The following is a 72,089-nucleotide window of genomic DNA, read 5'->3' as shown; positions in this document are numbered from 1 at the left end:
TAGCAAATAAGGAAAATCCACACATCAAAGAAAGAAAATGAAAAAAATAAGACTTACTTTGAAGAGAGACCCAAATCATAATCACCCGATTGGAAAACACGCTTAAGCGAATCCTTGAACACTGAATGACCAAAACTTTCAGCAAGTACAACAAGGCCTCCAGTCCTTTCAACAGCAGTTTTAAGTTCCGCAATTCCTACCTGGAGGATAAAGTATAAACAAGAAATTTAATGTTTTTCAATACGTGAAAATTATACAAAGCAAAATAACCACAAACAAAAATGTCTAACATCTACAGAAATAAGGAATAACACTTTTGTCAGCCAATACAGTCCAACTAAAAGTATAAAGCTTAGCATCACATAACTTGACCAGAAATGAAATCAGATAGCAGGTAACAAAATTTCCAACTATTCTTATTTTATCCATAAACAAACCAGGGATTTCAGACTACAGGAATTATGAATTATACAAAGCAAAATAACCACAAACAAAAATGTCTAACATCAACAGAAATAAGGAATAACACTTTTGTCAGCCAATATAGTCCAACTAAAAGTATAAAGCTTAGCATCACATAACTTGACCAGAAATGAAATCAGATAGCAGGTAACAAAATTATCAACTATTTTTTATTTTATCCATAAACAAACCAGGGATTTCAGACTACAGGAATTATGAATTAGGACAGTCTAATTATTAATGGTGAGAGGTATTAGAATTATGGCTCATTGGAAGGACTTCCCTAAAGTATCATCCACCTTCATTTAAAAATAATGATTGAAAAAATTATTTTTCATAAAATTAAATCTAACAAATAAAATAGAAGCGAAGATTTCAGACAAGACAGATAAAGAATACTCATAAAAACTAAGAAATCAGGGGAAGAAAAAGAAACTTGGTAAAAAAAATATATTTGTGGGAAAAAAAATATAAGTATTAAAGAATGGGAAGAAGTGAATAACAAGTTAAAGCATCGTCACAAACTCTTGATTACACTGGATACTTGGAAGTTAGATTGTTGTTTAAATATTCTAAGTTTGGCAAAAACTTAACAGTGAAGGTTCTTTAGGGGGAAGCAGAGACAAACACTGGTTAACTTATACACAAGTAAACAGCTGTGTACTGAACAAAAAAAGGTCAGTTGATAAAAGTGAACATTACCTGATCAAGAGCACAAGCAAAGAGATCTAGTACATGTCCTTGATGTACAAGCTGCTTTGCAAGTCCATCATAGAATTTCACACATTTATGGTAATGTGGCACAGAATCTTTATCCAGATCCTTGTGGGATCGAATTGGTTCAGAAAGTTGTTTGGATACAATCTGCAATATACAATAGTTCAAAAGATGGAAGCAGCTGAATGTCATCAACCAATCAAGTAAGATGGAATTCATTATTGCCTATGATGCAAACTCAATTTTACAAGTTCAACAAAATGGACTCAAAGTTAAATACATTACACTGATGCAGGCATTCAAAACACCAAGATCCATTGTACATGCCAAATAAAAAATGCCAACATAGCAAATGCATTCAAAACTAAAATATTTGTGTTTAGATACTAAAGAGGAGGGAGGAAAGTACAACACTCAATTTTACTAAAAGATGTCATAATAGAGAGTTCCATCTAAAATACAGTCATGATAAGAAAAATATATGTATGAAATATAATATCATCCTTAAGAAATCTTTGAAGCTTAAACTTAAAGTATAATTGTTAACCTCAACATTTTGTTGCTGAAAAGGTTCCTTTACTACCAGCCTAAACACTCCATTGATTACACAGGCTTCACTTATTAATGTTCACTCGAATAACCTACAACACTAACTAATCATAGAACTCAAATTTTGCTACATGCACAACTACAACAATAAATAACTCATTGACAAACGTAAATATGACTACATAAGTTGCATAAGAGGCTCTTACAGGGGCAGGTCCTTCAGTAGCCGGTCCACCAATAAATGCCATTATTCTTGCGGCAGAACCAGGGACACATGCCCCTAACAAACTTGCTGCGATACTCAGAGCTGTGCTGGTACACCGAGTTGCTCTCTGATCTGCGGGCACTGCCCATGGATCTTTCTGCAGCTCCTCCAAAACCTGCCCACCAAACCAAACCACAAGTATACCACCCATAAATTAACACAAAATACACTCCAAATTCATTTCATTTCACTACAAGAAAAACTCAACACAAAAGTTAACACAGAAAACACTCAAATTCATTCCACTCCGGTACAAGGGAAACTTAACAAACATTACCATATTAAGAGTGGAGTGTACACACAAAAATTTAGCACCGAATGCAATTATACACACACCAAATGCATCTCATTCCACTACAAGAGACACTGAACAAACATTCCCAAATTGAAAATAGAGTCTATACGCACAAATTAACACCAGCGTCTTAAAACAGTCTATGAACACAGTTTTGACCACAATGTCAAGGTGTTTGGAGTGTCTGCCACCACATGACAATTGCATTTGCAGCTGCATCAGCCACATGTGTCTGCAATTTCAAAAAAGAAAAAACACCGTGCAGGTGACAAAAAAAACTTCCACAATTTAAACCTTGCCAAATACAAATTCATTTCATTCCACTACAAGAGACACTAAACAAACATTACATAACTGAATTGAGAGCGGAATGCGAGCACACACACATACACGCAAAATCAACACAAAATATACGCAATCCGAATTCATTTCATTCCACTGCCAAAGGCATTCAACAGGCATTACCAAATCGAGAGTAGCACCCGTGCGCACACAGAAATTAACACCAAACATACTCCAAATCAACAAACATTACCGAATTGATAGTGAACTCGCACTCAGACGCCGGCACGAGGAACCGCGAAATGCTGTCCGCGGAGAGACCATCGCGCGCGCCAGCGACCACACCAACGGCCGGGCGTGGCTTCTTGGCGAAGAAGCTCATCTGTTCGAGCAGCTGGTCCTTGGTGACATCCTTCGATCCCTTGAACACGTACGTCTTCGGCAACGCACCAAACCCTAACTCGTGAACATGCACGAACGTCCCGAAGGTGATGAGTCCAACGAGCGAATTCTCGGGAAGGAGCTCGACAGCCTGCGCGAGCGCGGAGCGCAGGAATCCGATCTCCTCCTCGATGACGCATGTGTCGACGACGAAGAGGAAAACGGGAGGTACGGCGGCAGAGGCAGCGGACGAGGCGTCGGAGTTATACTCGACGGTGGTGTACTGCGGGAAAAGCTCGGCCGGGAGGGATTCGTCGGATATTGAGGCGTAGTGAGGGGGAAAGTGGTTGCGCTGGAAGCAGAAGGGGCAGATCCAGATCTTGGCGGCGAAGTCGACGATGCAGAAGGGATTGAGAACGGAGCGGCACGTGCGGCATCGGAGAGGCGTGTAATTGAGGACTGGCATGGAGGGGAATTGCTTTATGGGAGTGTAGACAACGGAGACCGGAACGACGCAGTTTAGGGCGTCTTGCTTGGTGCCTGGGATCACGTTCCAGGGCATGCGCACGCCGTCTTGGGATTCGAGATCCAAGAATTCGGCCATGGTGAGAGGATCGGTGAGAGGAGAGGAAAGAGAGGAAGACGAGAGAGCGATGGTGGTGGTTTTGGCGTGTCTCTGTCTCTCCCACTCAAAAGACTTTGATCCCAGTATTAGTAAAAAGAAGAAGCATGCTTTCAATTCAATCTTGAATCAAAAAGAGAGACCCAATGGTGACTTTTGATTGGTTGGTTAATGCACAGTTTGAACTAACCAGCAAACTTTCAGAGAGGAGTTTATAACTATTATTATAAAAAATAAATTTAATGATTATTATTAAATTTATTAATATTATTACGTAATTAAGATTTTTGTGTGGTCTTTCGATATCTTATTATCAAAACAACTTACATGCTTTTGTCATGTCAATTCAATTAATATAAGGAACTTAATAGTACCTACTGTTATATGAAAAACTTAACAAACATGTGAACAATAGAATTGACACAAGAAAAAAGAAAGGCTTAAACAAAAAAAATGGTTAAATCATAAGCAATTCAATTTGAAGAAAAAAAATTATTAAGCACTAAAAACAGAAGTCAATTATATAGTATGAACTTAAAAGTTATTTAAATCATAAAATTTTAATTAACGGTTGTATACTTGTATGTTTGAGAGCTTTTACCTTTTTCTATTCATATTGTACCTACCGTGTTTAAGTATCTTGAAATACAATTCAGTTAGATATTTTCTAAAGTTTATGTTATTAAGGCAGTCAATTATTAACCATGCAACAGATATAATATGACTACATACCTTTCTAATTAATTAAACAGAAAAAGAGTATATAAAATATTTTCATCACTTAGAGCTAATTCTAAACTAATATATTCATTCTTATATATTTTATGTGATTTATTTATTATTGATTCACTTGAGTTTTACAACCTTACTTACATATAAATCTTTTCTATATGACTCGTTTCTTTACTGTTAAAAACTTAGCCTATGAAGCCCAAAGACTTTATTTCACCATTCGTTCGGCCCAGCACAATCAAATTCAAGGAAGAAAGTATGTTTAATTTTTTTTTTTTAATTTTGTATACATAAAAACTTTGTTAAATAAAGATTTAGAATTATATCTTTAAAGAGCTTATCTTCGTCAACTATGTCACATTACAGTGAAATGGTTTATGCAATGGGACGATCATGAAATTTGTCTTTTGTGAAACTTGTTGGATTACACAGTATCACGTAAGACAATGTCATGGCACGTGATAAGACAATATTACAGCGAAAAACACTAATATTTTGATACCATATTTTTTTTACTATCGTTTAATACTGTTTTTTATTATTATTATTCACTTTCTTTTTTTCTAAAAATATAAAAATTAACTCTTATTAAAATTATTTTACTCCTATAAGAGTTGTTAAATTATGTCAAACAATTTTTTCCTACTATGAATCGGACACTTTCAAGCTTTCAAGTCTACAGTAAAAGATATTTAAAAAATAAAACAGGTGAACCCTACCTACTCAACCGGTAATGAAAAAAGTGGCACTGTGTGGAGTGCATGTCCCATCAATGTCATTAGCATAAACATACGCAGATCCAAATTACCATGCAAAATATAAAATGCATAACAGCCATCACATCAGTGTCATGCATACCGAAAACTATTACAATAAAATGGCATCAAATAAAAAAAGAAACCTACGTACACATGCATAAAGAGCAAAATATGAAGTTCACACTGAGTAAAAAATTAAGTGTAAATATATATTTATCCTTAAAATTTAACAAATCAATGTAATTTTTATTCAGCGGGTAGATTTGGAACCGTATGAGTGTGTGAGCAGAAGATTTTGTTGGATGAAAAGAAAGCGTGAGTTGAGGAGAGAAAGTGATGAAGTTTGCTTTATTCTTATCTATCTTATTGCCATCCGTTAATGCCTGAAATTAATGGACTTACTGTTATTATTTTTTTAATGTGTCCCCAAAGTTCCACTAGTCTTGGACTTGGCTGAACGCACAGACTCTGTCAAATTAGAAAAGTTAATGTTTCCACATAATATACAAAAGCTAAACCTTCCATGACCAGGTAGATTCTTCTCGGTGCTCCCATCTAACTCATTTAATTAAGATACAAAAAGGGTTTTGACTGATTAATATTTAATCACTGAAACCTAAAGTCATACTTATTAATAAATTATTGTGCTAATCCATCCATCATCATACTTTTTACTTTTAGGGTTTAATAATAAGGAAAGGTTAATAAAATTATAAATTAAAACAATCCAAAAAGTAAGAATAACGTTTTTTTTTTTTTTCATCTTATTCCAAATCGGGTAACGTACCTTTGATATCACCAACACTGACACAGACCTGAACCATTTTATCACCATACCCATCCTTGGAACATTTTCTTCAAGAGAAACCATCGCAGTAGGGGAATCTGAAACACACATAGTTTATTGTCGAGGAAGAAAAGTTGAGTTTGATATGAAGTGAAATGAAATTGTTTATCGTGAACGGGCATATACCAGGTGCAGTGAACTTGGAGCAATGGCCACATTGATGACAAAATACAACGGTAACGTCCTTGATGTACTGGATCCCATTGGTGTTGATGAAACAACCACTCATAGAAAATCTGTCAGTCTTTGTCCTATTACAGAGACTTGAAAAACACTGTGTATTAGAAAAACAATGGAAGAAAACCCAAACAAAAAAATCTGAAAAAAAACAAGCAGAACTAGAAATTGTAATGCAGCAGGCACATTACCTGTGTGCGATTACAAAACTCAGCAGGTGTAGAAGAGTTTCCATGATTATTGCTAACCATAATTGGTAGTTGTCTGAAGAGAAACAACCAAGAAACATGGTTAAGCAAGACACAGAAAGAAGAACTTGCAACACTCTTGCCTTCTTATCATAGTTCATTTTTCTTACTAGGTGTTATTTATATAGGCGTGAAGCACACTAATGGCTTGTGAGTAATTTTTTCAAAGTACTTTCTCAAACTCCATCAACATATAAAGTAAATGAAAAGAAAATAAGTTAAAGAAAGAAGAGAACAAGCATAAGCTTTTCGACGTTTTTCAACTTTAATCATTCACCATTTAAGATAAACTGTTTAAGGTAATATATAGTATAAGAAAAGAATATCGTACATCCTCGATAGCATATTTTCTCATAAAGCATTATTTTATTTAATGCTAAGTATAGAAAATATATGAGTATAGAAAATATATGAAAAACCTTTATTTATAAGGTGGAGATTCCAAGAAAGTCAAATATATCATGCAAGTATTTGATAAAATATTTTTATTATGGTTGCACTTTCTCATAATAAGGTGGATAATAAGGTGGTGATTGTTTAATTTTCTCATTAATGAGTGTAGTTAAACATGTTCATATATTTCTTTATCTCTTTTCTTCATCTATAATATTCTACAAACTACCGGAATATTTTTAAAAAATTGAAAATTTTTACAAATAAGATTATGCTTTTTAATTTTCTTTTCAGATTCTTCACTCTTGATAAAATCTAGTTATTATTATTATTATATATATATATATATATATATATATATATATATTAATATAATTTTCCCGTCTAGTTCCTTCTTAAATCCTTGTCATCTTTTTTTTTTCCTTTAGGAACATACAAGCATAAATTTAATCTAGTGTATTTTATAAGGAAGAACAAGTAGTAAGAAAAATTAACTATCCACACCAAAAGAATATCATTACTAAATTAAGTAGAATATCGTATAAACGTATCTTTAAATACCAAGTGTCCAGATTCAGATTATTACTTAAAAAAATTGATTTCCAAACATGATTAAAATTATTTTTAAATGTTGAAAATATTTACTTAATATATTTTTTATTTAAATTCATTTTTAAAAGATCTTTCAATTTGAAAAATATTTTTCATATAAAGTTAAAAATACATTTAGTTATTATTTAAATTTAAGAAATCAAGATTGAGATATTCTAAATATTAAAAGAAAATATTTAAATAGCAACTAATTTTAAAGATAAAAAATATTCGGTCACTAAAATTACTATTTTAGACACTAATTTATTAAAATTATTCGTATCTAAAATAACATCTATTATGAATAAAAAAATTATAACTGGTTTGTAAATTAGATTATAAATTGGTCACTAAAATTAGGTATCAAAGTTTTGGCTACCAGGGATTAGTGTCTACATTTGTCACTAATAACTATAAATCAATTTAGACATTAATTTCTTTGGTGGCTAAAACAATGGTAACTAATTTAGAGTTTAATTCACATACCAATTATAATTTTTTCCTCATAATAGAGACAATTCTAGCTACCAATAACTTTTAGTTTATAAATCGGTATCTAAATTAGTCACTATATATAATGACTAATTATACTTTGGGGATGTTGTTAGAGAGATACATAGCATTTATTACTTCATTTGAAAACACAAAAGATGTGTCTATAATTGAGTTTGGATTCTATACTGGTTTTTCTCTCTTGTTCCTCGGTTGTACCTTCAAAATACACTGATGACCATTAATTTTAAAATTTTAAAATATATTCAAATTATCTTTAAAGTACCAAAGCAGTGTGTTTTTAATGCTTAGTAGAGGACAATATAAAAAAAAAAAAACTCAGCAGAGAAATCGGACTCGTCTATAATTACTTTGTCATAAGTGATACATGTATTGTAAGCAATAAAAAAACAAAGATTAATGAGAGAAGATCATGTTATTGATTGAAATAAAGAAAAAATGTTGTCAACCGGGACATGTGGAAAAGATATACAAATCTCAATATTTTCAAGAAGATGTTTGTAGAGGACAAGTTAGATGAAGTACTACTTCTTATATATTACGTGTTTCAACCAACAAATTTACAAAAGGTTGGATCATATAGATAATGGTTGTATAAACTATATAACTCATGATCAAGCACTTTTCAAATAGCTCAACCAACTTAATATTTCCATGTTAAAATTTAGAAATGAAGAATAATTAGTTGTGAAAGTTATAGGAACAATTACAATTAAAATTTAGTTGTGAAAGTTATAGGAACAATTACAATTAAAATTCATTCATGTGTCAAATTAATTATTGATATTTTATATGTTGCTGGGATGACTAAAAGTTTGTTAATTATTGATCAAATATTAGAGAAAAGTAGGTACTCTTTGAAAACAAACTTTTGTGTGATCAAAGATGCTAATGTTACTATCATAGAATCCATAATTAATAAAGAAGAGATGATATCGATAAAAAAATAAATACAATAAAGAATTTCAAATTGAATAAAGATATGATAATAAAAATATCAAATTGAATAAAGATGTCATTTCAAGAAGAAGAAAAACAAAAATTGCAAAAAAAAAATCAAAAGAAGGAATATTGAGTTACTTAATAATTGTTTTTATTTTAATTAATTTTTAAAAGATCTTTTAGTTTAAAAATATCTTTCATATAAAAGTTAAAATATATTTAATTATTATTTAAATTATTAATAAAATGAAACAATAAATTCTTCAACATACCGCATTTCTTAATTATAACTTTCATATTTTCAAAATCTTTCAATATATCGTGTATATACATCATTATTCAAGTTAAATTCAATTAATTTATAATTATTAATAAAAATAATGTTAGAGTGGCAAATAGTTCTTATATTTTCTTAGAATAACATAATTATTATCAAAGCATGTTAATATTGGTGATGATTCCCATGAGCCGTGTTTGTTTCGGCTATTGAAAACAATAAACTATATAAAAGAAAGTGAATAATAAAATGCAAGAAATAAAGTTTTATCAGGCACTTAGATACGGAATCCTCATTTTGACCCTTTTCTTTGCAAAAACAAATAGAAAAATAAAGTGCGGTGCAGAATATTTGGAAACGGAATCTAGCTTGAAGGATAGCTAGAGTTTAAGCAAATAATATCAGCTAATTTTCCAAAAGTGATGAAGGAATGTATACAATAAAAGATAGCATATTCTTCTCCATATGGGAACCCAACTCATTCATCTTTCTTTCAAAAGATACCAATTTTAGCTCGCAACAATCCTGTAATTACCAACAAGTAAGACTTCTCTGGATTAAGCTATGAAAAAGGTTAGAAAAATTGAATCATTTGCAGGGATGCAACAGACAAAGAACAACAAACAGAAAGTGTATGAGATAAAAATTAAGGTTGAAAATTAAATTATGAAAAATGTGTTTGAATTTGATAATTCATTTTTAAACATACTTTCGTCAGTAAAAAAATTTAACCTTTTGTATTTGTAAAGAAAAGTAAAAAAATTAAAAAAGTATTTCGTTAATAGCTAATTTTAATGATGAAAAATTGTTAATTATATAATAATTAATTTAGATATTAATTTATAAAATAAAAATTTATTAATTACTTAAAATAGTTATTATTATAAATAAAATATTATAGTTGATCGTCAGTTAAATAAAATAATAACTATAGAGTGTGTGTAAAAATTGTTGGAGGTTAAAATAGTATTTCCTTTAACTTATATACTAAACAAAATTTAGCTTTTTTTATTTTAGTACGTGGGTCAAATTATAACTTTTTGTATTCTTTTTCTTTGATGGCTATGCAATTTATTATGGTAATAATTTTTGGATCATAAATAATTATATAATAAATAATTAAATAGGTTAGAATCATTATATTTTATTAATCAATTTATTAAAATATTTAATTAATTATATTTATGGCTAAAAATATATAAAAGATTAATTGCATAAATATTTACAATATTCTAATGTGTTAAAGTTCTAATTTGTTAAAGGACCAAATTATAAATATTAACTTTTAGACAAAAGATAAATAACTGATATTACTACATAAGGATCATGGTCCCTATAGGAGAACATGTACAAAATATCTATTTTTTCTTTTCCTCTTCGTCAGAAGACAAAACCAGGAAGGAAACATCCAAGTATTATACGGATACTAGTATCATTTACTATTCCCAATAAATGTCCATTGCTCTTTTATGTTTTCACAATATTGTGTAATGCTGTGAACCGGGACACGTGGAAAAAAAATATAAATTGTATTATTTTCAAGAAGATATCAATATTGTAGAAGACAAATTAGAGGAAGTACTTCTTTTTATAATATCAGGTGTTTCAACTAATAAATTGGATCATATAGATAATGGTTATACAAACTATATAATTGATGATCAAGCACTTTTCAAATAAAACAATTACAGGAATAATTACAATTAAAACTCATTTATATGTCAAATTAATTATTGATATTTTATATATTACTGGGATGACTAAAATTTTGTTAATTATTGATCAAATATTAGAGAAAAGTAAGTATTTTTTGAAAACAAACTTTTGTTTTGTATGATCAAAGATGCTAATGTTACTATCATAGAATCCATAATTAATAAAGAAAATGATATCGATAAAAGAATAAATACAATAAAAAAATGTTAAATTGAATAAAGATGTGATAATAAAAATATCAAATTGAATAAAGATATGATCTTAAGAATAAGAAAAACAAAAATTGCAAAAGAAAAATCAAAAGAAGGATTTGAAGATGACATTCAAATCCATATATTAAAGCAAAGAGGAATATTGGGTTACTTAATAATTTTTTTGTTTTAATTAATTTTTAAAAGATCTTTTAGTTTAAAAATATCTTTCATATAAAAATTAAAATATATTTAATTATTATGTAAATTATTAATAAAATGAAATAATAAATTCTTCAACATACAGCATTTCTTATAACTTTCATATTTTCAAAATCTTTCAATATATCGTGTATATACATCATTATTCAAGTTAATTTCAATTAATTTATAATTATTAATGAAAACAATGTTAGAGTGGCAAATAGTTCTTATATTTTCTTAGAATAACATAATTATTATCAAAGCATGTTAATATTCGTGATGATTCCCATGAGCCGTGTTTGTTTCGGTTATTATAAACAATAAACTATATAAAAGAAAGTGAATAATAAAATGCAAGAAATAAAATTTTATCAGGCACTTAGATACAGAATCTCCTTTTTACCATTTTCTTTGCAAAAACAAATAAAAAAATAGAGTGCAGTGCAATGCACTACAGAATAACTTTGCATAACATTGGAAAGAATCATTATTATTATACTGGTTCATCCCATTAATCTATTTTAAACTATAATTATGATGATGGCCAACTTTATTATTTATTAAAATAATAGTATGCTTTATATAAATATTTGTTAGGAATCTATAATATTAAAATTATAGATTACAACATAAATATAATTTTTCGATTAAGAATAGGGAAATATATTTCATCTAAAGATATTTTTTATTTTTATATTTTAATGTTAGATTATTCCAACATTCATCATTTTATATGAACACACTATATAAAATGAGTGTAAGAGAATCTGAGGCCAAAAGTACAACTGTACTACAAAAGATACATAATAAATTTTACCTAATTGAACAAACTACTACTAGTAGTCAAAAATGGTTATTTGTTAAAGTTTGTTAAATCAAATTTTGTGAAAATATCATTTCTTTTTCTCATAATTACCAAAAGGTATTTGCATGGCCCCTTGTTCATGCCTTAAGTCACAACCACATAAACTCATCACTCCATTAATGATCACACCATATTGTAATCGAAGATGAATTTAGCATTCTATGGGTGCAAGAACCGCTGATTCCACCACCTGAAAATTCATCAAATAAGTTCATTTATTGAAAGAGATAAGAAAAAAACCATGAACGTAAAAATAAATTTTGGAAGTGAAGTTGTAAAGGGTTAAATACATAATATTTTGTATGGTGGAGTTTCCAATTTCTTTCTTTCTCACACAAGCCAAAGACGTTACGATTTGCAGATGTGTCCAGGAGAACTACTAGTATATTAAAATTTGGTTACGACTTGCAATCGTATTTCGTGATGAAGGAATGTATACAGTAATAAAGATAGCATATTCTCGTCCATTTGGAAACCCAACTCATTCACCTTTCTTTCAAAAGATACCAACTTTAGCTCGCAACAATCCTATAATTACCAACAACTAAGACTTTTCTGAATTAAGCTATCCAAAAGGTTAGAAAAATTGAATCACTTGCAGGGTGCAACAGACAAAAGACAAGAAACAGAAAGTGTATGAGATAAAAATTAAGGTTGGAAATTAAGTTATGAAAAATGTGTTTTTGACACAAGATGAATTTGACGATTCATTTTTAAACATATCAGTCAAAAAATTTAACCTTTTGTATTTGTAAAAAAATATAAAAAAATTAAAGAAAAATAAAAAAATACTTTATTAACAACTAATTTTAATAATAAAGAGTTGTTAATTATATAATAATTACTTTATATATCAATTTATAAAATAAAAATTTATTGATTCTTAAAATAATTATTATTATAAATAAATAAATTATAATCGATCGTATAAAATAATAGATATAGAGTGTGTAAAAATTGTTGGGTGTTAAAACAATATTTCCTTAAACTTGTATACTAAACAAAATTTAGCAATTTTGATTTTAGTACGTGGGTTCAGATTATAACTTTTTGTCCTTTTTTCTTTGATGGCTATGCCATTTATTATGGTAACAATTTTTGAATCATAAATAATTATATAATAATTAGTTAAATATGTTACACTCATCATATTTTATTAATCAATTTATTAAAATATCTAATTAATTATATCTATAATTAATAATATATAAAATATTAACTGTATGTATATTTACAATATTCTAATTTGTTAAAGGATCAAGTTATCAATATGAACTTTTAAACAAAAAAATAAATAATCAATATTATTACATAGAGGGAATATGGTTCCTATACGAAAACATGTAGAAAATTTCTATTTTTTTATTTTCCTCCCCAGCATCATAAGACAAAACCAGGAAACTTCAACTATTCTACAAATACTAGTACCATTTACTATTTTCAATAACAAATCCATTGCTCTTTTATGTTTGGATTAAATACCTTTTTCGTCCTTATTTTCGTAATGTTTGTTGCGGATGATCGTCATTTTGACAGAATGTTTAAAATGGTCCTCATTTTTACGGAATGTTTAAAATGGTCATCATTTTCGCATTTCGTGTTTTATTTGGTCATTTTTTGTGACGCCGTTTAAATGAGTAACGGAGCACTGTACATGTGGCATTGTTTGTATTACGTTGCATTGTGGTGTGTTAAGTGTACTGTACAGATGGCTAATTAACGTTAACTTATCAATTTGGGGGAAATTTTGCAATTAGGAAAATTTCTTCATCTTCGTCTTTCTTGAGCTTGGATTTGCAGAGGAAGCAGCTAATACTTGCCATTTCATCGTTAGATTGCAGTTGCGCTCTTCATTTCAATTTTCCAGTTAATCATCATCAACGAGGTAAGTGGGTTTAGGGTTTTCTTGGTTGTGTTTGCTCGTGGGTTAGGGTTTTCGTAATTCTATTTTGGATTTTGTTTGTACTTGGATTGTTGTGATGTTCTATACTGTACAAATACCTGATTTTCGTAATTACAGATACCTTATTGCTATACCTCCAAGGTATCTCTACTGTACAAATACTTGATTTTTGTACAAATACCTGATTTTTGTACAAATACCTGATTTTTGTACAAATACCGGATTTTTGTACAAATACATGATATCAATACTGACATTATTACTCATGCAGGTTCTGGTCCAAGTCTAGATTTAGTGGTCAAGCCATATGCGACACAATTGTCAACAATATGAGTGAAACTTTTAATAGTGTCATAGGAGGAGGCAATGATAGCAGCTACAAACGTCTTAGTTATTTTTTGGAATTTCTGATGTAGAATTCATTATTGATGTAGAATTTCTTAAACTTCGTTCAATTTCACTTTTGTCAAACATTGATGTAGTGCATTTTGATGAGGATGAATTAATGTTATGAATTTAACTTCTTTCAGACTTAGATCAATATCAATTTAATTTTTCCCAAGCTTAGATCAATATCACTTACTTCAATGCTCAGATTAAGATGTCATTTTGAACAGGTTAGGACTAATATCAACATAATCACACTAATTCATTTCTTCATTTAATAATAGTATAAAACAGATTGGACTTTAAAAGATTACACACAATAACAGTACAAATAATACAATAAAAACACGAGGAAACCCTATTACTAATTGCAGCCTCTTCTCAACAACCTTCAATGACTTCTCCAAATCGTTAATCTGCCTCCTTTGTGTCATGATGATGACATCCTTTTCATCAACATCTTCTTCACACCACCATTTGAAAAAGTTGCAGCCCACATTATTGGAACCACCACTCTGTAAATCAATAAACTAAAAATTAAAACCAATTTATTATTAACACAAAAATAAAAATAGATTGTACCCAAAATTTTCTACCAATGTTCTTTGGAGTTCTTGCCATCCTCAAACCTGCCATCTCTCCGCAACTACAAATCGGGGTTAATCCATTTTTCGTTAAACCACCAACAGTACACGAAGTGATACAACACGGTTGCCTCCAACGATTACAACCAGAGGTAAAGGAAGAAGATTGGGACCGTGACATACCTATATAATGGGATTGCAGGAAGAAGAAGATTGCAGCAACACCATTAGGAATGAAGGAACAAGATTGTCAAAATTCACCAACTGCCCAAACATTCCTTACCAAAACCCTAGCTCACTTATTTATCCCAAAATATCTAATTACCACACATGTACAGTACACGTAACACACCCTAATACCTAATACAAACAGTGTCACATGTACAGTGTTCCGTTACTGATTTAAACGGCGTCACATAAAAGGACCAAATAAAACACGAATTGCGAAAATGAAGACCATTTTAAACATTCGGTAAAAATGAGGACCATTTTAAATATTCTGTCAAAATGAGGACCATCCGCAACAAACATTACGAAAATGAGGACGAAAAAGGTATTTAAGCCTTTATGTTTTCACAACAGACTTCAACTTTTTATCGTTTTTTATTCGATGGCTATGCAATTTAGTGTTTTGGTAGCTTTAGTTGTTCATTGGATGTTAGGCTAGAACCGGCTCAAGGGTAAAACAAAATATATGCTTTAGACCTCTAAAAAAGGTCTCAAAAATTATTTTTCTATTAAATTAATTATAAAATTAAGTTTAAGAAAAAAGTCTTAAAATTTTTGTCAGTACTACATGCCTTTATTAACTTAATTATAAAATTATGTTAAGAAAAAGGAGGCCTCAACATTTTTTTTATTAATATAATTCTATTAAATTAGTTATAAACTTACGTTGGAGAATGAAATTTAATTAAATTATTATTAATGTCGGTTAATTTTTATTGGTATTAAAAATGATAATTAATGAGTTAAAATCTTTATTTAGTAAATTATAATTTTCTTTATGAAAAAGAGGATGATTAGTTATCTTTACTCACTTATAATCAATTTGAATTTTATCTCTACTTTTATCTTTATGTGACTTGTCTTGTCTCTCTTTGTTTATATCTTCTTAAAGAGTTATTTTCTTAAGGTTTTGGCAAATTACATTTGTTGAATCTTATTACCTGTGTGTACAAACTTTTTCATCCTCATCTTTAATTAGCATGTTTTTTCTTTCTGTTGCTGTTGTTTTTACTTGTTTTAATTGTATTAAATTTTGAAATGCGTTTCTTTTGCATAGTTTTATTTTTAGGTACTTCTCAATTTATGATTTCAAGATTTTTTGCATATATCTTGACGAGGAACTGTAATTTTTTTACAAGACTATTAATTAAATTAGGATTTTGTCTGGATGGATAATAGATTAGTGGAACATAATTCACAGTTGAGTTTTTTTAAAAAGATAATTCAAGTTTAGGAAAAAAAAGACTTATTATCGAGTTAAAAAGAACAATAAATTATAAATTTTTTTAACTATTTTTATTAATGATTAATCTTAAAATAAACTCTGCAGATTTGTGAAGAAGTCGAAGCTTGAAAAGGAGTAAGAGACTTGACTTCAACATACTATAAGTCTATTATCGAATTTACTTTCCTGACAACCAGAACCATGATTTATTTTTTTAACTAATTCGTTTTATAAACTTATCTTTAGTAGTGTTTTATATATTATAATTTTTTATTTAATATAAAAATATATAGATAGAAAATTTTAATTAGACTATTCAAAAATTCAAAAGAAAAGAAGAATTGAGCTTTAATTATATCACAAAAATGAGTTATGAATAAATTTATAAAAAATATATAAAAAATATGAATTAGAAAATATAGGTAGGTTAACAATGTCTCAAGAAAGATTAAATGAATTAATTTTATTATCTGTTAAAAAACAAATGTTAAATAAAATTAATTATAATAATATAATAAGATATTTTGCATAAAAAAATCGAAAAATAAATTTTAAATAAATGACCTCCTATTTTTTAGGTTTGATTCTCCAAAACTCTTGAGTCATCCTTGCTTAAACCCGTACTATTTGTAACTCCTTTGTTTTTTCTTGTTTTTTCACTGTCTGCTTTAAAAATATTTTTATGAAAGGTAGTCTTATATAATACAAATATATTACGAAAGTAATTTTAATAAAATTGGAAAAAAAGAAAAGGTAATGATGTGGTAAGTAACCAATTACATAGTTTGATAAGAAATTGGTGGGAACAATTCAAGTTATTATGAATTCTCCTCATTGTCGTGTGTGAGTGGCAGAGTTTTCAAACAACAATTCATTCATCTTCTAAAATTAGTTAACTGTTGAAGTCAAGATTCTCTGGATGCTTTTAAAAATCTCACATGCTTCTGGAGATCTCAAGCAAGCACGCGCGGAAAGACACAAGCGAGCACACAGCTTATTGCACACCACTTTTGAACATAGTAAGTAGGAACACACAAAAAAAGATAAATAAATCACGAAAACGAAAGGGAGATAGAACACAAAAATAAAAAATAATTTTTGAGATATTCAAATTCAACCTTAATCGAAATATTCAAATTCAACCTAATGGTAAAAGGTTTAAAATATTATACTAATTAAAAAAAATTCCCATTAAATAATCTAACAAGAATTATTGTTTTGATTCATATAAACCAAAAAAAAAAAAAAAAAAAACTCGTTAATGTAAATTAATTCTTTCGTAGTGTAATATCATCGTCTGACGTTGGGATGAGTAGAAAATTTGAAATAGAAAATTTAAAATTTAAAATGTAGAGAAATTTTTAAAACTTTGATAGCTGTAACTAGGTACGATAATTTATTTATTTTTTTTAAGAAGTTTTTTTTTTCCTGTTTTATTTTTCTCCTTCTCAGCTAATATGTCTTCTAAAAACTTATCATTCATATTATATTAATTCTTTTGCTAATTTTTAAATACTATAAGACTACTTTTTAAATACCAAAAAGAAAAATTAGAAACTTGAGATTAAATTAAGAATACATGGCTTGTATATTTTTATTTAACACCAAAGTTATATAAATTAAACATTGAGCTTATTGAAGCGTAATATTTGCTTGACCAACAAAGCATATATCTTCCGATTTCAACGCTTCAAATTTGCCCCTTTCATTGAAACTGCAAACGTTTGATTGCTAACAAATCATTCTCGAATTTCTGCAAAATTTGTAAGAAAAAGCGTAACAAGAAAGAGATTGGCGTAAATATAGATAGAGAATTGTTATTGATTGATCTTCTTCTTCACCATCATCATCATTATCTTCCTTTTCAATGGGAGATAGAAATGGAGATGTTAGAGTATATCTCATCTATGGGTTGATTCTGGCATGCACCGCTGCAGGAGGTGTTTTTCTCTGTATGTATTTAATATATTCAGATTCAAGATGGGACTATTTCTATCTGATTGCTGGCATGACCTTGGTTACAATACCATGGTGTTTTTGGCTTCTCATTTATATTTATAGATGTTTTATTAAACCCATGCATGGCCAATCTGGTAATGGTGAGGTTGCTCCTGCTTCTGAAAATTGTGCCCTAACAAATATTGTGACAAAACCTGCTCCTGATGAAAGTGACCCTGATGAAGGTGGTGGTGGAGGACGCCATGTTCGTTTTGGAGGAGTGGTTGAGATTGAGAACAAAGGCTAAGAACATCATTGTTATGAAGAAGTTTGCCACAAGTAACAAGAACGGTCCAAGGAAGAAGTGGTTGAGACTTGAGAAAGTGAAAAAAAATTGCCTTTGAAATCTTGATGGATGAGGATTTCTATGCATGGTGGCGGTGGTGGTGTTGTTAAAGGGAATCAAGTTCAAGTGATAGTGTGCATATTAGTTGAATGTTCAAACATGTGGCATGCACCACAAATGTATAATATTGTCAGGGTTAGAGGTTGATGCATGCACGAGAATATGAGATGTCACATAATAGTGAGATGAAAAAGTAGATAAATTGGTTAATTAGGTCTTAAGTCTTAATTAATTTTAGAAAAGGGACAAGTTCACTAGGATGCTTTTTGTTTTCAAGAGTGATTTTGTAAGGAGTTTTACATTTTCTTTTTCAAGGATGTGTATTTGGATGTATATATGAGTTAGAATTGAAATAGGAAAAACATAAGTTACAAGCCTTCTTACTTAACCTTGATCTTGAATTCTTCTGTTTTCTTTTCTCTTATACCTAGTTTGTTTTCAAGTAAGAAAAAAAATAGATACATGAATAGGTCAAGGGTTTTATATCCTAGCCAAATCTAAGAATGAATACTACATAAATAAAATGAAAAGACCAAGAAATGATGAACTTTTCAAAGATGTTTGACACTTTCTTCTCTTAAGATTTGACTTGCATTTGGTTTGATTTGATTAGGTTGATGACTAAATTCTCTCATCGTGAACACAAAAAGTGGCTGATATAACATTATGATGAGTGAATTCGAGAACACATTGAATTAGTTATAAAAAACTCACTAGTGAAACTTTGTCTTTTTGTATACTAATTAAAATTATTGTTTTGTATGTATAAATACAAGATTTCTACACTAATCCCTGCTAGGTCCATTTAATATTTAAGAATGACTTGTACAAAATATATTATACAAATGTACAATAAAATTAGTATATTTATTTGTTGTAAGGATAATATTTTAGTATGTTTAGAACATTAAGTATTATGGGTTATTTTAATTTGATAAATATAATGTTTTGTTTTTGTTCTTGGACTGATATGTCTTTTGTGCCAGTTTAATATGTAGGAAGAAACAAAAAACAAATATTGTATTTCAAAAAAGAGTCTACTTTATGCTTTAGTTACGACTAAAATCGAAGCATAGTGAATATTCGGTCTTAGTTCTATATTATGTAGGAAGAAACAAAAAAACAAATATTGTATTTCAAAAAAGAGTCTACTTTATGCTTTAGTTATGAGTAAAATTGAAGCATAGTGAGTATTAGGTCTCAGTTCTAATTATAACTGAAGCCTAATAGTTTTTCTTATTTAAAATTTTATTTAATTTGACGGTATTATTATTTTCTTTTATATTATTGAATTGTGACTCATTAATAAAGATGAAAATGAGTTTAATAATAAATAGATTCATCTTGAAGATATAAATAAATGAAAGTTTATTTTAAATTATATAATTATAGAACAAAGATGGGAAGGCTAACTACCTAATTAATTACGATATTTTAGGTTCCAAGGCTCTTAGGTAGTGTTTGGATCGGGAGATGATTTGAGAGAAAGTGAGTGAATGGATTTAAGGGGATGAAGAAGAGATTGTGGTGTTATTTAGATTAAGTAGTTGTTCACTTGAGTACATTTGAGGGAGAGAGAGAAGAAAGAAGAGAGGGATTCCTCTATTTTTTAATCCTCTCTCCTATGCGATGATTTGAAGTGGACATCACGCAGATTATATTTATACCCTCAATTTATTTATCGATTTAATTATGATAATAATGTAAAAATATGTCTTTTGAAATTATGTTTACAAAAATAATTAATATAAAAATTTTAAAAATTTTTATAAACATGTTTAAAAAAGAAATTATTAATTTTAAATTTTAAATTTTTTATTAAATTTTTTTATAAATATTTTTTATTAAAATATGTTATTTTAATTTATTCATTTTAATATTTTTTTCTAAAATAAATTTAACTTATTTAATTATGATTTGAAATTACTTTTGAAATCAAGGACAATTTGGTAATCTTGTTTTTCTTTCCCTTAAACTTAATTTTTAATCTATCATATCCATCAAATCACTCATATATTTTCACAAAGTTTAGTTCTAAATCGAGTCACTCTCACCTTTAAATCCATTCAAGTGAACAACATAAACTTCACCCTCTAATCTACTCAAATTCATCATCTTTCTCTCTCAAATCAATCTTCAAAAGTGAACACACCATAAAGGATTTGAAAGGATAAATGATGAGATTTGAAGAGAAAGTTTATGAAAGTTTGTGTATGATGTGATGAATATGATAAATTAAAATAAATATTTAATAAATAAAATTATATAATTATCATTTTATCCTTAAGGATAAATATGATATAAAATTAAATAAAAATGATAAAAATTATGTTAAAATAAAATTAAAATTGTTATTTAAAATTAAAAAAATATTTTTATTATAATTATAATAATAATAATAATTATTAATATACATTAAAAAACAAAAACTAATTATTTATATATATATATAAAAGAAAAAAAAATCATTTTTATAAATTAAAAGGTATTATTATTATTAGTATTATTATTCTTAATAATATTTTTATTTTTATTATTACTAATATCATTATTATGTTATATTATATTATTATTATATGATGGAGATTTGCTGTAATTATAGATGGTGGTAGATGATGAAGAATGGGGGGAGAGAAGTTTGGAGGGTATTGCAGAGCTGATTTAAAAATAAAATAAAGGTTATTATTGTCATTGCATAACTCCTCTACAGTTCATCCTTCCGTATCTTTGCACATCAATAGAAACAAACGGATAATATCTTCGCACTTACAAACACAGCCTTAAGCACTTCTACATTCCATATCCAAAACTCCAATTTAATGCTCCTGTTGATACCTGCTGCAAAATTATAAACAACAACCACAGAATCTTACCAACCACTTCCCACGATAATGGAAAGAATTTGCAGCCTTTACAACACCATCTCTAAAGTATTCCAAAACTGCTTTATAAAATTGAAATTGAAACCATTAAGTTGGGAACTTTTACTACTATCACAATCCCATATCTCTCTCCTCAATTCCTTGAAAATGTTCTGATCAATAACGCATTATCTTTTAAAGGTGTTTTATATGTTGTTTATTCTTTGCACTTATATATATAAAAGTTTGAAATTTTGAAGTGCTTCAGTCCAGTCAATAATTACTTTTCATCTTTTGCTTTGTACCGTATATACGCAATCCAAAGCATTTATCTAACCACAAGTAATGCATGCCAGCACATGATTGATGAAGCAGAAACATGGATATCATAATGACATAGAAAACTTACTAAAAATAACAAGGTCTAAGAATGGCGAAACATCAACGAGATTAAGTGGGATTGATAATAAAATTACAAGTTGGGTCTGAGAATTGCTGGATTGAGAACAGCCAGGCAAGGCAAACAAACAATTTGTGCTTGGTAGTGGTGTACGAGGTCACATATTTTGATTATTCATACTAATAATCAATGAAAATGGCTATCTTTTTGTTTTCTGTGTTTTCCACCCTTTAATCTGAGAAAATGCCATTATTGAAGGTGAATTTGGTTTCTTCTATATTTGAGGTGTATTTTTTCACTTATAACAATCTTAATTACACATTATAATTTCATTTACCTACAACCAAAACATTGAATCCTAAGTTATTCATGACTTACAATATTGCTGGTGATAAGATGAAATCAGAGAAAGATAAATACCAAGTTGGGGATGTCCTCAATATTTGATTGTGCATCACTATCATCACATATTTTCTGACCTTCCACGAAAGTGGGGCTGCAGTGCCGAAAGGTAGAGCTGCATATTAATGTGGAAGTGTTGACATGTTGATGATGGAGAAGGCCTTACGCAACCAAAGGGATGAAGAATATTTGGTTGAAGGAACGGTCCTTAGTAGTTGAGAGGAATATTTGGTTGAGGAATATGCGAGTGTTGGTGCAACACACCCTTCAGACTCATTTATAACTATTTGTTCTTTGGGAATACTTTATTCTTTTCACCTTTTTAAAGAAAATAGACCCTTTATTAATTCAGTGTTACCCCAACTTTTCACATATACCAAAGAAAATGGACATTTGAATTCAATGTTAGGTTCACATATGAGGGGGAGCAGAGTTTGTGGTGAGTGTTGATTCTGTGAATTAAAAAGAAAAGGGTTAAATGGAAGCACATGGGTGCATGTGGAATGATGATGTTATATATAAATGGAAGTACACTCCGCACTAAGTGGACATTGTTTATTAAAATGGACATTGTGGCACAGGCAAGATTGTTGAGTTGTGGTAGCGTGTTAGGGATGAGTGAATGTGATAGAAGAGATGCCTCCGTGTTTGGGGTCCCTGGTGAGGTGTGCGTGACGTGTGTGTGTGTATGAGGTTCGTGAGTGGATTTTGGGGTTTTGTGTGGTGTGTGTCACGTGAAGAGTGTTTTGTGTGGTGTGTGTGGGTTTGCTTGAGGGGAGATGGCAGGCACGTGAGTGCGGTGAGGTTGGTAGATAAGAAACGTATTCAAGAATAGAAAAAAACTATGGGGCAATTAGAATAAATTAGGTTATTATTATTTTGTTTTTTTTTATAAAATTACGCTAAAAATATGGGTTCAAAATGATTTTTTTTTCTATTTTTAATTAAATTAATTAATTAACTTTCTTTTAATTTTTTTATTTTTTATAAACTTTATTTCGTTTACTTTTACTTTCTTTACTATTATTTTTCTCTTTAATTAAATCTTCGATATGTATAATCTTACATGTATCAATAAATCTTTTATTTATAATAAAGATTATTTTAACTACGAATAATTTGGGTTATAATGGTTTTAAATAATTGAAAGAACTATAATCAAAATTATTCTTAAACTTTGTAAGAAGAGTGACATACAACCACTTCCTAATTCCAAACAACTTTATTTTTCAATATCTTTATGTTCATAATATCTTTTTATCTATTCGTGAGGGAGGCATTATCCCTACTCCCACTTTCTCTTTGTGCAGTTTCAGATTAAAGACCAACAGGGGAGAGTTGATTCATGAGTTTTAGCTTTTTCTATTTTTATTTTTATGTTTCTATATTGGATTATTAGACCTTCATTTAAGTCCAAAAACTTTATTTTATTCATAAGGCATAACACTATTATAATGAAAGAATAATAATATTAGAAAAATATAAAAAATATATATAAACTATAAATTAATGATAATAATATCTCAATAAAAAACTATAAAATATTATTTATAGCATCATACTGAAAGTTTATATTATTTATAGATATTATAAAATTCTTTATTCCGAAATAAACCTTTACAATTTATTATTTAACTTTACAAAACTCCAAGTGTAAGGCTCACTTACTTTTTCTGCCTTTATTTTAAAGGGGCTGCCCCAAACGAGTTTGGCCTAGGGTTGGCCCATAAGGAACCAAAGCCCCTAAACCAGCTGAAACACTTGCACTTTTCTCATTTTCAGAAAATCAGCCGCTTTGCTCTTCTCTTCCAAAACTGTGCTCTGCTAGGGTTTGAGATTCATCCAAGTTCAACTGAGTTCAACCCCTTTCTTCCACCCACGTAAGTTAGTTTCGATGAATACTCTTCTCCTTTAGTTTAATATTCGTGCTTGTCGTTAGGGTTCCTCGTAATAATCTCGTGTTTCCTATGTATTGAGATTTTCAGCTTTTAAATTTGCTCCTGGAGCTGTCGTGCTCATTCGCTTAAGTGTCGGAGTCATTTCTGCTAGGGTTGGCTTGTGTAGTTTGATTTCGTTTGTCCTGTTGTTATTTTTATGATTCTATGGTTGGTGTGATTTTATGAATGCATGGAATGCCTCGGTATGTTGGTTTGGATTTGTATGTGTGGTTGTGCAGGGAAACAGTGGTGAGAAACTGACGCTCTCTCCCATGCGAGACTTGCAGAAACAAGTTAGGTTCACATTCGAGCTCTCGCTCAAGCGAAGAGCTCTTGTTTGAGCGAGGCAATGTCTCGCTCAGGTGAGAGGGGCTCGCCTAAGAGAGATCGCGTGGAGACCTTGGCTTGTTGCTACAGTTTCAGCCCAAGTGAGGGGCCTCACATTTGGGCGAGGGGTGGTCTTGCTCAGGCGAGGAGGGCTCGCCTAAGCAAGGGCCTGTCGTAAAATCTCTCACTAACTTTCACAAAACTTATCTCCAAATTCACTCACTTTACTCTTTAAATCCACTAAAAAAAACACAAAAATCCATCTACCCAAATCTATACAAATTCATCTTCATACTCTCCCCATATCCACCCCTCAAAGGAACACACCTTTAGAGTCTGTTCGTTGTAGCGTATTTACTATTGTTGTGCAAATGAAGAGATGGATTAGGAGGGATTAAGCTTGTTCGTTTTGCATGATATGCAAGCGAGATTTAGCAAGGATTTAAAGGATATGAACATTTTTTCATCCCGCTTATTTAGCTCAGATTTGAAGGAGAGTTTTATGAATTGACCCATTTACCCTGATCAAATTATATTATTCACGTGTTACATGTATTGGTTCCAATTCGAAGCAGCTTGTTGTTGCTGTTCTTGGTGCGAATGAGGGTGAAGACAAACACCAAACTGGTTCGAAGCAGCGGTTGTTGTCACGACAATGTAGTCATATGAGAATTCGCATCGTTGGAACGATCTTCGTGACCTGGAACGGTTCCAAAATTTGAGAAATGGCTACGTTGGAACAATCTTCGTGCCTTGGAACGGATCCAAAAGTATGTCATGCAGCTTGGAACAATCCAGCTTGGAATCGATCCCATAAATAGCAAATCCGATCCCAAAGTTATGGAACCGATCCTCCATTCATGGACTGCGTGCAATATTAATTTTTAATTTTTTAATCCCAAAGAAATATTCCATACTAATTTTTTAATTTCAAATAAAATTATATTCACAATTGTTTGGTAAAATTTATTTCAATACTATGAAAATAAATAATTTATCTTATTAATTTTTGTAAATTATTTATTTAAAGTGTATCATTAAATAAAAAATTTAAAAATTGATTAAACTCATGCAAACACAAATTTATACTCCTTATTATGTATGGATAAAATGGTAAACTCTCTTTTAAATATATTAAAACATTTTTTTTAATCTATCATATCAATCAAATCCCTCACTAACTCTCACAAACTTTACTACTAAATTCACTCATAATCACCTTCAAATCCCTTAAAAAAACAACACACCCTTCACTCTCAAATTCACTCAAACCCATCCTCTCCCTCTCCCTCAAATCTATCTTAGGAAGTGAACAAAGCCTTACACTGTGTTCGTTTGAAGGTGAGCATATTTGCGAGCAAAGAAATTAGTGAGGTTGGAGTGTTCGTTTCAAGGAGATGTGTGTGAAGTGAGAGCGAGGAATTGAGGGATAGAGGAATTTTGGAATCGCAGCTATTATGCGAGGATATGAGGGGGATGAGTGTACGTTTTACAGTTTTACCTTCGCATCTCTCTCACCGCTGCACTGCAATGGAAAACACTGTTGTAACCAAAAGTGGGTGCAAGAAGCTGCAACCATGGTGTGGAAAACCAAATCATGCGTGAAGGATTCGATCTTCTGGTGCTGGATCGGATACGGTGCGTTGGTGGATCGAATATGCGTGATGAATCTGTGCTCACTGGATCGGATCTGATGGGAGGTGGATCAGATACGGCTTCGCGAGATCGAATACGCAGAAGGAGTGGATCGAATACGCTGTGGTGGCTGGAGCTGGATCGAATCTGGCTGGACGCTGGATCGAATCCGTTTTGTGGATGGATAGAGTGTCTTTAAAAGAATTAAGAAATTTATTTACAACACTAATTTAACTAAGGACTAAATGGTAATTTGATTATTACTTCTACTAAAACATATTTTTTAATCTATCACATCAATCAAATCTTTTCCAAACTTTCACAAAAATTACTTCTAAATTTATTCACCATCATTTCTAAATTCCTTAAAAAAAATAACATAAATTTCACTCTTAAATCAACTCAAACCATTTCACTCACTATCTCTCAATCACTCTCTTTCAAGTGAACAGAGCATTAGAGTGAGCATTAGAGTGTGGTGAGGTTGGTAATTAGAAAACACATATTCATGAATATGGGTGGTAAGAATAGAAAAAAAATATGATGCAATTAGAATAAATTAGATTTTTATTATTATTTTAGTTTTTTCTTTTTTATAAAAGTTAGGCTAAAAAGATGGGTTCAAAATGATTTTTTTATTTTTAATTAAATTAATTAATTAACTTTCTTTTAAATTTTTAATTTTTTATAAACTTTATTTCATTTATTTTTACTTTCTTTATTATTATTTTTCTCTTTAATTGTCATGGCTTTCCCATTAAATAATGTACCGACAACCTTACCTTCATATTTGTCAAATTGAACATCAACCCTCGTTGAACAATCATATTCATTCTTAATTCAAATCAATTCAAAAACATTAAGGAAAATTAACTCAACATATGACCTAAAACACCTTCAACTCATTGTCTTCTGATGTATACTTTCCTCTACCTGCCATTGAAGATAGACAACATCAACAAACATGTTAAAAAAAAACACAAAACACACATAACACAGACACATAACCCACCAATCATAAACGTTTTCTTTTTCTTTTTTAAATTTCACTTCAATTAGTATTGTATTATACTAACGATGCGATATTTTTTAAATATATGTAATATTATATTAATTAATATAAAAAATAAATTTATATTTATTAAAAATAATTAAAATAAATGAAGAAAATATTAATAAATAAAAAAAGTATTAAAATAATTTTATTAAAAATATATAAAAGTAAATGTAAGTCTCTAAAGATAAATAAATAATTATATTATAAATAATAAATTAAAAATAAATAATTATAAAAATAAATATAAATTATAGATACGTACAAAACACATTTGCAGTGTTTACTGGAAGACAGAAGGAGTGAAAGTTAGAAACATTGCAGTGGGACACGTTGGTTTATTAAAAAAAATCAAAAAAATCACGAAGTGATACGTGATACATTGTTGGGTTGACACGTGTATATTTAAAAAGATTAAAAATAAAATTAAAAATAAAAATAAAAAAAATTCAAAAATTTAAAAAAACTACAAAATGACACGTAACAATCATTATTCATGGTCGTTAATGATTTAAATGGTGTTAGAAAAAAGAATTCAATTGAATAAAATTAACGAAAATTAAAACCTATTTAAACACAAAATCAATATTAAGACTTATTTAAAAAAACTTAACGATGAGAAAAAAGTATTATAACCTTAAAAATAAGTAAATAAATATTGTAGTGTCTGACTATAACAGTTGGAGGCTCCAAAACCTGTTGAGTTGCGTCTTCGTCTCATATCTTGTTGATACACTAAACAACTGATTACATTGGCTTAGTATAATTATTTTATTCTATCTTAACTACCAAACTGACAGTTAGTGTCAAACTTTTTCACAATTAGTCAATTAGAAATTATAGTCATGATTTTAAGTTGCACATACTTTAAAATCTTTTTCACTCGGCCAATTATAAATTATAGTTGATATCATATTTAAAGTTATCTGAAAGTATTCAAACTTATTTAAAGATATTATGTTTAAATAAGCACTGAATCAGAAATACAAGAACCCACTTAGTATAAACATAGATTAGTGGTGACAAAATAACAGAAACAGAAAAAAAAAATCCTAAAGACTAAGACATGTTAGTAACCACTAAGATATTATTCTAAAACAGAAAATAATAACGTCTTCATCGGTGTCACTATTGTTATTTTAAGAGTTCTTGATAAGAATTTAATTTGTTTTCTTTTAGTTTACTGTATCACATTGTTTTTATTTTTTATTTTTTGGAACTTTTAGTTTACTAAAAAAATAAGATCCTTTTTATAATATTATATTTTATAATAATCAAATTTTAATTAATTAATATTTTATTTTATTATTAATATTTGTAAAAAAATACTTTTTTTCCATTATCTTGTTTAAGATATGTAATTTTGATATTTTTCTATTTGTGGGGATATGTTCTTGTAAACATTGTGTAAAAACAATCATTTTTATTTTATTGATTGACAAGATTATTGTGAAACCTTTGTTTCCATTGTAAAAATGATGAATTGCACACTTTCCTTTCTTTGGTTGTTTCAAACGATTGAAATATTTATCGACCGATGTTCATAATGTTTTTGTTAATGGAGATCTTGATGGAAAATATATATGCAATTTTTTCATGGTTTTTTTATTAGTTTTCTAGGATTTGCATATAATCTACTTTGTTCTCTTTATGGTCTCAAACAATTACCATGAAAATAATTTCCAAACTTCAGGACTCTACTTAGTTTCAGATTTGGCCAATACAAAACATACTACACATTGCTTACCTTCACTCGAGATTACGATTTTCTTGTTATGTTAATGATATTCTTTTGGCTAACAACAACACTTATGCTTGTAATTAGGATAAGAATCATTTGTAGTCTTAGCTCAAAAAAAGTAATCTCGACAAAACTAAATACTTTTTGGGTATTGAATTTTATCATAATTTATCTAGTTTTTAGTCACTGGACATTTTTTATGAATATTTAAAGTGAATGTGGCTGACTTGGGGTGCTAACCAACTAATTTTCACATGGATAAACATAATAAATTAGCTCTTATGTTTTGACTTATCGTAATGTTGCACCTTATCAACAACTTGTAGATTACCTTGTTAAGGACGATTCAAAAAGGTTTAAGAGACTTAAAATAAATTTAAGACCGAAACATTTTATTTAATTTTTTTTTTAAGTTTTTTTATATAAAATTATTTATTAAATTGTCAAAATTAATTTCATTTAATATTTTCTTTTTAAATAGATTATAAGGTTAATTTATTTAATTTTTATTGAGACATTGTTGATTTTAAATAAGTTTTTATTATCTTTAACTTTGAGAAACTTTTTTGGACTGAACTAATTTATATTTGAATTGTTAACATTTTTCTATAAGCTATATATGCAGTTGGAAAGAATGTATTGTTTTTATACAATGGAGAGTGTCAATTAGTTTATCATTTTTCAAACTATAATATCCCTTCAGATATTTAATTTTGAAAATCGATTCCATCAAGATCTAACAAATAATGTTTTAAAAAAATTTCAAGATTTAAGCATTTTTATTTCAAAAGTGTACAATCTAATAACTTTAATTTTTTAGCAATAAATAAAAAACCGAAAAGTTATATTGTTGGTTTCACCTATATCTATGTTGTTGTTATTATTTTATTCATTCAAAGAGTACCCACTTGTATTTTCTAAATTAAAGTCATTAATAAATAGAAGAAAAAAATAGAATAAAAAAAATGATTATAAGAGCATAAAGATAAACAAAATTAATTATTAAATATATTTTTTAATACCAATTAAAATTGGAGAACACTAATAATAATTTGATTAAATTTTATTATCAAACATCAATTTATAATTAATTTAATAGAAATATATTAGTATCAAATATCTTTTAGATCTTTATTTTTCTTAAATATAATTTTATAATTAATTTAATAGAGATATATTAGTATTAAAAAAAAATTATACATTTTTTTCTTAAACATAATTTTATAATTAATTCAAAAAATTAATATTAGTACTGAAAAAAATTAAAACATTTTTTTCTCAAAAGCCTAAAAAGAAATATTTTACCTGCTCTACACTTGAGTTAAGTTATGTCATATCCATGCAATCTTTTAATTTCTCCAACATCCTCTTTAGGAACATTATGTAGTATGTTATGTCAAGAGTAAACCATACAAGACCTACTTCTCAATTCTACTTCAAAAGCTATGTAATATCTTATGACTATTCTAATAAAACAGATTGTATATCCAAAAATGTTATATTATAAAAACACGTATTTCGTTAAGTTCTCTAGTAAGAAAGATTAGTGATAGACAATAAAAAAAATAGTATAGAATGAAAAGCAATATAATATATAATGCGTCGTAAATTATTTCTTAAAAAATAGTAAAAAATATTGACTTGGAACAAATTAATGTATAAGAATTTTTTAAAATAATTTATGCATATCACTTTAAGTTTTTACTTTTAAGACAGCTTAAAAATCTTCATAATTTCCGATTATTGAAAGTAATAGTGAGTTAGTAAATAGATGCATATATTCATAACTTTTTCAAAATAATGTAGCAAATGTTCTTATTGTATTAACTAAACTTTAATTTTAGAGAAATAATTGAAAACGTAAAAGTAGAAAAATAAATTGGCGTCGCCCGGACTTGAACCGGAGACCTTCAGTGTGTTAGACTGACGTGATAACCAACTACACCACGACACCGTTTGTTTCAAATTCTAAGGCTACTCTATTTTACCTAAAATATAAATGAAAATCTTTTCAAAGTAAAAATTTGATAAAAGCGTTCCCAGAATTCAAGAATGTAACATACAGGCTAAATAAGAAACCAAATTTCACTTAAGATAAAAGCAGGTGACATTGTATTTATTTAAGTTCTTTTTTTATTTATTTATATATATTTCACTATATCACATTATTTCTAAAATTTTTCGTGCAACTTATATTTTAATATAACAAGGGATAAAATTCATATTTTAATTAATGTTTTACATATTTTTAAAGGCCTTTTTTTGTAGTTCTAGAATTTCTACTATAAGAAATTTTTCGATTAAAAATTAATGTTAGAAACAAAAAATAGTTAGTCACTATAGTAACTAATTTAGATACCAATTTACAAAATAAAAAATTATTGGTTACTAAAATAATCACTGTTATAAATAAAAAATTATAATTGATCACTATTTTCTCGCCCACGTTCTCATTGACTCCTAAATCCTCCATTATTTTTCAAAGAAGCTTGACCTTTAAGGGCTTGATCCAATGGCTCTTATTAACCCATCTTCATTCTTTCTTCATGAGTTTGTGATAGTGTAAAGAATAAGTAAATTTTTCATTTGAAATTGACACTCGTCATGTATCAAATAATGTTACTTATGTATAAAACAATCCTCGTTAGCTTAAGATATAAAATGAGGTATTAAGAGTTGGAGTTTAATTGAATTATAATGATATTTTGCTATTTTACAATTAATATAAGAGAAAATATCAAGTATGCAACTGAGCCACAATCATTGGTGTTGAGCCATGGAAGTAGAAAAGACATAATAACACATTTTGACTTTATAGCTGAACACAAAAATTGGAATTGAGCCTCATGAGGAAACCTTCTTTGCAAGAAAATTTGGAGCACAAATCTATGAGGCTGAGCAATCATGAAAACCTGGGAAAGGTCAAGTGCTAAGCACCAAGCCAAGGGGCTAAGCTGAGAAGGAAACCTACTTGTGAAGAATGTAACATCCCTTGGGAATATTACTTAATTAAATAAATAAAAATATGAAAAGGAAATTAATTAGCGAAATATTATTATTCCCAAACGCGGGAAAAATTTAAAATATTTAAACACGCGCCAAAATTTATAAAATAGGAGTATTAAAAGCATTACAATTTCCAAAATCCATGTTCATAAATGAAAACATAATAAAAATCCCTAGCTCTAATCCCAGCTAGCCCTCATTCTGTCGCCTGAGCATCATCAACATCACCTGTATCATCATCTGCTCCCGTGTAACGAATCACACGATCATCGCCATACACAAACAAAAAGGGTGAGCCGATAAAAATAGAAATAACATATATAATTACAGAATATAATAAGACACCCATCTTATTTAACCTAATTAGTTCTTGGCCAAGACCTTAAACCTCAAAGCTTTTCAACCTTTAATCACACAATTAGTTAGCCTTGGACTCAGGATTTATGATGCTTACACGAACCTGCACGCTCGTGGTCCTGCCTCTACGAACCTCTCCGCTCGTAGTCCTGCTCTACGAACCTCCCCACTCGTAGTCCTGCTTTACGAACCTCCCCGTCCGTAGTCCTGCTCTACGGAACTGCCCGCCCGTAGTCCAACACATGTGATCCACCAGCCATGTACCTCCCCGCACGCAGCATCTCTCAAGTGTGAGCACGAAAGATACGAACCTACCTTGCTCGTATCCCCATACAAGAGTAACTAGATATGAACCTTCCCGCTAATATCATCACATGTTCACCACCATCCATGAACCTACCTGCTCATGGCACAACATCTCCCGATCCAAGTATAGCATCATTACTCAACGCAACACACACACGAAACACAGTCTGCAGAATTATCGCCTGGCGTAGCCCCAAGCGCCGCCAGACGAAACCAGTCCAGACCGCCTGGTGGAACCTCCTCACGCCAAGCGCCAGCCCTTTCACATACCCACTGTTTTGCAGACACCGCTTGGCGGAGTATACCCTGCCGCCAAGCGCCACGAGGTGCAGGGACCTCTCTCGCTGTTACTATCACCTGGCGGTTATCAGTAGGCCGCCAAGCGCCATACCAGAGGCATTCTGCTGGTGGTTTTGGCACTCAATTTGGTTAGCTCTACAATCCAGATTGCTCTAAGGTATATTGCGCATTTGCTTTTCAGAACCTGATTCTAATTTCCCACCAATCCTAACCTGATTTGATTTCTCTATAACCCATCTTTATCATTCAAACATTTCATACTAGGGGTTCACCTACCCCTGTGTAGTTACATCATGTCTCAGTTCACCGATAGCAGAACCCAATCTCACTCATTTCTTTTAGCCAATTAAGCTCATAAGTAACAATCCTATACTTAACCAATGGTTCATGTATCCTTTCATCCCCTAACCACTCTTTTCAATTCCACTTGCTCAACGCACTAGAATCCATATTTCCAACTTATCTACCATTCCTTTCCAACTTAATTAATCTCTACTGTCATTGTTCCCTGATATCAGATTATTAGTTTACCATAATGTTCATTACCTATTAGACATCAATGCATTCCAATTGCACTCTCCAATTCAATACACTACATATAAGCATAACCACTTCCTATTCCTCTATATTTCCTCCATTCCAGCTAACTTTTCTCCCAAACCAACTCATCCATAATCCCTCTCGCGTCCACTGCACCAGACTTCTCCATACAGAGTTGTCTAGCTGCCATCGCTTGGCGGCCAATAAGATGTTGTCGAGCGACACGTCAGTACCTGGGTAAAATCCTAGGTTTCTTGCACCTGCGAACCCAATCCTTCTCTTCTACTTTTCCATCAACCACCACACATTAATCTTGCAGAAACACTATAATTTTATGCTACTAATCCACTCCATAACCTCATACCAATTAATACATCATTGACGTCAAACTTTTGAGAATTTAGAATCCTCCACGCATTTGATTGAATCTTTAAGTTTCATAATCACAACCCAAATTTTTAACCACTCAAAGAGACAATATACCAATATAATCAAACATTCAATTAGGCAAAGATATCCCAATGGAACCTTAACACATGATGAAGTTCACGAAATCAAAGCAAAACAGCAGCAAACATTGTGCATCGCTTGGCGGAATTCAACCCACCGCCTGGCGGAATTCAACCCACCACCAAGCAACTCGAGGCAGAACCCAGAAACTAGGTTAAAACTGATGTGCCGCCTGGTGGCACCTTTATGCCCGCCAAGCGGTTTCTTGGCGAAAACCCAGAATTTTGCGAAAACATCGTAATTAGGCAAAAAAATTCATCCAATTTAATTCATACAAGTCACAGTATATTGTGCATGATTAAAACATCTAAAAACAACTCCCCTTACTTGGATTCCTTGCTAAAACATGGATTTGATGTGTCTCTAACCCCAAAAACACTCTTGTTCTTTGCTTGCACCCCCAAAACTGGTTCCCACTCCAATTCTTCTGCCCAAGGGTTCACACACAGTTCCAGACCTTTCTAATGCACAGATTAAAATAACACACAAATGGCATATATAGGATTTGAACCCAAACCCTCTCACACAATTGAGTACTCTCAACCACTTGAACTAATACTTTTCCACATCATAACACTCCGCATTAAATTCCTTAAAGGCTTTTACTACCCGCATTTATTAAATAATTATTTAATTAACTATTTAATTTTCTCGGGTCTTACAAAGAAACCCTTGTGGCTGAGCACCACCCAAAAATTTTTATGAATAAAGACCTCATGTCTTCATTCTAGGCATTGAGTGGAGTGTTAGAAATGTAGTTGTAGGAAAGAATAGGGTCTGTGGGGCTCGAGGAAGATGCTTTTAGTGTAAATCTTATGAATAGATGCTGCTTGAATTGCATTGTAATATTCTATGAATAACTGAACTCCCTCATGTCCAGGTTTGATGTAATCAATTTTGATTCTATACACTTCTACTTTTTGGGTATTTATCTTTGCTTTCATTCAATTGTTTGTGGTTTGATTTATGCTTAATGATGACTTGATCACTCATCTATTTAACTAGTTTGGACTAAGTTGGGAAACTGGTATCAAATTGTGGTCCAATCAAATCATCATACATGTACTAGTGCTTTCGTGGTACCTAAAGGGGATGTTGGATGAAAGAATCTTGCACATGAAGGCAATGATTAATTCAAAGAGTCTTGCATATTAAAGCAATGATTTATATATTTAATATTATTGTGACTAATTCAATAAAAATGAATAAATAATCTAATATATTTATAATTATCAAAGAAATTACACATATATAAAGGAATGTTTATCCTTTTTTTCATATTTTTGAACTCATGGTAGTTAAATCATAATTAAATTTTTCAGTTAACTTTTTTCGATGTAAATAATCATATTATCTGCAAAATATTCATCTTCCACTTTATTAATGTGCATTTGATTCAAAAAGTATTCACAAACTTTCATTTCATTGTTATGCGATAAGCAACCATATTATCATGTTTTCATCTTCAATAGTAGTTTCTCTATCAATTTTAAAAAATAAATTTATTCTTTTGTTTTTCATCAATATACCTATTTAAAAACTAATTTATCATAATCTAATCAAAAGTTGAGAGACATAATTACTAAAAATAATTTATGATAATCAAGTTACAAATAAAAATCGACTATGAAAAATTACATAGTACATTGTTTCTTCTTCTATATTAATAAAAATTGAATATACAAAATGGTCATGAGATAAAAAATAATGCTAAATGTTAAACAAATAGTTCACTATTAAGTGAGACAAGAAAAATTTACCTTATTTATTTATTTAATAATGGAAGAGAAAATATGAAAAAATGAAGATAGAAATACTGAGTTTATGTTTAATTTTTTTTTAGTAACAAAAGAAAATAAATAAGTATGAGAGAAGAATACAATATATGAAAAACTTAAAAGACAATGGGAAAGAAAATAAAAAATATTTTAATAATTTTGTTTCTTTATATATTTGAAATTATGTTTTATTATTTATTATTATACTTTATAAAATAAATAAATAAATACTTAATTTAATTTTTATTATAATATTATTTAATTTAAAAAATACATACAATTTAAAAAAATTTAAAAATTTATATAATTTAAAAAAAAATTAAATATAAAATAATGAAAAAAATTGGAGGAGGGAGGGTCCGTGGCCTCGCCCCTTCCAACCTCCACCACTGCATAGGTTCTAGCGATTCAGGAATGAACCTATATCTACATAGAAAGAGTACTCCCAAGACATTGAATGATTTACATAGTAAGAAAACAATATGGTAGTGGTGTAGTAGAAGAATATGAGATGAAATCAATTCATAGCCCTTATTCCACTCAATCTATATAATTACTACTATCTATATTTTCATATGCTCTATCACAATCCAAAAATAACTATCAATATACTTGTTAAATCCATGTGAATACGACACTTGTTGATATTATTATGCACCAGTGCACTTGCTGGAAAATAGTTGTTGATAAACGATCGTCAACTTATAGAAAACCTTCCAACTCTTTAAGACTCATGGAGTGAAATCTTTTGACTCTTCAATCACACATACCAAATCGAACTTTGGAGTCAAGGAACAAAATATCTTCTCTATCACACAAACATCTTCAATTTTATCTTTATATCTCTTTAATTGGTTCACAATCGCCTTTATTTTTGAGCAATAATTCAAAATTGATTCGTATTCCTTCATCTTCAAAGTTTCAAAGTCATCCTCCTAACTCATTTGACGTGTTAAACAATATTTCAGCATGATATTTCAGTTGTTTACACCATTTGTCACGTTCCAACTCATATCTTAGTCTGAGATGCCATTTAACATGTAAAAAAAAATATTGTTGAATTAAAATGACTATATCTATTTATTTTAAAATTTGAAAAAAAAATGTATCAAAATTTGATACACGAACGCATTTTAATTTTACATTCAAATTTAATAATTACAAACATATTTAACTCAAATATCTTACAAATAAGTAAGGTAAAAACATCAACTTTTAAGTAAATTAGTGTATAAGAATTTTAAAACACATTCATTATTTTTCAAAATAATGGAGAAAATGTCTTTATTGTATTAACTCCAAATTCTTCCCTGAACTTTAAGTATAGAGAAAGAATTGAAAAAATGAAAAATAATATATATAATGGGGTTGCCCGGACCTGGACCGAAGACCTTCCGTGTTAAATTGACGTGATAACGAACTGCATGATTTGCATTGAATTTTATAATTACTGTATTGGATATAAAAGATAAATGAATAATCTATTCAAACTAAAAACTTGATAAAAACGTTCTCAAAATTAAAAAAATGTCAACTGCACTGAAATTAAAAAAGCTTAAATTTCCCTTCAGATTAAAACATCTGACATTATTTACTTTTGTGCGACTTTTATTTTAATAAAAAATCAGATAAAATTCAAATTTTGGTTAACTTTTAATATAATTTGTTAAAGTTTTTATTTTCTGCATCCATGTAATTTTTAAGTGTAGCCCCTAAATTTTAAAATGACCATTTTGTTCTTAGTAGAAATAACTTTCATATTATGTGTTCTGAAACATGTTTTCTAGAATTTTCAGAACTCATAATAAGATTTTCAAAATAAACTTTTCATAACACATTAAATGCATTTCGGAATGAGTTTTGTATAACAAATTTCAGAATAAATTTTTTATAATATACATGATATCTCTTAAAATGAGTTATTCAGAATTTTGTAGAACAAAATTTCTAAAACTAGCTCTCTACAACATAGATGATAACTTTCATTTCAGAATGAATTTTTGGAATGAGTTTTTGTTTTTAGAATGAGTTGTTTTTTTCTTCTTCTTTCTCTCATAGAGTCTAGTAGAAAACAAAACTGTAACAGTTGCACCGCGACAAATATAAGAATAATAATGGTGATAACAATAAAAATAATAAATATGAGAATAATAATAGTATAATAATAATGTTATATAAAGAGAAATAATACTTTGGTTTTTTTTTGTTATTATAGTTTAATAGTACGTTAATAAGGATGAGGTACACGAAGAAAAATCCATTTTTAACATGTAACTTTTTAAATTTAGTGATTTTAGATTTTGAATTTGACGTCACCATATAAAACTCTAATGAGAAAGCCAGGTTTTAACTTTACCAGTGTATGATATTATTCTTTGTATGATGACTTGTAGTATAGATATCTTAGAACAAGTTATTTTCTATATAAATTATTTTTATTTTTTTTTTCTATTTCTAAGAGGAGTTTAGAAAAAAATAATTCTTATATTTTCCTCACAAAATTTTACAAAACCGATAAATTCAGTTTAATTTTACTTCAACCAGAATTAGCTGTGTTTACTAGAAGCTAGAATTGAAAGTTGAGAAACGTAGGAGTGGGACAAGTGGCACGAATGCACAACAACCAAACAATTGGGTTCAATTCTGAGGTTCCCATTTAATTTATTAAAAATAAATAAATAAATATTGTGGTGCCTAACCATAACAGTTGGAAGCTCTAAACGACGAGCCAGTTGCATTGTGTCTGCGTTTCATGGCTTCTGCAACTCTCACACTCCCTTTGGCCTTCGCCGGGCGTCACCGTCACGGTGTTTCTCAGCGTCGACTTTTCTTCTTCGGTAAATTCCGTGACGGAGTTTCCATCTCTTCTTCTGCTTCCAAACGGAGGGTGTTGGCGAAAGCGCAGAACGCTGTAAACGAGGAAGTGATTGAAACTCAAAGCTCGGAGTTGAAGAATGGTACCCAACGCACTCCTTCTTCCTCCAAATTGGTGCTTGTTGTTGGTGGCTCCGGAGGCGTTGGTAAATTATCTGCACTTACTATTGCTCTTCAAGTTGTTATTACCATATTATATGTTAAACATGTTGCTACTCTCAAAGTATGTTGAAATTTAATTCTAATTTTTCCAAATACTAGTCAGGCTTAACTAAACTTTGATTCCGTAATTTTGTCAAAGTAGAAATTTTGTTTTCTGTAAAAAATTGATTACACTTTCGAACCCTTCAGTTTTTCAAAATTAAAATTTTTTGTATAATTATTTTATTCTATCTCAACCACCAAACGGACAGTTAGTGTCAAACTTTTTCACCATTGGTCAATTAGAAATTATAGTCATGATTTTAAGTTGCACGTACTTTAAAATCTTTTTCACTCAGCCAATTATAAATTATAGTTGATATGGTATTTAAAGTTATCTGGAAGTATTCAAACTTATTTTTTATTGATTTTATCATAAATGATTAAAAATATATTCCATATAATTCAAAAAATAAGTTTTTTATAACTCATGTCATTTTGTTTCACCCTTTAGTCTTCCATTAGGATGAAAATGGTGATATTTAGATCTGTAATTGACTAATTTGGTGATAAATGTTTGAAGGACTAATGCGGTAAAATGCCAATTTTTGAGGGACTAATCTGGTGACAAACATCTTAGGAGGATCATTGTGGTGATACCCCAATTTTTAGGGAATGTAATTGAAGGTTTACTCTGTAAGTAATTAAAATACTGCAATTAAATAAACATGAGTGTAGTAGTAACTTTTGTTATCTGTGTATCCTTGCTTTTGTATTTGTAAGCCTTTTGTGATCTCACTTATAGTGTTATTTTTTGCATTAAGATTAGTTCTATAAAATGTAGAAATGCATACATAATTCTCGACAATAGTTTGCTTGAGGAAGTTTATGAAGCATTTGTTCCCTTGCTATTCAGGGCAGCTGGTAGTTGCATCACTGCTTCAGCAGAATATTAAGTCACGGTTGATACTTAGGAATCCTGAGAAAGCCACAGAACTATTTGGTGAACAAGATAAGGAGAAACTGCAGGTACGCCATCTACTCTTGATTGAGCAATCAAAGTGAAAATTTAACTGCTTAATTAGTCCCTCTGAGGTATCAAATAGATGTGACTCAGTTGACATCACACAGTGAACCTATGGGGTAGGACTTAGGTTCAATTCTCACAAGACCATTCTTGGAGAGGTTTGAGGAGTTTAAGTGTGACTAATCTCCGGACAGAGGATTAGTCTCATAGTAAATCCGAAAGACCGAAGCTTGTGGAGATAATTCAGGGTGCCAAAATAATTGTGATTCTTATCCAAAACAGAAAAGTAGTCCCTCTGAGGAGCAACAAACTATGTTTGTTAATTTACTTTCACCCATTCTGGATTTATTTTCTATTTATATCGAGCTTCTGAACATAACAGGTATTCAAAGGTGACACAAGGAACCAGGAAGATTTGGATCCATCCATATTTGAGGTAAACTCTTCAGAGTATTTTGCAGAATAATACTTGCTTCGATCTGAACTATTTTCTTTTTGATGATTAATTTCAGTCAGAAAGAAAATGTAGGAAATAATTTGTATTTCTTTTGCTTTCTTGTTTTTATTTACTTGCTTTTTAGGGTGTCACACACGTGATTTGCTGCACAGGAACAACAGCATTTCCTTCAAGGCGTTGGGGTGATGATAATACACCAGAAAGGGTTGGTAAGAATCATGTTATGCATATATTGCAGCATTTGATGTCATAACTAGAATGAAATAGAAGATTAGATATCTGAAGATTCAAGAGTGGAAAATGTAAGCATAATACGGATGCCTTTTACTGAAGTTGCCTACAACATAATCTTCATCTACTTTTCATGCACTTGTCGATATTTTTGTTTTGATTTTGACTAAAAGTATTTAATTTGAAGATTGGGTGGGAGTGAAGAATCTAGTATCTGCATTACCTTCCTCAGTGAAGAGAGTTGTTCTTGTGTCATCAATAGGTGTGACCAAATTCAATGAATTGCCATGGAGGTAAGCATACCTCATATTTTATTCTTAATTGGTGAAGTTTTTGTGATATTGTATGTTGGCTTGCTAGAAAGTAGAATTTATTTTACTGGTAATTAAGAATAAGACCATTCTAAAATTATAATGAGAAACTAATATATACTTCAAAACACTTTTTCATGATGGTTATACTTTTTCTTTTGTTTTCAAATTCAAGTGTAAGGCAAAATGAAATTAGCTTGCGTTTATACTGTTATTGAAATTTCATAACTGGTTTTTTGTTTGCTATCATTGATTGAAGATTTGGTTTCATTAGGCATAGTCAATGTTGTGCTCCAAACTTAGAAAATCAAAGTTGTCTAACTTTTCCTTGTTAATAATCAAGACTAAGAGCCTAAACCTTTTCTGGTGCTGTCAAACCAGTTAACCAACCCTCATTTACAATAGAATCAAATAGCATTGATTAACATATGTAGTAGTCCTATTGTTGCATATGTTGAAAAAAGTTACCCCTAATTCTTTGTGTGGTGTGGATGATTCCCCTGTTCATCCTTTTGATTCAAATGTTTGTGTAATTACTCGACGACACTTATTGTGTTCATTATGTTCCAAAACTTTGGTCACGGACTTGTCATTGTTCCTTTTTCATGTAGCATTATGAACCTATTTGGTGTCCTGAAGTATAAGAAGATGGGGGAGGATTTTCTGAGGAGTTCTGGCCTTCCATTTACCATAATCAGGTAAGGTGAAATTTTTGCGTATTCCACTCCTGGTTTTAACACTTGATGAACATAAAGGTGGGGGATTTTTAATTTAAAATTAAATTGTACGTCTTAAAATTTTGAAGTATTCTCATATAACATTCGAATGCATTTTAGACCTGGAAGGTTGACAGATGGACCATACACATCATATGATCTAAACACTTTGCTCAAAGCAACAGCAGGTCAACGACGAGCAGTCCTTGTAGGTCAAGGTATGAGTAACACTCATTTATAACAGTGGAACAACACAAACGTTTGTTTCTTTTTTGTTAATTTCCTAAGCAATGCTCGCCTGAATCAATTAGCAAGATATGCCAGATGCAAGATTGAATATTTGAATATATACTAGTATCCATCGTAGTGAACATAGTAATAGATGAAGTGTTTTGGCATGACGGTGTCGTGGTGTAGTTGGTTATCACGTCAGTCTAACACACTGAAGGTCTCCGGTTCAAGTCCGGGCGACGCCACTATTCATTGTAATTTTCATTTTTTCATTGAAGTGCAGAGAAATGTTTCACACTACACGTGAGATAGATATTGAAACTAGAAAGTTAATTTACCTTATTTGTGTTTCCATTCCCATTTTAGATACATGACTATGACTTATTTATAATATAATTTTTACTAGTATTTTTATTTGAAGTTTTAAAAATTTGTTACGGGCTTTCAGGTGATAAACTAGTTGGCGAAGCCAGCAGAATAGTGGTTGCTGAAGCTTGCGTGCAGGCACTAGATCTTGAAGTCACTGAAAACCAAGTATATGAAATTAACTCTGTTGAGGTAATTTTTAAGTTGTAGTTTTACGTATTGACTATATAATCTGTAATATACTGTAAATAAAGAGTGCATATTTGTTAGCCAATCATATTTTTAGTTATATACTCCTTACTCCATCTGTGAATATTGTTGATGCTAAATTGCACACATTTTAGGGGGAAGGTCCTGGAAATGAAGCTGAGAAGTGGAAAGAATTATTTGAGGCTGCGCAATCCAGTTAGCATTTCAAGCCATGTGTACATTCCAACATACCAAACACACCAATTAAAGAAGACGTGCCTAAATAAGGAAAAAAGAAAAAGATATGTTGCATCTTTTTTCCTTCTGTGTTATTGTTATAAATATTTCGTAGCAATTTTATGTTGATACGAATTTATTAAGAGAAGAGTTACTTTTGAATCTATTAAGAGAAGTTGGCGTTTGGGTGGCGATAACTTGTGTCAGAAAAAGAAAATGCTTCTTCATCATAACCATCATATAGAAAACAATATTTGGAGATGATTAATCCAAAAGTAAATAGAAAAATTGTTTATGAATTGTAGGGTATTCAATGGTGGAGTCTTTGAATCTTTTTTCCTATTATTGTAGGAGTGCAGTTAGTAATTGTGGAAGTGCTGGAAAAAAACTGGTCTGCAAGCCCAAATAAAGCCTTTTGCAGTCCTAGAGCTTCACCTTCCAGCACTAAAAATTATTGACAACCCGGAAATTTTCTACCAAAATATACTGGAAGCAAGGGTAGAAGCATCACAAATTAAAAAAAAAATCTATATATATATATATATATAGATAAAAAAATGTAGAAATATATAATTTAAAAATAATGAAAGACAAAATTGCAAGAAAATCTAAACCACTACAAATTTATGGTTATGTTCAAATTTAAGGTTATTTAAACACTACAAATGTTTAAATAAAACACCATAAAATAAAGCACTCTCTTGAAAGCAGAAAAGATCCAATAACAATACCGACATTTGATTTTTATTTTTCTCTTTGTGTAAATCTCGATTCTTGAACACATAAAATTTTATAAGAAGTTCACTAATCAAGAATGAGATTATAATAAAAAACCAACTTATTCCCCCATATTTATTACCATTACCATCATTCATTTGTTCAACTACCCTTTAATTGCACTTTTCAATGTGGTTAAGTAAAATAGGACAAATTTTATCTTTACTTTGTTTTTTTAATTCATCATTCTAATCATCTTTATATCATCACATCATACCATTAAAAAATCAAAATAAATAATTGAAAAGTGATTAAAGTAATGAGTTAAAAGTGGATAAAAATATAGGTCAAAATATCATTGTACCTAATAGAGACAAAATCATATATATTTTTATGGTCAGGCCTATTTTTTTTTTTTAATAAATATGCATTATGAATAAGTAAAATCGATAAAAACTAGCCGGAGGTTTCCTTAAAAGGAAGGACTTTCCACTCAAGTTTCAAAGTAAAAACAAGATCAAGATCAAATAAGCTTCCAAATAAATGGTTTTTTGGCATGATTCTTGGTTGGTTTTTGGTTATGATCTGAACTAACATATGGGAAGGTGAAGGCAAATGTGTAGACTAAATAAGGTTCATTCCAAGGGTAGGGTTTGGTTTCGGTCACCTAAGAGAAAGCCTTGAAAGGCTTGCTTCGAGTTATAGAAAGGTCTTAGGTGGCTAAAAGTGAGAAGTCCAAATTAGGGTTATAGGTATTTCTTGGAGAAACTTTTTTTTTTCTTGAAGGATTCCTTGGTTAAATTTTGAAGGTAGATCTGTGGGAGTGTTTGACTGAATATGGCTTTATAATTTTGAATGGTTCTTACTAAGACTGAAAATAGAAAAGGCAATTCAAACTCTTAACTTCATATTCAATTCAAAGGTCATGATTATAAGCTCATAATCCTATTTATAAGGTCTTGATTATAGACATCGGGGGCCTTATTTATGAATGTGAAATTTAATTTCTCACCTAAAAGTGTTAATACACTTCTTTATTCATATTCGTCCCAAGAATAAGTTATTGTGGAAATTACTAATGCATGCCTTTTTTTTTTATAAGTTTTTTCTTTCTCATATATAAGACTTTCTTCTATATTTTTCACATTTTTGTATTGTTTTGAGTTGTCTTCTTTATTTATTTTCTCCAAGTTCTTTAATTGAAGATTCTATTTTCTGGTTATGATAAAAAGAGTAGTGTCAATATCTTGCCATAAGCATATGTCAAACTGATAATAATACATGTATTAGGCAACAAGAGGAAACCAAGACACTAATTACAATTTTAAAAATAAAAATAAAAATGGCTAAATTAAAAATATATTTTAAAAAATGAGAACCAATTGGAACAACTTAAAATTTAAAAATCCAATTAAAATTTTGGAACAAAAATAGTACATTCCAAAAATATAAACCAAATATGTTTAAACTAATTATTCTTCGAAGAAAGTTATGATTAAGTGTTTTAATTGCCGAATCATTTTACTCAGAAGTACTTTATTACATCATCATATGAACATAAAAAATATATTTTCCATTTAACTTTTGTAACGTATTAATATAATTCACATATTAGTTTTGTTATTAGGTTACCTTAAACACTTTATTATGTGTTATATTAACTTATTTGCAAATGTTTTTGTTTATATTTAAAATTTTTTCTTTTTAGTAATTACTTTTTTAAATTTAAATAATTACTCGTTACAAAAGAATTATTTACTGTTTTATGTTTTAGTAACTACTTTTTCAAATTTAATACTGATAATATTATTTATATAATATTACTTATAATATTTTTTTTATTATTTTATCAATAGTGTTATATATATATATATATAATTATATACACATTTAATTTTTCTAATTTTATTATTTTTATAATTACTTTTATAATTAAATAATTTATAAGACACACATCTTTATTGTCTTTTTTTTAATTATTTCTTTTTAAATTTAAATAATTATTCATAATAAAAAAATTATTTTTCATTAGTCATTTTAGTAACATCTTTTTAAATTCAAATAATTATTCATTCTACAAGAATTATTTGCTCTTTTATTATTTTAGGAACTATCAAATTTATACTCATATTATTATTTACACAATATTACCTATAATATATTTTATTTTATCTATAGTTATATCTATAACTATATATTTATAACTATATATTTATAACTATATACAACCTTTGTTTTTCTAATTTTATTCTTTTAATAACTACTTTTAAAATTTAAATAATTTATAAATCTTTAAAAAATTTGTACAAACATGTTTTTTCTTGTCCATTGAATCCTCCCATATAATATATAACTATATATTCCTTTTCACAATAGCAACGCATCGAAGTGACTCTATTATATATTTTGGTTGGATTTTAAAAATGGAAAATCATATATACACATCATTTGATTTTTCTACACTTATCCAATATTTAAAAAAAATATAACATTTATTTTTCTATTTAAGTTTTCCTATATTATTTTACATTTAAAATTAAAAATATAATTTTATTAGTGTTAAGTAGGTGTAAACATGGAAAATGAAATATTTGTATACCATTACCCTTTTAAAAATGTTGACTTGCGAGATTACGTGCTTATTAATTTTAATTAGTCCACTTAAAATCTTAAAAACTATAGTATTATTATGAATTTACGTCCATTCTATTATACCTAAATTTCCATTTTAGTTTTTGTTAAGTCTATTAGTTTTCTGCAAAATATCACCATAATATATAAAAAAATAAGATCATTATGACAACTGTCATATTAAAATCGTGACAGTTAAAGCGATTTTAATGCCATGAAAGAAGGAAAATCAAATGAATGATAACTTATAAGTTATACTATCAAACTATCAATGGGCGTGAGAATCTTTCTTTTTTCAATTTCCTTGCTGATAGGAACAACTAAGTGGTATTTTGGGATTATTTTTTTTTTAGTATTACCAATCAATTATAAAACCCAACCCTTCATATTCATCCTTACTTCTCAGGTTCTTTCCTATCTTAGTGTCTTGATTCACATAAAAGAAGAATGGTCAAAGACAACAAGGGTTTGGTCATAGGAATCGACCTTGGCACAACTTACTCGTGTGTTGCAGTGTGGCAGCAACAAAATAATAGAGTGGAGATCATCCATAACGACCAAGGCAACAACACCACTCCTTCCTGTGTTGCTTTCACCGACCATCAAAGATTGATAGGAGATGCTGCTAAGAATCAAGCTGCTGCCAATCCGGAAAACACCATCTTCGGTATATTTTTACTTTCAAACTATTACTTATTTTTTCTTTTGTATGATTTTCTTGTAAGTTTCTAGTGGAAAAAATAGTCTACCAAATCTTTTGTTAACTCTTGTAGATGCTAAGAGGTTGATCGGTAGAAAATATAGTGACCCTCTTGTTCAAAAAGATAAAATGTTATGGCCATTTAAGGTTGTTGCTGGTGTTAATGACAAACCTATGATTTCTGTCAAGTACAAGGGTCAAAAGAAGAAACTTTGTGCAGAGGAAGTATTATCCATGGTCCTGTCAAAGATGCGGGACATTGCTGAGGCATATTTAGAACAACCTGTGAAGAGTGCAGTGATTACTGTACCTGCCTATTTTAATGATTCTCAGCGCAGTTCCACCACTGATGCAGGTGATATTATAGGCTTGAATGTTATTCGTATAATTAATGAGCCGACAGCTGCAGCAATCGCATATGGTCTTGATAAGAGGAACGATTGTGTTGGAAAGCGAAATATTTTTGTTTTTGATTTTGGAGGTGGTACATTCGATGTGTCTCTCCTTACTATCTCAAACAAAGTCTTCCAAGTTAAGGCCACCGGAGGAAACACTCACCTTGGCGGAGAGGACATTGATAACAAAATGGTGAAGTACTTTTTAGAGGAAATGAAAAGAAAAAATAAGGTGGACTTAAGTGGGAATCCACGAGCCCTAAGGAGGTTGAAAAATGCATGCGAGAGGGTAAAAAGGACTCTCTCATGTGTTGTTACTACAGACATTGAGGTAGATTGCTTGTTTCAAGGCATTGATTTCCGTTCTTCAATCAGCCGAGCAAAATTTGAAGAAATCAATATGGACATCTTTGAAGAGTGTATGGAAACAGTAGATAGGTGTCTTAGGGATGCTAATATGGACAAAAACAATGTGCATGATATTGTCCTTGTTGGTGGTTCTTCTAGGATTCCTAAAGTGCAAGAGCTACTACAACACTTCTTCAACGGAAAAGATCTTTGCCATAGCCTAAACCCTGATGAGGCGGTTGCTTATGGTGCAGCTGTGCAGGCTGCTTTGTTGAGTGGAGGCATTAAGAATGTTCCAGATTTGGTATTGAAAGATGTTACTCCACTCTCACTTGGTGTATTAGTAAGTGAAGATGTCATGAGTGTTGTGATTCCTAGAAACACTTCTATCCCTGTAAAGAAGAAAAAACAATATAAAACGACAATAGATAACCAATCCTTAGTCTCTATTAATGTTTATGAGGGTGAGAGAGCGAGGGCCAGCGATAATAATTTGTTGGGTTCTTTTGTTATTTCTGGTTTTCCTCCCGCTCCTCGTGGCTATCTATTTGATGTGACTTTTGTGCTAAATGATAATGGCATTCTCACCGTTACTGGTGAGGAGAAATCCACTGGTAATAGGAATGAAATTACAATAACCAATGTCAAAGGAAGACTATCTACTGCTGAGATTAATATAATGATTCAAGAAGCAGCGAAGTACAAGTCTGAAGATGAGAAGTTTCTTAAGAAGGCCAAGACAATGAATGATTTGGATTATCATATTTACAAGATCAGAAAGGACTTAAAGAAAGAGGACATAAGCTCAAAGTTAAGCTCAAAAGAAATGGAAGATATCAACTTTACAATTTCTAGAGCCACCGATATGCTTGATGGTTTGATCAAAATTGAAGATATCATTGCTCTTGAAGACTGTCTGAAAGAGCTTAAAGCAATCTTTAAACGAATTACGGTCATGGAGAAGGTTGAGTAGTTGTTTTCAGTCGTCTTGTTTTTGCTTTTGCGTAGTATTTGGTTTGAAAATGGTTATTGTTGCCAATGCATGTCATTTACATTTGATTTATCCTTGGATTCTTCCATGCACACATATTGGTTTGTTCATGTCTATTTATAGTATTTGATATTTTTTTTTGTCATACAAGTGAAATTGTTAGGAATTGTATATGCATATAAGTAAATTATGCTTTGAAACGATATGGTACGGAATGACATGATTTTAAATTTATTAAAATGAAGTTTTGCTAGTTATTAGTGTGAATCAAACACAATTTTAATTATGTTTAATCTCTTTGTGTTATTTTTTTTTAATTTTAATTAAAATTTTACTTTAACATGATTTTTGTGTCATACAAACCCAACTTTCTCCTATACATTAATTTTTTAAAATTTGTCCATTTCTTTAATTTTATGAAAAAAATTACACAATGATGGAAAAACTATCCTTTGATATTTATTCTTGGGGCTTTGTTTATGAAGTTTTAGGCTTTTCAAACTATTGGGCGCCACAACAAAAGTTAATGTGTAGGGGCTTTTTCCTGCACTCCCAAACATTTCTCTCAAACATTTATTCAGTACCCCAACAATCAGAAATTATTACCATTATATCCTTACCTAACTGGGTTGTTGGGGTTAATTAATAAGAGTTACTAGGACGACAGGTGTTTGACCTTTAAGATTCCACCTCCAAAATTTTACCCCTACACCTCCAATATTTTTCTTCCCGTTCTGTTGTGCTTTGTGTTCTAGTAACGTTTATTCTCTTAAATGTTGGTGCAGTCCTTTTATTCCGCCTGTGGTCCATTTTCCAAGTTGTGGTCCTTGAATCTCTCGTTCTCTGCTCCCTCCTCCAACATCTCTTTTTCGTAAAATATATTTTTTCTCTAAAAATGTTTAAAACGGATGTCGACATCCGATTCTATTTTTTCAACTATGGATGTTAACATCCGCTTCATATTTTTCCTGGTTGTGGTTTTCAATTCATGCACTACGGATGTCGACAACTAGTTTACGTATATGAGTTGTAGATGTTAACTTTCGTTTCAAGTTGCTTGTTGTTTGGAGCTTGTTTCAAAGAAGCAATACGGATGTCGGCATCCAGTTTACACGAATGAGTTGCGGGTGTCAACATTCGTTAGGTGTGAACTTTTTTTTAAACAGGTTTTATTTAATTTTGTGATACTGTGACGTTTAATAGACCAAATTGAATTTTGATATACATAAGATAAAGTTTTAATAAAGATTATATTTATTTAATATAATGAATAATGATTTTGTTAAAAAAAATTAGAAAAAGTATGAATTAGGAACCGGATGTGCACATCCGTTTTAGTAATGAAAACGGATTATTGAACTTCCCGTAATCATGTGGAGCGAAAGTTGTCTCACTTGATTTTAGAAGAGAATGAAAACATATTTCAATTTTTTATGAAAAGAAAATTGGATGTGTAGGTTAGAAACGAATATGAGATTTGCGAGTCAGATGTCCACCTCCGCAACTCATTGTTACTTTTGTTTTATAATTTATCCTTTGAATTAATTTATATGAGTATATATTATTTTACATATATAATTATTTCTTTATTAATATACTTGTGTATTTTGTATACATATGTAATTATATATGTTTGAATAATTTATTATTTGACTTCTTAACTTTTTTTTTATGAAGAGAATATCGGATGTGGACATTCAGCATAAGCTAGATACGAATTTCAAATTTGTGTGTCGGATGTCCACATCCACAAGTCATTATTATTATTTTTTTAAAATTATCATTTGAACTATTTTTTTATTTTGTTTATTAGATTTAATATTTTCCTCTTCATTATTTGTTAATTAATTGTAGGGGGTTATAATTGTGGAAGATTATCGATTGAGTTATTTGAGTTTTTTGGATTCTCAAGTTAATTCTAGTTTGATGTCAGATTTTTCTTCCTTTATTCACGATATATAGGAGGATGATTAAAAATAAAATTTTTCTCTTTTATGTTTGGAACTTTGCAATTACTCTAGCCAAAAGGTTTTAAAACAATTAAGTTATGGAGTTAAATACGTTGGACTTTCATGAATTACTCTAGCCAAAATAAAGTTTGAGTACATAGCAGGTGGAGCCATCACCACTCATGGCCTAAGTTGGATTTTCATGCAATTTAACAAAAGGGAAACAAATGTCGACATTTGCAACTCATATATGCAAACCGGATGTTGATATCCATAGTGTTTCAAATAAAAACCTCACTATTTATTATTCAAATACTATTTATTATTTTCCTAAATATCAGCTACCAGACTAAAGTATACATATTTTGTTTTCAAAATTGGTTTTGTAATCAACACAGATAACCAAACATAAAACAATTGCAGGAAGCAAGAAACAACTCACTACGTGCATGAAAAAAAGTTGAAACAAATGTCAAAATACTGAACCGGATGTGAACATCTGTAGTGCTTGAAATAAACAAAAAATGAAAATGGATGTTGACATCTGCACTTCAAACCACTGAACCGGATGTCGACATCCATAGTGCTGAAAAAAAAACATGAAACAAATGTTAACATCTGCAATTCAAACCACTGAATCGGATGTCGAAATTCGGTGTCCGGTGTGCTGGAAACAAAAAAAAAAATTAAACGGATATAAGAGACAATACTACTGTGCGAATACAAGAGGAAGAGAAAAGGGACTACTGCTGCAAATATAAGAGGAAGAGAAAAGGGGCTAGGTCAAATGAGATTCAATTAGGGGTGCAGGTGGGCTCTGTAATAAATAAAAGAGAGAAAAAGTTTACTCTTTCTTCTCTTTCTTTTTTACTCTTTTATTATGAGGGTAAAACAGGAATTAAGATAGTTTTTGGGGTACTAAAGAAATTGGGAGGTGTAGGGAGAAGCCCCTAATGTGTATATTACACAACTATATGTGTCATCATTTTCCATGAGCTAAGTCTAATACTCACTTACCCAGAAAACCCTAAACCCATTTACCTCGTTGATGATGATTAACTAGAAAATTGAAATGAAGAGCGCAACTGCAATCCAATGATGAAATGACAAGTATTAGCTGCTTCCTCTGCAAATCCGAGCTCAAGAAAGACGAAGATGAAGAAATTTCCCTAATTGCAAAATTTCCCCTAAATTGAAAGATTAACGTTAATTACCACACCTGTACATTACACGTAACATACCCTAATACAAACTGTGCCACCTGTACAATGCTCCGTTAATGATTTAAACGACGTTACAAAAAAGGACCAAATAAAACATGAATTGCGAAAATGAGGACCATTTTAAACATTCGGTAAAAATGATGACCATTTTAAACATTCTGTCAAAATAAGGATCATCCGCAACAAACACTACGAAATGAGAGAACTAAAAAGGTATTTAAGCCAATAATAATCAATGGAATTGTATAAATTTTTTAATCAAAGAGTCCCTTTTGTGTATAAAAGGAATTGAATGCATTTAACACTACAAGTATTTACACCGTGTTCTTTTAAGTGAATGTACTATTTACAAGGGATAGGAAGCGATGATTAATAAGTGAAGTGCGTTTAGAAGTGATACAAAGTGATGAGATGAGATGATTAGGAGGATTCATTGAAAATCCAATCCTACTATCTATAGAGAGATTCGAGGGTGACACTACTAGATTTACCAAATTATTCCTTCACTTATATTCATTTCCCTTATTATGTAAAAACAACATAATAAAAATTAGTAACACAAATAATAATTTATTATGGTTATACAATAAAAATTTATTAATACTAAAATGACTATAAAAAAGAAAAAAAATCTCCATATAAATAAATTATGTTCCACCTTATATATTAAATTTATTTTCATTCAAAATATATTGTATTATTCATTTTTTTATAAATAACAATTTTTATATTTTCAATTATTCAATAAAATTTATAAAATAATTCTAAATCATTTATATATAATTTTATATTATGTATAACAATAGGGACATTATGATAGTCTAACAGTTTTTTTTCTATTAAATTTTTGTTATTATAGCCAGTCAATTCACTCATAAACTTTGAGAAACTTCACTTCTTAATCTATTCTAAAATCATCTCTGAATCCTTTAAAACAAACCATCTTAACTTCACCATGTATTACTTTCCTTGTGATCCTTCCTTCCAAAATACAACCTGAATGTGTCGTTCTTCCATTCATTAGTCACATAATCTCTCTCTTTTCAAATGTATATCATTCTTCTCGGTCTGACAATTTCATTCATGAGACTGTTAGATAATATGGTTTAATAATATATTGATTTTATTAAAAGATTATAAATATTTGTATTTTAATGCATTGACTAATAAATAAAAAATTATCGTAATGGTAAAACAAACAAATTTTAAAAAAATAAATTGCCGTCATACTCTAGGGACTAGATTTTTGCTCAAATAATGTTACACTTTTCGTATATATTTGACTCTAATGCATTATAATGTACTATTTTCATTTTTTACAATATAAGTATAGTGTAAAATATTCAAAATTTCATTAAATTTAAAATAATAGAATTAATTTATATGTATTATAATAAAATTATGAAATATGTTTTGATAGATAAATGGCATGCATTTAGACATGTCAAAGTGAGCCAACCCAGTTCATACGGGTTGGCTCACCACGAGCCGGGTTGAAAATGAGTTAACCCAACCCGGCTCATTTTATGGTGAGCCAGAATTTTGTAACCCGGCTCAACCCATCACGGATTGATGGGTTAAGTGGGTTGGCTCACCAACCTACATAAAAAAAAATTATTTATTTATTTTTTAGTATTCAAATATTTAAATAAATTTTTAAGTAACCCATTAGATGACAATCATAGTAAAATCAAGAGTCAATGTCTTGATCATGCTCACCACCAATATATGATGAATTGTTTCCAAGAAAGTATTCATATAGTCTAAGAAAACATGACTAATATTACACATTTTTTGTCATACTATTCAACAAAAATATAAATGAAAAACTATACATTTTTCTCATGCTAATTTAGAAAAAAATGTTTATAAGACAATTGCTTGAGTAATTTACTATAAAGATTATAGTTAAAGATTAAAGTATCGACATATATAACTTGATAATCAAATTAATTAAACATTTAAACTATTCAAATATTATTGAGCAACATTCTAGCATTTAAAAATATGAAATTATGAACATATATAATAGGAGTAGTAAATAATTATTAAAAAAAATTAAAAAAGAAATTGTAAAAAATGTTGGTAGGTTAAGTGAGCCGGGTTGAGTTCAACCCACTTTTGAAAAAGTTAAATTTTTCTCAACCCAACCCGGCTCGAACCCGTGATGAGCCGGGTTGACTCACGGGTTGAAATCTATTTTGACATCTCTACATGCATTATCAATTATGAACTAATTTCAATTTTTGTTAATTACCTCGTTGTCCCACAATCTCAAGGCAACATGTTCCCCGAAACTTACTAATAAAGAACAATTGGAAGGTCCTTCAAATAAGAAGGAATCATTCCTACTTATCATTTCCTCCTGTAGCAACATCTATCACATCTGCATTAGGGATGTCAAAAAAATCCGTACCCGCGGGTATCCGCGGATAAAACCCGCAACGGGTAGGAAATGGATATTAAAAATGGATACCCGCTACCCGCGGGTATGAGTATTTTTGATACCCGCATGTTAACGGGGCAGGTACAGGTATCATAGTATCCGTACCCGTGGATACCCGTACCCGCTAAACTTTACTCATATATATATATATATATATATATATATATATATATATATATATATATATATATATATATATATATATATATATATATATATATATATATATATATATATATATATATATTAAAAAATATTATGAGTCTTCATTTAATAATGGTGGTCAGATTCTTACCCCACAAATGAGTAAATTACTTCCATATATTGTGGAGGCATTGATGTGTCTCTAAGACTGGTTATGGACCAACATGAAAGACAATGAAATTAACACTTTTACTTAGATATTTTAATTAAGTGATTGTTAGAAATTTTTACTGTATGTTTTAAGGCTCTTCTAGATTAAAATTGGACAACCATGGAACTTTATAAAATGTTGCAAGAGATGGACATTGATGAAGTTAGTAATTTCTTTAATATTTTATTCAAAAATAAACTACAATATAAATTGATAGTAATTTTTTATTTGTTTATTTTTCAATAATTAATCAGAGAAAGGGGACGTGTTGATCTAAGCACTAATTATGGTTAAATATTTATTTTTTAAAATATTTTTGTAAATACCCGCGGGTGCCCATGGATATCCGTAGATATGAAAAAAATAGACGGGTACCCGCATAACGGATACCCGATAGATATGGATATAGATACGGGGCGAATATTTATCCAGCGGGTAGGGTACGGGGGAGCTACTACCCGTACCCTACCCACCCCGTTGACATCCCTAATCTGCATCATTGTCATTGTCATGTATAACTTGTTTATGGTCTCTTTTATAGATCAACACCATATGTTTCTATGCTACCTTTTAGCTTAAGACTCACACCTCTACTTCTGGCCATAACTATGTGTATTACATAATTCTTACATCAATAACAAACATAGTATATTGTTATTCCTGCATCGATAATATTAAGTTATTATAATATTAAAACTTTATCTTACCATACTCTTCGAGTTTCTCGGGTGGATGTTTTGGCCAATATGGTACAATTGTCAACATAACATTCAAGTTTTACACGTCCATTTCGTAATATATTTTTAGATCTTAAAATACCATCCGAATCAGATAATCTAAAATATATTTGATAATTTGAAATGTAATTCAAAAACTTAATAATATATTTCAAATTATGTATAGGAAGTTTTATGAATACCAACCTCTCCAAACCACCGGCGGACCTTCTAAGGTCAAGGTCTGCACGCCGATGCTCCCCCAAGATTTTTTACTTTTTTTTTTAAATTTTTTTAAATTTTTTAAATTTTTTAAATTTATTTTTATTTTTTATAAAATATAATATTTAATATTAATAAATAATAAAATAAAAAATTAAACATAATAAAAAATACTAAAATTTATTAAGATATTTTTTTTGTTCTCTCTCATTTGAAGTTTCTCAGGTGTATTATTCATTAATTACTCTTGCACAAATTTATTTTGATTGCGCTCTCAGTTCTCATCCCTTCTCTTCTAAGATAAAGAAAAAGATAATTTTCTCATGATAGCAAAATATTAGTTTGATATTTGGTTTTTTTTTTCATAAGATGAAAAGAAAATTAAATATCAAACTAATATTTTCATAAAAAGAAAAGTTAGGTATTATATGTTTTTTCATAACCATCTCTTAAATGTAACTTGATTATCATATATTTTTTTTAATAATTACATATCTCAATTTTTGATTGGATTTTGATAAATTATTTTTTAGTCTTAATTTTTTTAAATAGTTATTATTGATGAAAAATAAAATAATAGATTCATTTGCTTTAAGTGATAAAAGGAAAGATATCCTTGAAGATGAAAATAATACAAATTTACTTCTTCACCTATTTTCAAGCATGATACTAGGAATTCAATTGTTGAATTAAATGACCATTTCTTAAGATTCAAAGAATTGTAAGTGAAAAATTTCATATTAATTCTTTTAAATTATAGGTAGAATGTGTTATATTAATAAAACGTTCTTAAATATGAGAATATTCAGAGAAAGAGATGAAATTAGAAAAACTTATTTAGAATGAGTTTCATATCAAATATAATTTCAAAACTATAATTTTTTTTAAAAAAAATATACAAAAATTTTAACACTAAATTATATATACTTTATTATATTAATAATAATAATAAAATATATAAAATCTGACTATATTGTTTTGACCTGCCAAATTTTTTTATCAACCACTCCTCCAAACAGCGCGGCAGGGTAACGACACTCCAACACAGTTTCGATCAATGACCAAGTGGTTCGATAATGACTCTCCAAAATCAGAAACCAACGATGACCACACGCAGAGTTTATTTATATTTTCATTAGGGTCTAAATGTCTTTTCATATTCACTATGGGGGTGGGTGAAGAAATCATGGAGTAGGAAGAAACTACCCTAAAAGCCTTTTTAGTATCAAACATCGAAGCCCAACAAAAAAGTTTATGCTAATGCTTAGCATTAGTATTTCCTATTTAATTAGTGTTACTAACTCCATTTAATTTCTTTATTTTTTGCATTCACAATCTTGAAAATTTGCCTTTGTAAAAACAAACTGCAGCCGTACTAACTCCTTTTGTTTATTTTTTCTCATTTACAATCTTCAAAATTTATTTTTGTAAAGGAAAATGATATTTTAACCCACTCTTTTTGACCCACTTTTAACCCACTACTCTCATCACTCTTAGATAATTTATTTTAAGTTTTTGGAGTGATGTGATGTGATTATCTAAGGATGATAAGAGTGGTGGGTTAAAAGTGGGTCAAAAAATGTGGGTTAAAGTACCATTATCCTTTTGTAAAAACGATCTAACATTTTACACATATGCTCCAATAAAGTAATCGAAATTAATGAAACCCTAAACCCTAACCTTATGTTTGGACGGACCATTTCAACAATTCTAAGAAATTTAAATTGTATTTTGAAATTCTTGCAATTGAATTCCTTTCATTTTGTAAATAATTTGTTTGGATAGAGTAATTGGAATACCTTACATTTCAACTTCTTGTTTGGATAAAATAATTGAATTTCTCATATGAGATAAAATTTTATTTTAATATATAAATTTTGAAATTAAATTTAACAAATATAATTGTCAACTTAAAATATTTAAATTCGGTCAAATTTCGATCGAGCAGACTCGACAAAATTCAGCCAAATTTTGGCAGTGTAAACTTAGTCCAATTTGGCCAAATTTAGGTCGAAGCTAATTTGGTCACATTCAGCCAAATTTCGGTCGGTGTTGACTCGACCAAATTTTTCCAAATTTCGATCTCGGTCGGGCCCGTTTGGATCGTCGGGCCGGTTACACCCATTTGGGTCATCAGGCCAGTCGACCTGTTAAGGTCGTTGACCCATCCCGAACTGTCTAGGTCATCAGCCCCCCAACACGTCTAGGTCATCGGGCACGTCTGACCCGTTTGGGTTGTCGAGTCCGCTTGGGTCATCTGGCCCGCCTAACCCGTTTATGTCATCAAGCCCGTTTTCGTAATCGGGTCCGCCCGACCCCCCTTGATCGTCGTCTCGCTCAGCCTGTCTTTGTTGTCGAGCCTGCTCGGTCTGTCTAGATCGTCAGGCCGACTCGACCCGTGTGTGTCATCGGGCTAGCCTGACCCGTCTAGGTCATCTAGGTCGTCTTGGCCAAATTGACATCTCTAATCTTGAACAATGAGGAATTCAACAAATTGTGAAATTTCAATTTCCTTCCTTTTTAAGTGAATTTCAAATTCTACTATTTTAGTGATTTGAAATACCTTCTTAAAATTTATCAATTTCAATTTCCTTCTAATTTCCTCATCCAAACAAGTCATTTTACTTAAAAGAAATTCAAATTCTCCAAATAAATGAATTACTCTCTTAAATTGCCTCATCCAAACACAGTATAAGAACAAATTAATAATAGAATTTTATGCTCTAAAAGAGACAATAGCTTAAATAAGGTCATTGACTTTAATAATGACTAGTCATGTGGATTATGTGTGTTCATTATTTTTTATAATAATAAAAATAATAATAAATTATTATTATTATTAAAAAAAATCAAATCTAAATAATTTTTGGTTAAATTATGTCTTTAGCTCCCTATTTTTGTTGGAAAATATCAATTTGATCCCTTCCTTTTTGTGCGCATTAATTTGGTCCCTATTTTGGAAATTTTATGAATTAAGTTCTTTTCGTTAGTAATATAGCAACAACGTTGAAGATGTGTCATGTTTTAGTTTATGGTTTTTTAATTTTTTTAAAATTTTTAAAATTAAAAAAAAATTGTCACATATCAAGTTGACGTCGTGTAATGTGGCAGTGACAGTGTCACGTGTCACTGTCACGCTATATGTCATTGTTTTATTCTCAATTTAGTCACTGTATTTCTATTTTGTCTCAATTTTGTCCATCTTCATATTGAATCAAAATTCAATTTTTATATGAATGTTATACAAATATTTGTATTAAAATTGATATTTTTATTCAAATTGATATGTTAATTATATATTTTAAACTAAATTAAGTTTATTTAAATTTATATTTCACATTCAATTTTATTTAAATTTGTTTCCAAATTTTAAATTCATTGTTTTAAATAGTTATAAAATTGTTTAAAATTATTTTAAAATTTTACATTTGAATATATATAATTTTTATTTTAAAACCAACTAAAACATTTCTATAAAAATATTGAATTTTACACATTTAAAAATTATACAATTATTTGAAATATAAATTAAAATTGAAAAAAACAATATTAAAGTATGGTGTGATAAAATATCAAAACAAATAAAGTTTAATGTAAAATATAAACATTGAAAAAGCTGAAAAATTTGATAAATTTAGTTTATTTTATGAAATGAAATTGATAAACAAGTTTAACATATTTTGAAAGGCCCACTTTGTTTTCTGCCTTTTGTTTTAAAGGCTGCCCTAAACTATTGGGCCTAAGGGTTGGCCCAAAGGATAAAGTCATACCCCAAAGTCTGTCCTAACACACTATTCTCTTCTCATTTCAGAAAAACAGTCGTTTTGCTCTTCCTGTTCCCTAAAACTGAACCTCTACTAGGGTTTCGCTCTGTAGCCTCTCCTATTAACTCAAACCAGATCTTCCTCTTCACGTAATTTTGTTCCAACTCATACTTTATCTTTATTTAGTTCCTTCTTCGTGGTTTCAACTAGGGTCTGTCGTGGTGAGCTCATTTTAAACTGGTTTCACTGTTTTTCAGCTCTGAAAGCTACTGTTTGAGCTACTGTTCGTCACAGTTTAGGTGTCAAGGTTTTCCGCTAGCTCTTTCTAAGTAAGGGAAGCTAGGGTCCACTCGTTACTCATGTTTTTTTTTCTGTTTGCCTTGCTGCTATTGCATGATTATATGGTTTGTATGCTACTATGAGCTTGTAAAATGCCTTATTGAATCGTTTGGATTGTATTTATTGGACTGTTGCACGAGAGAACAATGGTGAGCACTGGTTTTCTCGCCCAAGCGAGCATGTCTTGCCCAAGCAAGATCAACAGAGGCTCGCCCAAGCTACTTCACGCGAGTAGTCGCTCAGGCGACCCACGTTCTTTTGAGCGAGCGAACGTCTCGCCCAAGCGAGAGGGGTCTCGCCTAAGCGAGACCACGCGTGAGGTTCTGTTCCCCCTTTTCGAGCCCCTCGCCTGAGCGAGACCCTTCAGCCTGAGCGAGGAGTTGGGCGATGGCAGTGTGGTGTTTAGTTATTTCTTGTTCTTGGATTGGTTGGCATCTGCTTGGATATGTTTGTTATGGTAAAAATATGTGATGAACGGTTATGTATGAGTGATGGGATTCATGGATGGTGAATGATGGGTTTGGTATGAACTTAGCATGTAAATTAAATGAGATGGTTGATATCAAAGGGGCATGGCATTGATATGAAATACAAAGGATGGATTGGTATGGATTCAATAATTGGATATGAATGAGGATTGGTTGAAAAGGATTGGCATGAGGTTATGTGTATGATAAATATTACCTTATTGATTGAGCATGATTGGTCTATGTCAGTGCGTAATTCCTTGAAATCTCTAGGTGAGATTTCTGGGTCGTGCTTCAGTGGTCGAGACGTAATTCCATGGCCTATGTTAATTGGTGTCCATGGTGGTGCCCCATCTGTATAACTTGATAAGGATTCAAGATAAGGATTGCATCCTGACACTCTAAGGAGTCAGTAAGTCTCACTTAGAGCGAATTGACTCCTGTGGTGAGAGTAGCAGGAGGCCTGAAACTCACTAAGAGTTAACCTTGTGTGTGAGGGAAATTGATTCATGGTAACACTTGTAACACATAGCTCGGGGGTGAGCAGAGATATCCACCACAAGTGCAAGCATCCGTTGAATCCGACCAGGTTATATGTAATCCGGATGAAGCGAGTCGAGTCTTAGTGTATTTGTTTGGAAGGTCATAACATGTTTGGTTGATGTATGAATATGGGACTGCGAAAGTATAGCTGATTGCATGATAAAATCTTTTTACTCTAGCTTACCCTTTGTTTGTTTGGTTGCTTTGTATGTTATTCTTCTACCTTTGCGATGATCATCAATTTATTGATGGGAGCAGATGTGAGAGGCACTCGTGGTCAGTAGGGCAGAGATGATTCCGCTGCATAGTCTTCTTGGGCTGGACTTCATGTTCATCTTGGGCTTTTCTTTAGGGCTATGGCCCATGTACTTGTTTGTCTTTAACTTTCTATATGATTCCAGTGAACTGTATAACTTGTTTCTTTTTTGGCATCGTGGTGTGCCTTGGATTGTAAGGAGTGGTGTTTAAACTTCAAGACTGCGCTAAGATATTTTCTATATGACGTTTCCTTTTTATCTGGTTTATTAATTAAAATGGGACGTTACATATTTGTTGGTTGAAGTTAATTTTGAATTTGTTTTCTATTAACCTCACTTTCTATTCATAACTTTTAAAAAAATAATAAATAAAGTTCAATGTAAAATATAAATTTAAATAAATAAATCTTGTTAAAAATATTTAACAAAAATAAAAATTCTAAGAAAAATATTTGTATACCATTTATATAAAAAATTAAATATGATTTTGATTTCGAGAGGGACAAAATAACTCAATTTTAAACAAATTAAAACTAAATAAAGACAAAATAGAAATAGGGAGACCAAATTGAGAGAGAGACAATGACATCTGGTGTGACAATGACATGTGACATTGTCATTGTTATATCACATTGTCCATTGTTACTGATACGTGAAACAACAATAACTTGACATGTGACAAATGTTTAATGTTTAAAAGAAAAAAAAAACACGAACTGATACATGACACTCTTTTAATGTTTTTAGTATAGTACTAATGCGATGTTTGCATCAAATTTTCCAAAATAGGAACCAAATTGAGATGAATAAAAAAAGTTAACAAAATTAATATTTTCCAACAAAAATAGAGACCAAAGACATAACTTGACCATAATTTGTATACTTTAATGTAGGTAATTTTTATTTATTATGTAGATAATTTTTCAATTAAAAATGGTTAAATTTAAACAAACAGTCAGTTAAAAATAATATTAATAAAATGCTTATTTTAATTTTAAAAAATATTTAAAAGATAAAATTAAGAAAAAAATGTGAACATAAAAAAGAGAAATCTCCTTTCTATATAAGTATAAGTATAGATATTTCAATGAATTTGAATTTAAAACGTACATATTTTCATTTTAAAAGTAAAATAGCATAGACATATAGTTTTACAATATTTAAAAATCACTAAAAAAGAGTTGTATATAAATTAAATTATGGTCTCTAAATTTAAAAAAAAAAATAATTATTAAAATAGTTAAATACTAAATCATAATCTAAATTTTAAATAACTATAATTTTGGTCGTTAATTTTAGGAAGTTATTCAATAATAATGTAATATAATTTAAAGATTGAGTATATTTAATAACTAATTTTTGTTTTCTTATATATCATGCTGTTATTTTAGAAGACGTTTCTTTGGATGTATATTTTTTAACTAGTGAATGTATATTTTTAAACTAAAAATTAAATAAGGTTTTCTAAACTTATTCCACATTAAGAAGTTTAGCACTACAACCAAACATATTAGGTCTTTAATTTCATGTTGTCAAGAACAAAAAGTATATTTTTATTTCATTCCGATTTTTATCCAACTTTCAGATTCTATTGTTGTCACCACTTCCAATTCTTAAAAGAGTTTTTTCTTTTTCCTAGTTTGTGTTCAATTTGAAGATCCAAAACACTCTTCAAGTTTTTTTTAGGAACTTTGATTCTAATACTAAAAATTCTTCTCTTTGTCTCAATTCTTGAAATCACATGCAGTTGGGTTCTTCACTCTCCTTTGTTGGTGTGTGTGTGTGTTTTATTTTGAAATAATTTCATATTTTATTACATAATTTTATGTTTAATGCACTCTGTATTTCAATTTAAAATTTATTTGAATTTAATTTAATGTAAGTAATACTTAAAATATGTTTCACATATATTAAAATGATTTTTAATTATATTTTTGGGGTGCGAATAAACTTATATAGTCCATGGGTTTTCCCAGATACTGTTTATTAAAATTGAAACTCGTTAAGATGCAAACTATTGAGATAAACTATTTTTTTTTTCTTTTTTCAATGCGGATTATTGGGAAGGAACTCAACCATATTACGAATTATTCTTTTCTTCTTTTTATGTTGAAAAACAATGATATAGTAAAAATAGGTAAATAATGAAATAATGGATGGTGGTGGAGGGAGTATATATATCAGTGAAAATGTTATCATCCTCGAATCAAATAGATGGAAAAAAAAAAAGTACATTCTCGAGGAACATGTCCGAACACGTTTTTGATAAAGTGGAGATTATGGAATATTTTTTATTCATTGATTTCATATTACGTTTGAAAAACATTGTTAAAGTGATTTGAGAACAACCTTTTAAAGACAATAATCGTCAATTATTTATTTTGGTCGTAGGGTTGTCTCCAATCTTAGAGGAAAGAGCCTATGGAATCCTATATAAAAGAAAAAGAAATAATCTTTTGGAATGTATTTTCTTATAAATGTTTTTAAATTGTTTAACATTAGGCTTAATATCGGTCCTCATAACAAATGTTCAATGTTTTTTTCTCAAATCTCGAATTAAATCGCATAAAGATAAAAAAAAATAATTCAATTTATAATATGTAACGTGAATAGAAATATTTTGTTTCTTTATATTAAAGTTAGAATTAAATATATTTTTAATCTCTTATTTTTAAGTAAAAATTGGAATTAGTTAATCATTGAAACTTTAATCCAATTTAGTACCCTAATTTTAGAAATGTATGAATTTAATCATTTTAATCAAATTTTGTTAAGTTTATTTGATGTTTCAAATGTGTTTCATGATAATATTTGAATTGTTTACACTGTTTGACACGTTTTCACTTCAATATTAACTGAGAAACACGTTTAAAACATGTTTGAAACATCAAATAAACTTAATTACATGTCTTAATCTAGCATTTCACACATCATAGATGTCAACAATATAAGCATAAGAACTTGATTCATTGGTAATTTCAGAAATATTGAGTACAAAGAGAGCTTGATCACAATATCTGTAACATACCTACTGGAAATTTCTTATTTGAAATAAATAATTAAGAAAATAACATCAAACATCAAACTTTTATTATTTCCCAAAGATGGGGGATTCAAATATTATTCAAAACGTCTAAGATCAATTGAAGCTATAATAATAGTCTTATTACAATTTCCAAAATCCAATAAATTAACAAAAAATATAAATAAATTCCTAGCTCGAATCCCAAGCTAGCCCCCCTCTCCGTCTCAAGTTTTAGCAACATCACTTGTATCATCAACTGCTCCCATATAAAGAATTACACGATCATCGCCAAGCACAAAAAAAAGGGTGAGCTAAATAATATAAGAAAACACATAATTAAATAATATAAATACACCCAGTTATATTATCATAGTTAGACCTTGGCCAAGTTCTTAATACCCCAAGGCTTTTCAACCTTCAATTCACATAACAAGGTTAGCCACAAACTCAGGATTCATGATGCTCACACGAACCTGCCCACTCGTGGTTTTTCCTCTACAAACCTCCCCGCTCGTAGTCCTACTCCATGGACCTGCCCGCTCGTAGTCCAACACACGTGATCCACCAACTACGTACCTCCCACACGCAACATCTCTCAAATGTGAGCACGGAACATACGAACCTACCTCTTTCGTATCCCTACATGAGAGTAACTAGGTATGAACCTCCCCGCTCATACCATCACGTGGTAACCACCATCCATGAACCTACCCGCTCATGGCACAACATCTCCTGATCCACGTCCGCATCAATGTGTACAAACAATACACACAAACTACACTAAACTCGCTTGCGCTAGAAGCCTTAGCTTAAACGACAAGGCCTGTCTCGCTTAGGTTAAGCCTTCTTGCCTGAACGAGCGTGCTATAGTGGGCTACTTGCATAGTCACGCTCAGGCGAGCCCATCTCGCTTGGGTGAGATCATCCTTCGCTCAAAATCAAGTTCTCTCGCCTAGGTGGCGAGTTCGCAGAAACATACTCACCAGGTCACGATTTCTCGCTCAGGCGAGTACCTCTCGCGTGAGCGAGGTGCTTTGTCACCTAATCCATGGGCTTCTCGCCTAAGCGAGACCCTCGAGCAAAACCTCACAATTTCTCATTTTCTCACCTAGGTGAGATGCTCTCTCCTGAGCGAGCGGGTCGAACAAAACCCAGTTTTGAGTCATTGTTATTTTCGCCTAGGCGAGCCTTACTCGTTTGAGCGAAAATAGCAGAAATCCTTCCTGCTCGTGCACGCAAAAATCCAAGACACAAAGCCAAAACGCAGTTTAACATTACCAATTAATCCACATCAAATAACAAGGTTTATTCGCATGATTTAACCCCACTTAAACCCCCAAAACTAGAGATGACACCATATCTCACATTATTATCCGGAAATCCCCATCTTATTCATAATAATGCATAAAAGGCTTCTCAAACTGTGGCAGAAATAATAATCCTCTGATCATATCACAGAGGCATGAAAATTTCATACATAGATTGGACTTAGTCATGCATTCTAGAGTACACGAAAATTCACAATTAAATAGACAGGCTAAAGAACTCCCATAATCTAGAAATCCTTGCTCAAAAGAAAAGAAGGTTGATAGTTCTTTCTCAGCAAGGTTTGAGCACACAACCATGGAATCACAAAGTCAATGTGTAAGACCCGTAAAAATTAATTAATTAAATAATTAATAAATTAATAAATGCAAGTAGAAAAAGCCTTTATGGCATTAATTATTGTTTGATATGACGTGGAAAAGTACTAGCTCAAATGGTTGAGAGTACTTTGACTGTGTGAGAGGACTTGGGTTCGAGTCCCATGTATGCTTGTTGTGTGTTATTTGATTTACTATTATTTTGTTAATAAAATTGCGAGTGGTGAGTAATATCATAATTATAGGATTATAATGATTATCACTAAATTTGAATTGGCATAATGGTTGTGCTTTAACCTTATGAGTGGAAGGTCATGGACATAAAGTAGGCCTTATTTTTGCTAAATATCAGTTGTGGTTTGAATGTGAAGAGGCAAAGAAAACCTAGCAGAAGGGCAACCATTAGGGGCTGAAAAACCACCAACTAATGGTCTTGAATAGCAATTAAGCCTACAATAAAACCAATTTCGTTTTTTTTTCATTAACCCACCTTAAGGCACTTATAAAAGGAAAAATTTAAGTGGGAATAGTGTTTCTGCAGTTTGGTTAGCTTACCTATAGAGAGGAGCACGAAATTGAGAGTGAGAGTGAGTCTTTGGGTGTGCAAGGGCTGAATTGGGAGAGAGGTTGAGGCAAATCATTGGTGAACCAAGGAACCCCGATTTTCTTCCTAATTCCAATCAAGCATTAAGGTTAGGGGAGTTGTCCTGTGTGTGTGTAAATTCTATGATTTATGTATGATTATGTGGCATGGTATAATTGATGGAATTATTTGTTGTATGAATTTTGGTAAAATGTGCAATGTGCGGAAGAATTGGTTGGTTTGGTAGTGTGCAATAAACCTTTTCAGTGTCTTATACAAATATGAGGGTTTTGGTACTGCATTAGGTATTTATGGCCAAACCCGTAGTTTTGGTGAATCAAAAGGGAATTATACCATGTTCATATGATGTGCTTGTGAATATAACTTGTTTGGTATTGTTGGTGCTATGAGTGAACTTTCTTTGGCTGTTTTCATGTGTGATCAAAGGAGAACCTTTGCAATTTTCGCCCAAGCGAGTCCATCTCGCCTAAGCGAGAGTTGCAGGGTCTCGTGTTTGGGTGTGGGTTCGTGTTTCTCGCCTAGGCGACCTGGGGTCAGGTTTGAGCGACTTGTCTCTCGGTCAGGAGAGAGACACTCGCCTAAGCGAGGACGCGACGTGACCTGTATATTCTGAGCGCGAAACTTCATCCAGGCGAGGAGTTGTGTATGTTTGAGCGAACCAGGACCTCGCTCAGGTGAGAAGGTCTCGCCTAAGCGAGATATCATGATCAGGTTTGAGGTGTTCCTTGCATTGTAGCTTAGGCGAGACCGAACTGTGTGTTTGGGCGAGAGATGACTTCGCCTAGGCGAACAGACCTCGCCTAAGCGAGTTATCGGGGTGAGGCCACTCTTTCACACCGCTCAGGCGAGGTGAATTAGCTTGGACGAGACAAATGCACTCGCTTGAGCGAACAAACATGGCTTAAGCGAGAATGGCGTGGAGCTATGTGTTTGTGCAGTGTTTGGACTGTTTGCTTGTTATTTCCTAAAGGATAGGAATTATATGCTTGTGTTTGTGGTGTTTGGACTTGAAGGACTAAGTCCAATAGGGGTCTAGGATGTGCTTGATGGTTGGACGCATGATGGGCATGGACCTGGTTGAGTTCCCGTCGGCTGCTAATGGGCAAGGAGTCCTTAGTGTGGTGATTACATTTTTCGGACGCACGATGGGCAAGGAACTGTTATGTTCCCATCGGCTACTATTGGGCGAGGAGTCCATAGTATGGTGATTGCGTGTGTGCCATGGTCCGAGCGAGTGAGGCTTGGATGTTTTACTACAAACGAGGAGTCAGTAGGGTAGGACTATGAGCATGATAGGCTCATAGGGTTGGACCACGAATGGGTTAGTTTCGTGGGAGCACAATGAAGTCCCAAGACCTAGTTCATGTATATGACTCATGAAGGAATATGAGATCATGGATGGGTAATTTGAAAACAATGAAATATTTAGTCATGTTAATTTTGGGATGGGTGGCATATTTATTTCATGTATATTTTTATATATTGTGCATAGCTCACCCTTTCTGTGTGTGTGTGGCGATGATCGGATAAATTGTTATCCGGGAGCAGATGATTTAATAGGTGGGTCAGGAGATGCTTAGAGGCGGAGTGTAGGGGCTACTTGGGTTTTTGAAAGGATTTTTATATTTAGACTTTTGATGTAAAATTTATTACGTTGAATTTTGATGGATTTTGTAATACTGTAATTGCGAGCATATGAATTATGTTATAGTAAAGTTTTTAATTTGCCGTGTTTTGGGAAATGGTATTATATTAAATGAGGTTTTATTTTCATTTCCTATTATATTTATTAAAAAAAATTAGTAATATTCCTTAGGGATGTTACAATTGGTTCAGAGCAAAAGTTTTGAAAATATTTTAAAAATATTTTGGGGCTTTTGGGGAGTGAGCTTACCGTTTGATTGTGTGTGTGATTTAGTTGTATGTTGGTAAGAGATGAGTGGCTTTGTTTAACTGAGTGAATTGGTTTTAACAATTGTAGTGTGGTGTATCCAGGCAATGGCTACTAACATAAGGAGAAGGAGTAGTGGTGTTGATGACATCGCGGAGGCTATTCACCGAATGGTGGATGCGATGCAGACACCGGTAGCAGTGCAACCTAGAACGGCGATTGCACCAGTTAGGGTGCCGACTGTGGAGGACTTCTTGCGCCACAAGCCAGCGGAGTTTACGGGCAAAGCCTCTCCCGATGAAGCAAATGCATGGCTCCGCAAATGTGAGAAGATCTTCAAGGTGATGAACTGCGAAGATGAGCAGAAGCTGTTGTTTGCTACCTATCTGCTGAATGAGGATGTTGAATATTGGTGGGCAAGCATGCAACAACAGATGGGGACTAGGGAAGAGTCGGTGACTTGGGCCAACTTCAAGACTCGTTTTCTGGAGAAATACTTTCCATATACAACTAGACAGTACAAGGAGGCTGAATTCCTTGCATTGCAGTAAGGGGACATGACAGTGCAGGAGTATGTCAACAAGTTTGAGCATCTGGCGAGGTACTACTTGCAGGACATCACCGAGGAGTGGATGTGTATGAACTTTGAGCGAGGACTCAAACATGAGCTGAAGAAGGTGGTAACACCTCTGAGAGAGAGAAGGTTCCCAATCTTGGTGGAACAGGCCAAGAGTCTGAACAACTGGAGAAAGGCCCTAGTCCAGTTGTCCGTCATCAGAGGAATGTCACAGAGGCGAGGCAGATGAAAAATCCTTACAACCGACCACAGACATCTTAGGGTCCCACTTGCTACCAGTGGGGCGGACCCCATTTGAAAAGTAATGCCCACAGCTGACAGGTGGAGTAGGAGGGTCAGGCGACCGTCTCAAGTTTTTCATATGCGACAAACCTGGACACTTTGCAAATAATTGTCCAGAAAAGAAGAGTCTGAGTGTGAAGAAACCAGCAGCATCACCAGCAGAAAGGGCTACAGCGGTCGGCAGGGTCTTTGCCTTAACCTCCACATAGGCTACTCGATCAGGTAACCTTATCCTTGAGCCTTGCTTATTGTTGGGTTATTTAGTGTTGGTGTTGTTTGATTCTGAAGCAACACATTCTTTCATTGCTAATGCGTGTATGGGGAGATTGAATTTGGTGAAACGCGATTTGGGGTGTGAGTTGCTTGTTTCAACTCCCTCCTCGGGTCAAGTAGCTACTAGTTCAGTTTGCGTTGGGTGTTCAATGGAAGTGGCAGGTCGCAGATTCAAGGTGAACTTGGTGTGCTTGCCTTTGGAGGGACTGGATGTAATCTTGGGGATGGACTGGCTGTCTAACAATCACATTATAATTGATTATGGATGGTGCAATTTGGTATTCCTAGAACATGAGGGATTGGAGTTAATCTCAGCCCAGAGAGCGAAAAATGAAGTGGAAGCTGGAGCCACCTGTTTTATGATAGTGGCTCACACAGAGAAGAATAACACCGCTGAGAAGATCAGTGAGATTCCAGTAGTAGAGGAGTATGAAGATGTGTTTCCAGATGAAATACCAGAGTTACCACCGAGCAGGGATGTAGATTTCATCATTGATCTTATACCTGGAGTTGGCCCAGTATCCATGACACCCTATAGAATGGCACCAGCGGAGTTGGCTGAGTTGAAGAAGCAAATAGAAGACTTGCTTGAGAAGAAGTTCATCCGGTCGAGCGCATCACCTTGGGGAGCACCGATACTCTTAGTAAAGAAAAAGGACGACAGTTCGAGGTTGTGTGTCGATTACCGTCAATTGAATAAGCTGACCATAAAGAATAAGTATCCACTGCCGAGGATAGACGATCTGCTGGATCAACTGAGGGGAGCCGCAATTAGGGATGTCAAAAGGGGCCAGCCCGGCCCGTTTTGACCCGGCCCGATTTTGGCCCGATTTATACGGGCCGGGCCGGGCTGGCCCACAAGGGTGAAACGGGCTACTTTTGTGGGCCCGGCCCGCGGGCTAGCGGGCTTGTGGGCTGGCCCGCGGGCTTTTTTCTGATCTGTACTTTTTGGCCCAATCAGTCAGATTTTAATTTTGAATTTTTTCACATCTGTACAACAATAATGATCTATTATCACAACACAAAAACAGCCCTGGAATGCAATATATAATAACATAATTGATTCAGTTAAGCATCAGGCAGGTTCATTCAGACAAGAAAATGATCACAAACAATAGTCAGGGTGGTCTGCATTAATACAATAGTCCATGATTTAATGTAACCTAAAAAGAGGAGCATCATGAAAGTCCAAACAAATTGAAATGATTAAAAACACATGTAAATGACATTTTGCTCTCTCCAACTGCAAGTCATCAAGGTCACTTTTGCAGCATCAATAACATGTCTGAATCAGAACATCATTCGGCATGGTCCATAACCAAAGTGCAAGCAACTACACAAATGAAAAATAGAAGCATTTAAGACTAGCATAAGCAGATTACACATAAAAATAGATGTGCATAAAAATTAATACATGTGCTGCAGTGTGAACTTAAAACAAACAAATGAGTGGCATAAAAATTGTGGCAGCAACGGGAAGAACCAGTGGCAGAAACTGTATAGCCTTGCTTTCAATTTAAGTTAATGCCAAACAAAATAATTCCAGTTTGAAACATGCAGAGTACAGTACACACATGTAAATAAGAAAAAAGTATCATACAGTTTGAAACATGCAGAGTACAGTACACACAATGTATCTGTAATTTATATGAACAAAGTTACTGACCTTCAATTTTCATCAATATCCAATTCAGTGCCAGGGTTATTAGATGCAGCCTTAGAAGTACTCCCCTCAGCTATTCCATTGTCATCATCATCATCATCTTAAAAAAATACATGGAATTATTATTGAAAATATTATTCAAAATATTTAAGTCAGAATTGAAAATTCAAGAGTTACCATATTCACGAAACCCATGCATCCAGCTGCTAGTACAAATAATTGCTTCAACATGTTTTGACAATAGACGACTTCTATACTTATTCAAGATCCTTGAACCAATGCTGAAAGCAGATTCAGATGCAACAGTAGTGATTGGGATGCTCAACAAGTCCCTAGCCATGATTGACAAATCTGAGAAACGTTGACTATTAATCTTCCACCATTCAAGAGCATCCATACTTTCAGTAATATCAGCATCCAATGTTGGCTCATCCAAGTATATGTCAAGTTGGTTCTTTCCCGTATTAACAGAAGCTTGAATCTTGCGTTGTTTTAATTCCTAACATAAAAACCATAATCATAGTTTAATCAATAAGTTCATGCATAGTAATTTATGTACTAGAAAGTAATATGACTTACATGAAGTGCATTGGACTTGATAGAATCAATTGAGGATGATGTTGTTGACATATGCATATCACTATGCTTACGCTTTAGGGGATTGGAAGTGTCATTCTTGGAGCAATATTCAGAGAATAACTTGTACAATTTTTCTTTAATCTTCTCTAACTTTGCTTCCCATGTCAGAGGATCTATCTTCTCATAGCAATAGCCCAATGTTTCCAACTTCATCCTTGGGTCTAAAATTGCCCCAAATGCAAGGACAGTGCTATATTCATCCCAGTATTTATCAAACTTTACCAACATCCTTTCAGCCATATCTCTGATAACTTCATCTTCATCTTTTAAGCTTTCTAGTAAATGGGTTTGTATGGTCCACACTTGTAAAAAGTACAAGTTTGATGTAGGGTAGCTTGTGGCAGAAATCATATTTGTAATCTCATAAAAAGGCACTAAGAAAACACAAATTTTTTTCACTCTTTTCCATTTCTCATCACACAGACAGTACTTATAATTCTCATCAACCAAGTGCAAACTTGCAAACACTCGTTTATATTTTAGGGCACTTTCAAGCATCAAAAAAGTAGAGTTCCACCTTGTAGGAACATCTATACACAAAGCAGTTCTTGCATCAATGTCCCCTAATTTTTCAATGCATTGTTTAAACTTCATCATCCTACTTTCAGAACCCTTCACATACTTTATGCTGTCCCTAATATGATCTACTGAATCACCAAGAGCTTTTAGTCCTTCTTGCACTATCAAGTTAAGAATGTGTGCACAACAACGAATATGCATAAACTCACCATCACATACCAAAGAATTTTGCAAACGAAGCTCACTTTTTAAAGTTCTGATTAGAACATCATTAGAAG

The 72,089-nt window shown here is 31.1% G+C and overlaps 4 protein-coding genes, 1 long non-coding RNA gene and 2 other non-coding genes across 7 annotated transcripts in view; 4 read left to right on the top strand and 3 right to left on the bottom strand.

Moving 5' to 3' along the window:
- The window catches only part of LOC114166871 (Sec23/Sec24 protein transport family protein), a 10,684-nt gene extending 7,020 nt beyond the window's left edge, over positions 1–3,664 (bottom strand). Inside the window, exons 1-4 of the mRNA XM_028051746.2 lie at positions 2,824–3,664; positions 1,935–2,108; positions 1,165–1,326; positions 58–200 (exon numbers count right to left, since the gene is read on the bottom strand). Coding sequence (XP_027907547.1) covers positions 58–200; positions 1,165–1,326; positions 1,935–2,108; positions 2,824–3,555 — 1,211 coding nt within the window. The 5' untranslated portion in view covers positions 3,556–3,664. The remainder of the gene's footprint in view (positions 1–57; positions 201–1,164; positions 1,327–1,934; positions 2,109–2,823) is intronic.
- Positions 3,665–18,221: 14,557 nt separating this feature from the next.
- Positions 18,222–18,599, top strand: LOC146882008 (Putative membrane lipoprotein). Its single transcript, XM_085668144.1, has one exon. The coding sequence runs from the start codon at positions 18,222–18,224 to the stop codon at positions 18,597–18,599; it is 378 nt and encodes a 125-aa protein (XP_085524270.1).
- A 2,759-nt stretch (positions 18,600–21,358) lies between these two features.
- LOC146882007 (uncharacterized) lies at positions 21,359–22,596 on the bottom strand. The gene is made up of 2 exons (XR_014985086.1): positions 22,380–22,596; positions 21,359–21,536 (listed from the first exon to the last, which is right to left on the bottom strand). It is a non-coding gene; the product is annotated as an uncharacterized LOC146882007 (long non-coding RNA).
- An 8,339-nt stretch (positions 22,597–30,935) lies between these two features.
- TRNAV-AAC (transfer RNA valine (anticodon AAC)) lies at positions 30,936–31,009 on the bottom strand. The gene has a single exon. It is a non-coding gene; the product is annotated as a tRNA-Val (tRNA).
- Positions 31,010–38,554: 7,545 nt separating this feature from the next.
- Positions 38,555–42,829, top strand: LOC114166387 (NAD(P)-binding Rossmann-fold superfamily protein). The gene is made up of 9 exons (XM_028051106.2): positions 38,555–38,872; positions 39,784–39,896; positions 40,277–40,330; positions 40,476–40,560; positions 40,770–40,875; positions 41,505–41,591; positions 41,730–41,827; positions 42,289–42,398; positions 42,551–42,829. Exons 1-9 carry the CDS (start codon positions 38,605–38,607, stop codon positions 42,614–42,616), a joined length of 987 nt encoding a protein of 328 aa, XP_027906907.2. The 5' UTR covers positions 38,555–38,604; the 3' UTR covers positions 42,617–42,829.
- TRNAV-AAC (transfer RNA valine (anticodon AAC)) lies at positions 42,012–42,085 on the top strand. The gene has a single exon. It is a non-coding gene; the product is annotated as a tRNA-Val (tRNA).
- A 3,581-nt stretch (positions 42,830–46,410) lies between the features above and the next one.
- Positions 46,411–48,511, top strand: LOC114166970 (heat shock 70 kDa protein 4-like). The gene is made up of 2 exons (XM_028051850.2): positions 46,411–46,647; positions 46,754–48,511. The coding sequence occupies exons 1-2, from the start codon at positions 46,428–46,430 to the stop codon at positions 48,394–48,396; spliced, it is 1,863 nt and encodes a 620-aa protein (XP_027907651.1). The 5' UTR covers positions 46,411–46,427; the 3' UTR covers positions 48,397–48,511.
- Positions 48,512–72,089: the final 23,578 nt, after the last annotated feature.

This window comes from Vigna unguiculata, chromosome 10 (genome assembly GCF_037176805.1).
Source record: "Vigna unguiculata cultivar grain cowpea cultivar isolate G323 ecotype 2 chromosome 10, ASM3717680v1, whole genome shotgun sequence".
NCBI lineage: Eukaryota > Viridiplantae > Streptophyta > Magnoliopsida > Fabales > Fabaceae > Vigna > Vigna unguiculata.
This window is presented reverse-complemented; position numbering and strand designations above follow the sequence as displayed.

Bases quoted from the DNA above. Each gene is read 5' to 3' on its own strand.
- LOC146882008 (XM_085668144.1), top strand. From the start codon at position 18,222: ATGGGAGATAGAAATGGAGATGTTAGAGTATATCTCATCTATGGGTTG.
- LOC114166970 (XM_028051850.2), top strand. From the start codon at position 46,428: ATGGTCAAAGACAACAAGGGTTTGGTCATAGGAATCGACCTTGGCACA. The intron at 46,648-46,753 runs GTATATTTTTAC...TAACTCTTGTAG, and splicing joins TCCGGAAAACACCATCTTCG to ATGCTAAGAGGTTGATCGGT.
- LOC114166387 (XM_028051106.2), top strand. From the start codon at position 38,605: ATGGCTTCTGCAACTCTCACACTCCCTTTGGCCTTCGCCGGGCGTCAC. The intron at 40,876-41,504 runs GTAAGCATACCT...TTTTTCATGTAG, and splicing joins TTCAATGAATTGCCATGGAG to CATTATGAACCTATTTGGTG. The intron at 41,592-41,729 runs GTAAGGTGAAAT...AATGCATTTTAG, and splicing joins CTTCCATTTACCATAATCAG to ACCTGGAAGGTTGACAGATG.